This window comes from Pseudorasbora parva, chromosome 3, assembly GCF_024679245.1.
Source record: "Pseudorasbora parva isolate DD20220531a chromosome 3, ASM2467924v1, whole genome shotgun sequence".
Taxonomy (NCBI): Eukaryota; Metazoa; Chordata; class Actinopteri; order Cypriniformes; family Gobionidae; genus Pseudorasbora; species Pseudorasbora parva.
The window spans coordinates 11,936,825-12,008,913 of NC_090174.1; positions in this window are offsets into that span (position 1 = coordinate 11,936,825).

Here is a 72,089-nt window from a genome sequence, read left to right on the forward strand (position 1 = left end):
TCATCACCATAACAGCCATAGACAGCCCAAGCGATCAGACTTTCTGCCTGGTAGCACGAATAGCTAAATCTGTGGTCAGATGCAGTTCAGAGACCTCCTCGGGGGACAAATCTTCCCTTTGATCCAGGTCTTTGAGCAGATCTGCTTGGTAAGCTTGCGATATTGCCATATTATGCAAAGCTCCACCAGTCTGACCTGCAGCTGCATACCATAAGCTGCATGTCATCTGAGCATTTATCGATGAGGAGGTCCCGTGGAGAGGTAATTTGCTTCTGGTGGATTCCCATAACCCCACTTACTCAGCCCCTCTACATTCTAATAACTGGATAACAGCATATGGTCTGGACTCTATCATAGGACCCCCCCAAAAGGATGTTTGACTGACATGTAACAACCACTCACAGTTTGTTTTGTTCCACGAGGTGTTTGGTTGCTTCTAACTTGAACTCTGTTTGGTACCATAGTGAATGATCCGGGCTTAGTGGGCTAAGCTAAATGCTGTCAGAATTTCACCACGCATCAGAGCGATTAAAGGTGGGATAGGTAGGACTGATCTAAAACACTTTTGTCCAAATTTGTTTAAACTTTCTTTATATGTCAATACATAATTAAAATGTAAGTACTCTGAAAGGGAGAGCATAAAAATCGAGTGACTCTAGACTTTTTAATCTGCAATAAACACTGCTCATTATTTTAGTTCGGGACGAAACAAATTATTGGCTCGGGCGACTGTCACTCTCTCTCTCGCTACCATAGTGACCACCGCTTTCGCTACAGGATCTGCACACATGCGCGCGCTCGTTTGATTTGAGCAGTTCAAGAGGCAAGAAACCTAGGCCAAATAATGGCAGAGGGTTTTACAGTCAGCGAAGGCAAACAATGCAAAAAACGAAGACAGTAGGAGAAAAGACAGTGCACAGAAAGTCTTTGGATAAACAAAGAAATCAAACGCGAGTAAATATCTGCGTGGCTTTTCAACGATGGTGAGAACTGAGGGACCTGAAAAACGACTCATTTTTTGGTTTATGTTTTCATGAAGCATGTATCAAGAGCACATGAAGCTGCCTAATATAGCTAACATAACATTACTTAGCATAAAGTTTCAATGTTATACACTTAGCCATTAGTAGAGATGATAAATACTCAATAGGCTTAGCTCAAGTTGATCGCTGTTGTGTTGAATTTCGCAAAATTTAACTTAAGATAACAAAATGCATGAGTAAAAGCTAGCACACCGCATCCAGGAACTTTTTTTTAGAAATAAAATAGCTTTAGCTACTACTAATCAGCAATGCTTTCATCATGGAAACTCTTACATGCAAAACACAGTATATGTTATGAATCTTACACGAAATTCATCTTCATCACAGCATAACTGATGTTATTGGAAAAACATGATGCTACCTGTTTTCTTTGCCTTATAAATATAACTAGCTCGTTACCAAATCAAACAAAAATATATTTTAAACTTTACCAGTACCGGTATTCTAGCTTGATAGTGAGTACTAAAATACATCTTATTTGTTTATATTTATACTGATAATATACTTTTAATATAAGTATAAAAAAAATTTATACTTTTTTTTTTTTTTACATGTGATTCTGACATGATGTGACTACATGCACACTGCTCGTCTGAGGTAAATAATGCGTCTTCCAGCTGAGCGGTCGGTGAGGCGCGTTCATGTATTTTGGGGGCGTGGCTTTGGAAAGAGTCCAGAAGGGAGAAGGTGCAATAATGAGCTGTCTTTAAAACAGTCGTGAGAGGTCTACAGACACTCATCTTTTATACTTTCTTTTTCAGAGTACTTACATTTTAATTATGCATTGATATATAAAGAAAGTTTAAACAAGTTTGGAAAAAAAAGTTTTTTAACCAATTCCTACCTATCCTACCTTTAAGTGCACGCACTGAGACGAGAGAGGTATGTATCAAGGCATCTTAGTTAAGAGAATAACATAGTTTAATATGAAAAAGCGGTGAAGTATTCCTTTACCTGGTAAACCGATTTTTTATAAACATGGTGTGGGGACGGCTGATGTACATAGTGTTGTATTTGAGGTAAAAAAAAAATTTTAAATACTGCCTGGTTTCTCACACAAACCAATCATTTAGTGTCGTAAGAAATCAATGTGTCGCAATTTGTGTTCTATTAAAAAAAAAAAGACACCTAATCTTGGATGCCTTGGGAGTAAGCAGATAAACGTCACGTTTTCATTTTTGGGTGAACTATCCTTTAAGGTTGCAAAGGTGCTCTCCTTTAAAAGAGGAAAAAAGAGGTAAAAGGTCTTCTAGACTGACTTATCATTTTCCACAGAAATTCTGGCCTATACAAAAGTTAATTTAATGTAACACAAATGAAAGTCACTTTATCTTATTCTACATTAAAGATTTAGATTGAGTTGTCCAGAAAAAGAAAAATGTCCAAAATGCAAATTATCTTACTATAAATGGTATTTATATGCTAATCCCTTAGAGTACAATATACGTAAGTACAAATAGTATTACCATCTGACATATAATCACTGCCACATGGCACAAATAAAGCATTGTTTACCTATTGTGCAACTGTATGAGTGTTATATATTCATTAAGAGGCATAACTTAACATGTTTGGCATTTTCAATCTGTGTTGAAACCCCATCTGAAGGTCACAGTCATTCCAGCGCTCTGTTTTACTGTGTAATTACCCCATGCACAGCGATTCACCTCACAGCACATTCAAACAGAAAATGAGTGCTAAAAATGGTAACATGGTGATAGCACTTGAGGTAGATTGTAGTGTATTCTGCTTTGATGTTGTTGATACAGTAAATATATGGCCTCCACTCCAAGCTGTTTCGCTGAATGTCATGCACTTAAAAAGCCCACTCTTTCCCCACAACCGAGGTATTAGGGGAAAAGTACTGACCATGATCAAAGGCTTTCCTTCTGCAGATGTAAGGAGATGTCTAGATGATGCAAGGCAAGAAGTATAAAGGAATTAATGAATATCTTGTTCATAGGTGATATAAATATATTCTCCCAAGGAAAGACATTAATTTCTTATAGTAAAAGTGATATATTTCAAAAGATCAAAGAACAATCATGAATATGTCTTTACTATATAAAAAAAGATGTGATTAGGTCCTGAATGTCCAATTTGTCAAAATACTGAATAAGTGGCCCATATTTACAACCCCAATTGACTCAATGGAAAAAGCTTTTCAGTAACATGTTCATTTATTTCATAGAAAGTAACTTGCCTGACAAACAGCTCCCATACTGCAGGAGGTTTTGCTAAATTAATGTAGCTGTCATGATTGCTGTTTTTGTCAAATCAATAGAAACAAAACATACTATTGCTGTCAACTTTATCATTCTGTGGATCCACTAGAGCAGGGATTCCCAAACTGAAGATTCAGCCAAACCATTTTGACCTAAAATAATTACTTGAAGTACCCCCTAAAGTAAACAAAAAAAAAAAAGATTTTCAGACTTTTGGACCCACTTTATATCCTAGTCATCTTGCGTATACTCATATTTCCCATATGTTATGTCTGGCTTTGTGTTTCTGAGGCTTCACATCAAACCTTCACTGCCCTCATCTGGTTTGATCCAACAGACTTCAAACACATCCATTTTTAATCGTGCATGCAGATTTGAGCCTTAAACAAAAAGAACATCAATAAAACCCCCTGCCCCAGCAGCATGTGAAAGGCAGGAATTACTAATATGTTTTGAGGGCCAGTTGAAGTCGTGGCATCATGGTATGCTAGGCATCAATGTAGGCTGTTGTATTGTGAAATAAATGAACACCTGGTTGTCAGTATTGTGAAATCTCATCCCTATGCGAGGGGATAGAGGTTTGCATTTGTGGAAATGAATAGCACAACTGGGAGTCAATGTAATTAATACCTTCACATCAGGGATTTGGGAAGGTTAAAAAGTGAAGTAATTGAGATGCTATAGCAGTGACCATGTTAACCACCATGTGTGCCACCAGATTTCAAAATATTAAAGTGAAAAACAAATACCATACAAATACTTTAGATAAAAAGAAATGACATGTTTTACCACTAAATGCTCTCTCAATGAATGGATGTAAGTTTACAGTTCAGCCATAGCATTGGCAAAATTACCGTGATTATCATGATGGCCCTTGTAATTATGACTGGAGTCATTTTTTATGAGCAAACATAATGAAATGACCTGTTCCCCTGAACATTACCACTGTATAATTTCATTGAGTCAGACAAAAGAGTAACTCTCATCCATGGGCTTTTCAACAACATCTATTCATCAGGTTTTTTCAACACTTAGGGGACATTTTTTTTGAGATGCATGTTCCAAATATTTTACACATTATGGCTAACTGAAACCAGAGGGAAACACTACAAGCATTATTATCAGTAAATTGCTTTTTTGCTGCTTGTTTGGATGCATACACCGTGACAGCAGTTGAAACAAGCACCATTCTTGACTTTTGTGATTTGTTTATTCACTGGATTCTTTGTCTGCTATTCGCTGTCTCTTAGTAGCAGTTTGTTCATGAGTGCCACCAAGCCGTGCTTTTATGTTGGTTCTGTTCATGTCACCAAAAGCATAGATATCATTGGTTGGCCAGATTTCATTGAAGTGATGGAAAAGAGATTTAAATACTGCTCAGTTTTAAAATAACAGTAATAATATAATAAATAATCTGTCACATTGACTGCATTTGAATGTTCACGTCATGTTTGGTTGAAGGATGGGCTTTTACACACAGCTGGACACACCAAGGAAAAACACACATGCATGAACATTCAACGACAATTTAGCACAAAATAGAAAACACAGGGAAAATAAAGGCCATGTCCCAAATGGCACCTTAAACCCTCACCTCTTCCTCAGAGTCCGCATTTTCACAATGTAATGTCGCTTTGACTGCTGGAAGAAGTCCGCTGCGTAACCCGCACCAGTACGGGCTCGGCAGAAGTGTGCGTAAGGGGCGCATATCGACCTCAAAGGGGGCACTCGTGAGCACCCTTCTGAGACCTAAAATGACAAATGGGACACCCTATGGTCTTGTGGACTTAACATACACTTGCACGCAGTGGCCATTGTAAGACCACAAGACCAAAAGTGCACATGAAGTGTGCTATTTGGGACAAGGCCAATTAGGGATGGAAATCAGGCACATGCAGGTTGGGCAACTCAAATAATGAGGTAAAACAGGGGAGGAGTCATGACATTACACATGAGAGCACATGGTACAAACATGAGAGAAGCCATGTGCTCACACTAAACATAACAATACAAGAGCACACAGTTGGTGGAAATTACAGCATCAAAAGCCAACAAAAACAAGAGCACATGGTGAGGGAACAGACTCCCAGGGAATGTGCTCACAATGAACTTGACAACAGCACACCTCCAATGAAACAAGATCAACAGCCATGTGCTCACAACCCTTTTAGTTATCTAGCTGATTAGAGTGGGGCACCAGGTGTCCTTAATATTAAACCTTTTCACAATATTCTAATTTTCTGAGATACTGAATAAGGGGGTTCCCTTTCAGTCGGTCAGGTTCGACGTACGTCAGAACTGAACCGACGAATTAGGATCTGACTTCAGAGACCTTTCCACTTCGAGTGTAAAAAAACGAGCCAATCGGAGAATGGCATGTGATCCGCACATTCCACGCTCCGCCCCGCAGCGCGGGTATAAATAGGAAGTGGAATGGCAGATAAATGCTTTCAACTTTGGAGCCGAACAGTAGTGTTTGCTGTTTCCACGAAGAGTCTTTAAATTGAGTCTCGTAAGAGAAGGAGAACTGCCAGTGCGGGTGAAACGGCGCTTCAGCGAGTGATCGACAGTTGCAATTGCTTGCATTCAAAAAAGAGCTTTTTGTTGGTTCGCTGGGTGTTTTTCCCAAACTTGAGTGTCACACACAGGCTTGCACTGTGGACTGTGTGCTGGCCGCGGTCATCTCCCTGAGTGCTTCAGCACATCTAAAAGAGCAGTTTTTTCATTCTAAAAGAGCAACACGGTTTGACCCTGCATCTTTTTCAAGATGTCATTCAAACCGTGCATTCCTGGAATGTAACTGTTTCCTGTCCTCGTTGACGAACAACGCGCTGACGTGACCATGTTCTTCTGCGAGAACATGAATCACTCACGATCGCAATCTCACATGCGATCGTGGGTGATTCATGTTCTTGCAGAAGAACATGGTCACATCGGCGCGTTGTTCCACAGTTTCCAGGAATGCTGTGGAATCTTCTGGACTTCATTCTCAGGTTTGGCTCCAGTATTTTGCATAAATGCTAGAGAGACTAATTGGCCATATGACTAGTGCTAATTTTGTCACCTATTTTTAATTTAGTCTTAGTCTTGTGCTAAATGCTTAGTTTTAGTCATATTTAGTCATTCACATATCTTTTTTACTTGGTCAAGTTTTAATCAACTAAAAGTCTTGTCATTTTAGTCTACTTTTAGTCAAAAGACAACTCAAGGTATCTTAGTCAAGTTTTAGTCGATACTGCCTACTGTACATATAAGGAAAACGTCTCAGGTTACGTATGTAACCCTAGTTCCCTGAGGGAACGAGACGCTGCGTCGAAACGCTGTGAGAACGCCTCTGCGTAAATGCGTCGTGAAGCGCGTGTAGAACCAATCCATCGGGAGATCGATCGTCGCCGACGTGATGACGTCGCCGACGTGATGACGTCATCGACCGGAGACTATAAAAGGTCCGCGAACACAAACAGGAACTAGCTTCTGATAAAGCCTGAAGTAAGTGATCACGGGCACGCCGGGAGTATGGCAGGGCGACGCAGCGTCTCGTTCCCTCAGGGAACTAGGGTTACATACGTAACCTGAGACGTTCCCTTTCGGGGAACTCGAGCTGCGTCGAAACGCTGTGAGAACGCTTATACCCACATCGCCATAGGACCAAGTGTCTCGTATGTGTGAAGCCGAAGCGCACACGGTTACGAGAGTACCTGCGCCCCAACAGTAGATGCCAGGTCTAGTTCGTAGAACCTGACGAAGGTTAATGAAGACGACCATCCGGCCGCGTTGCAAATATCATGGAGGGAAGCCCCCGACAAAAGTGCTTTCGAAGCAGCCATACCCCTGGTAGAATGCGCCCGGACAGCCAGTGGAGACGGCTGCCCGGCCGCCTCGTAAGCAAGTGAAATGGCCTCGACCACCCACTTGCTCATCCTCTGCTTAGATACAGGGGCCCCCTTCTTAGGGGGCCCGAAACAGACAAATAACTGATCAGTCTTTCTCCACAGGGCAGCTCTGTGGACATATGTATCCAACGCCCTAACAGGGCACAGCAGCTTTAATCTTTCCTGGTCTGACGTCGAGAACGGAGGAGGACAGAAGGCTTGGAGAGTGATGGGGCCCCGTGGGCTCGTAGGAACCTTGGGGACATAACCCGGCCTGGGATGCAGAAAGGCTTTCACCATCCCAGGCGCAAACTCTAAACATGAGGGTGCTACAGACAGGGACTGAATATCTCCTATTCTTTTGAGAGATGAAATGGCCAACAGAAAGATGGTTTTTAGGGTGAGGAACTTGTCCGAAACCTCCTCTAAAGGTTCGAACGGTGGCCCAGACAAGCCCCTCAAGACAATGGCCAAGTCCCATGCTGGGACCCTCGAGTGCATAGCCGGCCTCAACCTCAAAGTGCCACGGAGGAAGCGTGTAATTAGAGGGTGTCTTCCCAAAGACACTCCACCGAAAGGGACGTGGAAGGCACCCAAGGCCGCCACGTACACCTTTATTGTGGAGGGGGTCAACCCTGCCGAGAACCTTGCCTGCAGGAACACCAGCACTGTACCAACCGGGCAGTTAACTGGGTCCCACTGGCGTTCTCTGCACCATGCTGAGAAAAGTTTCCATTTCAGAGCGTACAGCTTCCTCGTGGATGGAGCTCTGGAGTGAAGGATGGTCTCTAGACCTCGGCCGAGAGACCTTCCTCTATGAGCCTAGCCCCCTCAGAGGCCAGGCCCACAGTTTCCACATCTCCGGGCGTGGGTGCAGGAATCTCCCGCCCGCTTGAGAGAGTAGATCCCTCCTGGTCGGAATCTCCATCGGAGAGCCTCCCAGGAGAGATATCAGGTCCGAAAACCATACTCGGGTCGGCCAGTACGGAGCCACTAGAAGTACCTGGGCCCCGTCCCGGCGTACCCTCTCCAGAACTCCTGGAAGCAAGACAATCGGGGGGAAGGCGTACAGAGGTAGCCTCGGCCACTCCTGTACCATGGCATCCAACCCCAGCGGGGCTGGATGGGTCAGAGAAAACCACTGCGGGCAGTGAGAATTCTCCGCCGAAGCAAATAGGTCTATTTCTGCTCTCCCATATACCTTCCATAGGAGCTCCACCACCTCTGGGTGGAGTCTCCATTCCCCGGGCCTCGGCCCCTGCCTCGACAGGCTGTCTGCTTCCTGATTCAGGACCCCCGGGATATATACTGCTCTGATTGACAGCAATTTCCCTTGGGCCCACAGGAGGATCCGATGTGCCAATTTGTCCAACGGACGGGACCTCAGACCCCCCTGGTGATTTATATAGGCGACCACCGACGTGTTGTCTGACCTGACTAGCACATGGTGGCCCCTGAGGTCGGGCAGGAACTGTTTCAATGCAAGAAACACTGCGAGCATCTCTAGCCGATTTATGTGCCAGTGCCGCTGATGTTCCTGCCATAGACCCTGGGATGAGCGACCACTCATGGTCGCCCCCCAGGCCGTGAGAGAGGCATCTGTCGTTAGCGTTACGCGACGAACATGAGCCCCTAACACGGGACCCTGAGATAAAAAACCCCGGGTTTTTCCACATGACCAGAGCACGTAGGCATCGCCGCGTGACTTTGATCGTGCAGAGCGGATTTCCCCTCGGGGAGAACCCTTTTGTTTTGAGCCACCACTACAGTGGCCTCATGTACAGTAGGCCAAGAGGTATTACGTTGGACGCTGCTGCCATGAGACCTAACAGTTTCTGGAACTGCTTCACAGTGACGGCCCGATCTAGCTTCTGCTCTTTGACTGCTGCCAGGATCGATGCTATGCGTGTTGGCGATAATTGCGCCCGCATAATTACCGAATCCCAGTCAACGCCTAAAAAAGTGGTTCTCTGAGCCGGAGAAAGCACACTCTTCTTGGCGTTCAGCCTCAACCCCAATTTCGACATGTGTGCGAGAACAGCATCTCGATGCTGAACCGCCATCTGTTCTGTATTCGCTAGAATCAGCCAGTCGTCGATATAATTCAGTATGTGGATGCCCTGCAGACGCAACGGCGCCAGCTGCATCCACACACTTGGTGAATGTGCGGGGTGACAGAGCTAGACCGAAAGGAAGTACACGATATTGGTATGCCTCTCCCCCGAAGGCAAACCTCCGGAACTTCCTGTGATGTGGAAGGATGGAGACAAAATACGCATCTTTGAGGTCTATGGTGACAAACCAATCCTCCGATTTGATCTGCGACACAATCTGTCTGAGTGTGAGCATCTTGAACTTGAGCTTGGCCACTGAGCGATTTAAGAGATGCAGATCTAATATCGGGCGTAAGCCCCCATCCTTCTTTGGCACGATGAAGTAACGGCTATAAAACCCAGACTCCCTGCCGGGAGGAGGAACCCTTTCTATAGCCCCCTTTCGCAGGAGTGTCTCTACTTCCTGTGCCCTCACCAGAGCCTGCTCCGGGCCCACCTCTGTAGGTAGGACACCGCTGAAAGGAGGTGGCCGCCCTTTAAATTGAATGGCATACCCCCTTTCGATTATCTGCAGGACCCAACGAGATATATTTAATAGACGTTTCCATTAGTCTAGAAAATCTACTAAGGGAACCAGCCTCTCGAGGCTGGCCTCTGGTGTACTTTGAACAGCAAGCACAGTGCCCTGAAGCGGCGGACCGGCAGGGAACGACTGACTTGACTGCTCGGGAGCCCCCCGAATGGGGAGCGGACCACCCTCGAGTGGCCCGCGGGGACCGTCTGCGCCCCGGCATTGCGGCGGGGTTGGCAGCGCGGCCCCCAGAGGGCGCTGCAGGACAACGGGTACCGTAGGCAGAGGTAAACACCGTTTCCCTTCGGAGGAGACTACCCTCAGCGTCCTTTTGTTTCCCCTGCCCTCCGAGGAGGGGGCGGACCACCCTCAGGTGGCCCGCGGAGACCCTCTGCGCCCCGACATTGCGGCGGGGTTGGCAGCGCGGCCCCTTGAGGGTACCGAAGGAAGACGGGTACCGTATGCTGAGGTAAGCACCGTCTTCCCACGGAGGGGAAACTAAGGGAACCAGCCTCTCGAGGCTGGCCTCTGGTGTAATTTGAGCAGCGAGTGCAGTGCCCTGAAACGACGAACCGGCAGGGAACACCTGACCTGACTGCTCGCATGCCCTCCGAGGAGGGGGCGGACCACCCTCAGGTGGCCCACGGAGACCCTCTGCGCCCTGACATTGCGGCGGGGTTAGCAGCGCGGCCCCCTGTGGGCACCGAAGGAAGACGGGTACCGTGTGCTGAGGTAAGCACCGATTTCCTTCGGAGGGGAAATGCCAGGGACGATGCAGCTGAAGGCGAGAGATAGCTCGCAAGCGTCTCTTCGATCTTCGGCATCGCCCCATAACCATAGTGTCTCAGCCCAAATACATTACTATATGCAGATGTATGTGGGCTGAACACTCTATATGATACCGGTTTCCTCCATGACCTAGACACCTCGGTGTGCAGGTCAGGGAAGAACGGCAGGACGTTGATGCTTTGCACGAGAGGGCAGGAATCGCTCATCTAATTTCGTTTTCTCTGATTTCGATGGGATTCAGATATTTCAGCCAGCCAGTCGTTTCTTATTTTTATATTTAACCTGGCCACAGCTCTCGTGAGAACCTCAACTCACTAGCGGGTGACTGAAGTGGCGAGTCTTCAGTCGCGATGCTCTCAACGTCCACCTCCTCAGAGCTGGATAGTTGGAGCACCGGTGCCCCGCCCGGGGAGGAAGAGACCGCAGAGCGGGCTTCCAAACCCCGAGACGAGACACTGGACGATACAGGTGAGGGCTGAGATAAGGCTGGGCCCGTCTCAAACCCCTCTGTAAAGTCCATGTGTGAACCCCACGACTGAAGCCACCGCTCTGCCTCGGCAGCAGCGGGACCGAGCCGCGGGGAACACGAGCCGAACCACCCTCCTCGAAGAGTGCCCGGCGGGAGCGCAGCATTCTTAACGGAAGCCGCTCAAAAAATGCTCGCAAGCGGCCCCCTCAAGGGCTGCCTGAGCGTGCTGCGCTCCCAAACAGCCATACACAATGAGTGTGTTTCCCACAAGCAATATATATATTTTGAGGGCAGGGATGAACACACTGTGAAATGCTGTTCACTCGCCATAATCTCCTTTTTCTCTTTATGTTATAAAATATATATCAGATATATTTAACAAAGGTGGAAAATTCTCTCTAATGGACAGACAAAAACACCAAATAGACAGACAGGTTCACACAGATCGCTTACTGAAGGCACAGAAGCTAGTTCCTGTTTGTGTTCGCAGACCTTTTATAGTCTCCGGTCGATGACGTCATCACGTCGGCGACGTCATCACGTCGGTGACGATCGATCTCCCGATGGATTGGTTCTACACGTGCTTCACGACGCATTTACGCAGAGGCGTTCTCACAGCGTTTCGACGCAGCTCGAGTTCCCCGAAAGGGAAATAAGTTTGCCTTTTTAAGCACTATTTTAAACTTTTCTTGGGTTAAATTATATTTGCTTGCATTCATTAATATTCACTTGTGTGTGCTTATATAAGTATAATAAAATAAAATTATTAGGATGCAAAAAATTTCACATTTAAGGAAATCTAGTCTAGATATATGTATATTTATTTATTAAAGAGCCATACAGGCACCAAGTGGGTAAACAATGGGATTACAAATAAAATTGTTATATTTCCATCCACAAAATGACTCTAAATTTGCCTCTATGCATTGAAATTCTCTATTTTATCCGTAATCACTACACTAATAGTAATATAAATAATAAATATATTAGAAAATAAAAATATTTTAAGTGCTCATTAATGGGCCATAATTATTGCACAAATAGTTTTTACTACCAAAACATCTCATAATGTTCTTTACTGTACTATTTACCTAAATAGTGAAGCTGTTGCTGTCTATATTTAATATTTTGACAGCGCTGGCTTGTGTGGGACTATTGAGAGCTCCATGAGCCATGTGACCGTGCACACTGCGGAGAGATGAACACATATCGCTACTCATTATTCAATGGCTCTGGCTTTAACTATTATGCCACATTAAAGATGGGGGTGAAATGCTGTTTCATGCATACTGAGCTTTTTACACTGTTAAAGACTTGGATTCCCATCCTAAACATGGACAAAGTTTAAAAAACTAAGTTGGACGTTTGATGGAGTATTTCTGTGTCAAAAATACTTTCGGGAGTATTTACGTACGGGCTTTTCTCCCGGAAGGGTGCGGGTGCAAGTGACCAGAGCGAGAGAGCAAATGCACGCCCCATAAACACTGCTCTCAAGTTGCAACACTTCTGTCGCACCGCGCTCCACTTTATTCCTATGGGTGACATCAAGCGACTTTAACACGCCCGCATAGCATTCCGCCAAGGCAGCGCTGCATTTGAACCGATTTGAACGCAGAAATTATGGGAAGCGTCACAACATTACACTTCAGTCGTGTCGCAAAAGTGGATCTCCACGGTCACTGCTGTCACAGGACTTCACAAAATCAACAATGTTACCAAAGAAGTGTGTTTTTGACGAAACGGTCCGAACGATAAAGGATCACGGTCCTGCTTTGGAAGCAGGCGGTGAGTAAAACTACTTAAAATGACTATGTTGTTGGCTATTGTCGTGTAAGTAAACATCAGTAAACAACACGATCGTTTATAGTTAATTTATCAGTGGAGCATGCGATCTATGGTGTGTGTTTAAATACATTTGTTTAGCTGACCAATATAGGTGTCAGTTTGTTTATTGTAAAACCACCCAAACATAAACCTAGTTCTACAAAGACGTTCTCACAAAACCTGCTCCTTCATTCAAATGCGCTACTTCATTATTTTTCTATAACGTTACAATAGTCGACGTGCAAAACTGTTTTGCTTGCTACTGCTAAGGTTTAGTCACATATAATAGTCTGTAAACCAAATCATATCTTCATAAACAACGAGTTGAATCTGTTTGATAGCCATGGTTTTTTTAGGGTAACGTTTTCTTTTCCACGCTTGAGGATCTTACCGCTTTCAGACGCTATCAATGCAACAGCTGCACACGCTCGTGATTCTTTAGCTCCGCCCACACGATACGCCTCCATCCGCTTGTTTTTTTTTTCCGGAAAGGCTCGGTTCAGCCTATCTTTCTTTTATAAATATAATAAAACTAAAGACTTTTCAGAGATATGAAGGATGCAATACTACTCTATAGGTACTCAAGATTGACATGAGATTGACTGAAACTCAGTGTTTCACAACTAAGTGCACCAAAATGCTATGAGAACACAGTGAGAACGTGAGTCAGAGCCTAAAAGCATGTTTTCTGTCCATGTAGATTCATGTTGCAGCCACAGGATGGCAGCGACAGAAGACTGAGACGCGAGACCTGAACTTGAGCAACAGCAGCGAAACTCGTTCGGAATATTTTGAAGGCATAACAGCTGAATATTCTCTCTCCTGATGAAAAAGTAGAGACGATTGTAGACGAAAATTAAGAGAGATTATATTTTTTTAGTCTCGTCCTTTTTTCGTCAACAATAATGCATGTTAATTTAATCTTAGTCAGCAGTTTTGGACATTGGTGCAGTCTCGTCATCGTTTCGTCTTAGTTATGGAAAAAGAGGTTGTTGACGAACATTCGTCTAGTCTTGTCTGACGAAATGAACACTAATTACTAGCAATAAATATTCAATTATCATGTGTCCATGTGATTGGTTGGTGTAGTTTTTGTCCCACTCCTCCTCCACTGTGATTGATTGGACAGCCTGGTAAAAAGTGACAGTGACGAGCACTGCCTATTACCCAACAATAAACAGTAAAAAAAAAAAAAAAAAAAAACTTTGACTTCCAACTATGTGTACTGTACTTTTTAATTAGAAATCAATTGACATACTGTGCTGTAATTGCATCTCTCAGTGCTCTGCCAGATGGATAGTCCAATGTAATGGGGTGGTGGGGGTACTTGCTCTTTTTTTATAGCGGCTATATTGTGCAGTATTGCACATGCAACCACTATCTGGGATGCTCTCTGTGGTGATCTTCTCAGGCTACGTAGATAATTAAATCCTGCCTTCAGAATACAAAAGGTATTCTCAATTCTGATCCTGGTTTTTCTGTGGGCCACGGGGAATTGCTGCTGGGGTCTTGTGTCAGGGTCAGGGTAGGGGGTCATTAAAAATGGCTGGCAAGCATAACCCCTGTCTCCAACCAACAAGCCACCAACAAGCTATCAAACAACCCTGTCATAAGCATCAAATAAATTATTTAAAAAATCACCCCACATGGAGTCATGTACCGAGCAAGGCAATCTAGCATCCAAACTTGTGATCACGTATTGATGGTCACAAGTCATCTGCAATTAGTAGGCATGTCAGTATAACAGATGGTATAACCATAGGTTAAAAATCATATAGGATATGATAAGTGTCAAATCCGTTAAAGAGAAGGCGGGAGTGGATGGATTTTCTGTTCACAAAATCCTCTTCACACTCACCTAGGGCTGCAGAAATTGCGATATGGATGCAATCTATTGCACCAATGACCCTAGGAAATCATTTTCAAAAACAATGGTTATGCAACTTTAAGGTTGGCAGCATTTGAAATTATCTTACCACCTATTTTTTAAAAGCCCTCTTTAATAGGCAGCATCTCTTAGTGGCCAGAAAAAAAGAATGAACATTATCAATGTATTCCTGCATTGCCACTTACCATTTTGCTCTGCAGGCAGTATGCTTGCTTATGTTTTCGGCATCACCCACTGCATGCAAATATGTACCACTAGGGTTACACAAGCAAAAGAACCACTCTGATCTCCAAGGGTTTTTTCAAAAACGGTGATGCGAACCAACTCTAAAGATTATATTGTGATGTGTCAGAGTTATGTCACTTTACTCACTGCTGATTGGTCCAGTTTGCTCTGGGTTAAAACCTAACCGGCTTTGTGCAACAGGCCACAGATGTATCCATACAGCAATTGTAAGGTATAGGAAGAAACATGACAGAAGTCACAACAAATATAACAGCACACAGCCTGTAAAAACAATCACAAGCCATGTGCTCAATAAAAACAACACACTAGAGAACACAGTGACATGTTTTTTTGTAATGGCTAAAATATTTTGGCTATTAAACCAAAGGTTGTAGGTTCAGAACTTGGAAGGGGTGATTCATCCAAAACCATCATTGTACCCTTGAGCAAAGTGCTCAACCCAGAATACTCAAAGTGACTGTTCCTGTCCTAAATGTGTGTTTAATATGTTTTGTATTAAAAAATGAAATGCCAAATGAAAAAAAAAAAACTGAAACTGACCAGAATTTCAAACTGATATATAATATTGAGCCTGTATGGCAAGTTTTCCAAGATTCTGTCAAATGCAAGAAAATGATGGGCAGCAGAGAGACATGTTCTAAATCATCCAGAACACCTGTCTCATCATCATCATCATCCAGCAGCCTCAAGGACAAGTTGAGTAGAAGGAATTATTTAGTGATGGGTGACAAAAGATCAGCATTACCAATGTATTTGTGCCAGTTGGTCGCTTCAGAGTGATGGAAAGGTTTGTGCTGATGAGGAGATTGTGATGGGCTGTATTGTTGTCTATATGATCAGATGTGGCCATGATATGAACTAAGAAAAAAAGACACTGTTCTATTTTAGTTATGGACATGTAATAGATGTTATTGTAATAGATAATTTGGACAAAGTTTGATCTTGAAAAAAGGATAAATGTCCATATTTGCATATGTCCATGTTTGATTGTTGTAATATTGTTGAGGCCTCACCTGCACTTTAAAAGTAGGCACGTTCTGTGTTGCAGTTGAGCTCATTCATTTTAAAGTCCAGGCTGTCACCACAATAGGGTCGAGTCTAAGTCAAAACTAAGACAGCAGAGTGTCTGAACTATTTTTTTGTGAATGAAACCTGGGGTCATTTTGTAGGGCTCTGGCAGTGCTCATCTGCTCATCACGATTATTTCATATCCGTTATTCGTATCTCGCTTAATACATCTAAGATGATTTGTCAGATCCCAGATCTTCTAATCGTGATATCTGATCTCTGATTAATTTGGTTCTTCGAACTAATTTGCGGATTGGATTAAAATATCTGGGTTAAGTTACTGAACATTCCTGTGTTCACTGAAGCGGGCAGATGCATTCAGCAATGCAGAGATTGGCTGGCGGCAAGACAGAAACGTAATTACATCATAGAATTAAAAAAGCCCCCTGAAAAACAACTTGACAAATTAAAAAAAGAAAAAAAAACAGAGTGTCTGGACAAAATGACAGCCAAACGACCAAACCAACATATAAGTTATAATAGATAAATTAAAGGGGGGGTGAAACACTCAGTTTCAGTCAATCTCATGTCAATCTTGAGTACCTATAGAGTAATATTGCATCCTTAATATCTCCGAAAAGTCTTTATTTTTATTATATTTATAAAAGAAATATAGGCTGTACCGAGTCTTTTCAGAAAAATGAGCGCCTGGAGGCATATCGTGTGGGCGGAGCTAAAGAATGACGAATGCGCACAAAGCGGTGACGTCCTCAAGCGTGGAGAAACCCATGGCTATCGATTCTCAGCTAATACCAATATGATCCAGAATCAAATTCGGAGGCTGAAATAAATTGAATAGGAGAAACAGCAACAACAGGACGTCCGTCTCTGTGGTATGTACTGTATTTAGTGGCCTGTCAACATTTGCGCTTGTTTACTTGCAGTTTATGAGGACATGATTTGGTTTATGGGCTATTGTATGCGACTAAACATTAGCAGTAGCAAGCAAAACAGTTTTGCACATCAGACTAGTGTAACGTTATACATAGAACAACAATGGAGTAACCGTTAGCGCATTTGAATGACGAAGCACGTGATCGTGTCGTTTACTGATGTTTACTCACGCGACGATAGCCAACAGCAGAGACATTTGAAGCAGTTTTACTCAAAAACTCTCTGAAACTTGTGAGAAACCGGAAGGAGTATTTTTGACACAGAAATACTCTATCAAACGTCCAACATTAGTTTTTGAAACTTTGTCTATGTTAGGATGTGAATCCAAGTCTTTAACAGTGTAAAAAGCTCAGTATGCATGAAACAGCATTTCACCCCCCCCTTTAAATGTGCACTGTTTTCTTTTAAAACATTATTTCCAATTATTTATATTCACCAGTTTAATATTATCTGTAAAACCTTTACATTTTTATTTAATGTAGTAATTTAATTTTTAATTCAATTTAAAGCAGATTTGTCATGTGACAGAATTAAAGTTTCTTAAGGGTCAAGATCAAGTTATCTGCATGTCCTGCCTCATCAAACCACTCCCATAATATCTGTCATCTCTCAAATTAATGAAGGGCTCAGATTAACTGGAAAACATGTTTAAACTTCCAATAAAATGATAAAGTAATTATTCCATCGCAAATAAATCTCTCAGGTGGCTATGTCTATAGTATTATACACACCATTATAATATTATTTTCAAATACAATTTTATATTATTATTATTATTTAAAATTATTATTGCTCAGTTCAGTAATGAATTCTTGTAATAAAGCAGTAGTGGCTGGGACAGATTTTAAGCATCATCTCAAGATGCAATCTAATCCTGTTTACATTAAAAATAAGCTGCTCCTGAGCAAGTTTAAGCTTACGGACCTTTGCTATGACAGCAAGTCCAGGATTAGCTTCGAAAAACCAAACAATCCAAGATCATGCCAAATTGTCAACAATCAAATCCTGCTAACTGAATTAGCGGCATACTAAAAACGACCCCTGGTTTCATATCATCGTCACTTGAACCTCCAAAGCGCACACACACAGTGTGCTATGCTCAAGAGACAAAATATAGTCAATACAAGATCAGGACCTTAATAATATGGTTTTGGACTCAACACGAACCCTACAAGGACTTGAGCATGGTCAGTACTACAACAATGCACATCTTTGGGGCTGTTCTTTTGCATTCAATTGCATTCTTTCTCTGACTGTTTTTTTCTGCATCTTTTGCAACATTATAGAAAAAGGTTTTATATACCTGTTTGTGGTGTGATGTAGGACGGGGGCTGAAAGCTGTGGGCAGAGCAAGGCTGAGCAGAGCAAGGCTGGTGGAGAGAATGCAGATGAGTCACCTGCGCTGCACACTCGTCTCGAGGGATTTAAAGGAGCGACGTTAGTGAAGGCTGAGAGAGGACCAGGCCTGGGACATTATGTCCTGCAGAGGCAGCTCCTGCTATTTTTAGTTTTGTTAATTTTGTTATTAAAGTTACATGTTTGCAGGTTCCCAAGGGACATGCTGTCGGACAGCACTCGCTGCTGAGGAGGGATCACAGTGCTGAGGTCAGGCAGAGCGATTGCCAGCAGCAGTTATTGTCAGGGGCTGCCCGAGGTAGTGGTGCTAGAGCAATGGATTGGGCTCATCAGGTACATGGTTCATTCATATGGGTCAAGGAAGGGTTAGCTGCCATTTGTGAGGGGACAGAGGAGTCGCTGCCATTTGCCAGGAGCAATGGCCTGCTGCCATCCAAAGCAGGCTAATCAAGTGAACTGGGGGCTCGCTGCCGGGGACACAAAGCTGGAGGAGGGATGTAGGAGTAGGAAGCCGACCACTGAGGAGCATCCAGTACCTTTGCATGGCACTACGATCGAGGAACTCTCAGCTGGTTGAGGACCAAGCAACAGCGTTTTTGGGCAACCAGACTAAAGTTATTTCCCTCTTTCTTTTTCCTCTCTCACCTCTCTTGCCTCTGTCCCTCCTCATCCTTCTATCCCCTTTTTCTCGCCTTGTCTATCCCTACCCCCTAGGTGTTGTGGCCGGATTGACGAGGGGTGTGGAGTGTAGTCTTGAGGGTGGCCCCCCGGACGGCATTGGGACAGGTGTATGTGGTGTGAAGCAGGCCAGGCCAAGCAAATGCTAATAAGGGTGACCTGCGTGGCACACTGATGGAGGAGCTCTTGAAGGATATAATGAGGAGCGATGACCATGAAGGGTAAGAGAAGACCAGGCCTGGGACATTTACATTATTGTTTTATGTTTGTATGTGGCAGTTGGCCGTGAGACCTTCATTTAGTTGTTTATTTTGTAATTTAAACTTTTTATGTTCAACGTTTGCAGGTTTATGCCTCCTCCTTCTCTGAACTTCAACTGTCACATTTTTTTTTCTTATTCCACTGTATCTGAGTTCTACTCCATATGAGGTTAAATACATGTCATATAAAATATATCTTTCTAAGTGGAGATGGATCAATACAATAACAATAACTGTCCGAAAAGGGTTTACGAAACCCCAACTGGCCACCCTTGTTTCCCTTCTCTGTTTCAGACTTAACTTTGTTGTCGTTAACTCACCGTCACCGCAGCTGAATCTACTAATAAATGCCACGAGTGGGGCTTGAAGAGAGTGACGTCGCCTGCATCGACGCAGTGCCATCTGATGCAGCCCCTGAATGAGACGCACAGAAATACTGCAAACTATTAATAATAACACAACAAAATAACGTTATAGCATTTTATCTTGTCTCATTTTCGTCAACAAAAATGAAGAAACATTTTAGCATAGTTTTTATTTTGTTAACCACATTTAGTCTCATTTTTATTCATCATCATCATCATATCACAAGGATTTACATTGCTTCTCGTTTTCGTCACGTGATAAAGATTCGTTGACGACGATATTTCATACTTTTCTTGTTTGCAGAAAATTATCTGAGTTTGCAGAGTGACCTGTTTTCTTTTTAAATGCATCTTTCTTGGAAAGCTTTACTTCTGAACTGGATGCCTCAGTAAGTTTCAAGGTCTTCAATTATTAACAGCATAAACATTATTAATAATTATTGGTTTGAGTGTTTGACTGTTAGTTTTGGGATTCTGAAGATGGTTTGGCCTTCAAGAATTCAGGATACAAAGAAACTAATAGTGTCAGTGAATTCAACAGAATGTTAATAGGGACTTTCAGTGAACATCTATATTACTGACTTTATATAACAGCAATCAAGGATATACGTGAGCAGCATGACTCGTTCTGACCATTTTATAGTGTTATTTTTTTACTCACTTCCTGCGTGGGTTCTTTGCACAAAGCACAAATGATTGCATGGCCATGACTGACACCTCATAAGACTCAAAGTTTAATTTATAAGCTCTTTTTTAATTCATAGGGCTTTAATAACAAGAAATGCAAATTTGCTTAATGGGATATTTCTGAACAGAACTATGGCAGCATTTCAAGTGTTTACATCTGCATTGTAGTTTCACATAGTACTGCTTTATTTAGTTGGTTCACTCAATCATAATGCTTGACCTTGAAAATGGCGTTACTGTGTGACATTCAGTGGGTGAGAAGCCTGTTATAATGACTCTGTGTTCAGTACAAATGACGTTGAGTGCTGCAATTTTGTAATTTAAACAAGCAAAGTAAGTGACTTGACCAGTGAATGTGAATATGTGGGATGTGTTTGTTTATCAACAGTTCTGAGTTCTCAGTTATTTTATTTGAATTTAGCCTGACAAGCCAGACCCACACCAAGATGTTTGGTCTGGAAACTCACCATAGACAGGGCTCAGTCCGAGGGGCGGGATAAACGGTTGTCTTTCAAACTCCCTCTGCACACGATAGGATAGCGCTACCACTAACCAGAGCAACGAAGGTGAAACATAGCTTGTTGATAGATTAAACATTCGCCGTATCCGGTCGGCTAAACTCCGAACACATCTTCCCTTTTTAAGAATGACTTCAGTGCCTTTCTTTGTTCTTTTCTCAGAGAAAAGCTTAACTCCAAGTCTTCAAGAGTCGCGGTCAAAGCTGATTCGAACGACCACCGTTCGCCAGTTTCTGTGTTTACTAGAAGCACGCAAACGCAACTTGGCCGTCGTCATTATGGCCCCGCCCACCGACTCTATACACGACGTGATTGGCCCGGCAAGAGTTAGGCGAATACAGCTCAGAAGGGTATTGAGAGTTGCTAGACGACACTCGAGGGCAAAATTCAATTTGCTGCCGCTAGGGTGCGTCTAGATTTTGAGGCTAATTTGAATTGGATTCTCATGTACTCTGATTACCGGGCAGGGTTGTCAGGTGTTTGCACAGAATAAGAGGACTTTTGACCTTTTGTTGAAATGGCTATTATTTTTTGTAAAAAGTAGGAAAATGTACTGATGTTGTACGCTGCCATATACAACCAGTTTTAGGAAAGTTCTTTAAAATTAGTAGCTTGTCAATTTGTAAGCTACATACCACTCATGATTAAAAGTACAGTTAACACATACTAACCTATTATGTGCAATGCCCCATTTACAAATTATTTTATATCTGCATCTGCTAGTTTCTTTTTTACTGAAATAATTTTTTCCCTCTCATTTCAAATTTCACTTGCAATTTCAAATGTCTAGCTAATATTATCTGAAGGGCTGGTTAGTTCTGATCATCAACCTTTATAAAAAGGTATACTTTAGAATACTTTTAAATGTGTCATGAACTGTCTTTTTTTTAAACAAATGTATAGGTACTGTGGTCTGAGGTCAATTTATGACGTTTGCATGGTTTTTACACTCAAAAACATCATAATGAACAAGTAATAGGATATTTTCTACCCTGGTTTTTCAGGCTCTCTCCTGCATGCTCTGATTTTATGGGTGTGCCGCACTGAAGACTTGGAAGTAAATGCCCATGGTTTGTATAAAAGATAAAAACTTTTTTTTTTTTTTTGATTAGCAAGGAAGTTTTCAGCTCTGAAATTTACAGGATATTCTCAATTTACAATGCCGTTGTATATATCAAAAACCTCAAGGGAAAGTTGATCTTAATAGATGACCCCTTTAAAAAGAGTACTTATTATTGAAATAAACTCAAGCGTGAACTGAATGTTAATATTTTTGGAATATTTTTGGACACTCAACTGCATTTTTTGTGCATTTAAATGAGAATGTATTTTAATTTGAATACAGTTAGTTGAACATAAAGAGTGTTTTTTTTTGACCCAATTATGTAGGACTTGCGTACATTTCTAAATGTAATTTTATATATATTATTATTTTATTAAACATTTGAATTAAGTAGCAATTTAGTCCATCTGAAAAAGGAATAATATAGGAATTCACTACAATTAAAATTATAATCAAGTACATATCCTGTATGTTAGTCAACACAAAGTGTACAATGTGCTTCATCAAATCACAAAAAAAATATTATGGATACATAATGATTTAATGTTTACTTTAAAGGTGGGGTAAGTGTTATTTCAAAAGCGTTTTAGAAAAAGGACCCCTGCCGAGTGGAATAATAACAAACTTGTAGCCAATCAGCAGGTAAGGGGCTTGTCTACTATTGATGGTGAGAAGAGCACTAGCTCTCGCCCTGTGCACATCATTATTCAAAACACACGAGTCACACATGACGGACATTAGCCGAGAACTAACGTTAGCTGCTTTTGCTTGACCTGTGTCATGTTGTCTTGTCAGTCCATTTGCGGTCGTATTGTGGCTCACTTCAGCGATGATAAAGACCCGTTCATTTTCACATTGTATGGAGCATCTAAATCTCCTCACTGTGCTTCAAGCATCAGCTCACAAAAATCTCCTCACTGTGCTTCAAGCATCAGCTCACAAAATGTGTCCGACAAGTAAGATACTATACTACTAATATATGTTTGTCTCCTCTTTTCATGATCTATATTACTCTTATCCGGTCATAAGTGTAATATATCGTTAGCTGGACTCTCGTGCTTGTGTTCTATAGAGTGTTCATGAGAACAGTTTGTGTTTTTGTGATCGATATAACAACTCTATTCTTGTCATAATTGTAATATGTCGTTAGCTGGACTGTCGTGCTTGTGTACTATCGAGTTGTTCATGAGAGGTTTCACTGAATTTTTACACCATGACTGCTGCTACTTTAACTCCCCGCGAAAATCTGGTCGAGGAGGGGGAATAGCAATTGTATATAAGAGTTATTATAAATGTAAACAGATATTGCTGTCATCAGCTTTTAGCAGCTTTGAACTGAGTGTATTTGAGATAGGTCGCTCTCACACAGTGTTGTGTGCTGTGGTCTATCGGCCACCCAAGTACAATAAGGACTTTTTATATGATTTTTCAGATTTTTTGGCTGAAATCATGCCTAAATATGATTGTGTTCTTATTGTTGGGGATTTTAATGTTCATGTATGTTGTCCTGATAAGCCAATGGCAAATGGTTTTTTAAACCTCATTGATTCTTTTAATCTTGTGCAATCTGTGTCTGGACCCACACAAGAACATGGACACATACTTGATCTTGTTTTATCATATGGTTTGCCTGTTATTAATCTAGAGATATGTGACGCAGTGTTTTCTGACCATATGCCTGTATTATTTGAGACTACTCTTGCCTGTCATACAGTTAAACCTCGCGCTATTGCACGGCGCTGTCGCATGATTAACCCTTCCACTGCTGTTCAGTTCTCAGTTGCTTTTAGTCAGAATTCCATCATTCCTCAGTCTGTATTGAACACAGATGAGCTTAGCTCATGGTTTCACTCCACCTGCCAAACTGTTTTAGACACTGTGGCTCCATTAAAATCTAGGCAGCCTAAAACTAAATCTGAGCCCTGGCTAAATGACATGACTCATGCTGCCAGACGTGAGTGCCGTAGAGCTGAGCGCAAGTGGAAGAAGGACAAATTGCAGGTGTCTCTTCAAATGTTAAGGGATTGCTGGCGTCATTACCAGGCAATTGTGAAGGATGCTAAAAGAAAACATTTCTCAGATATTATTCTGGCTAATTGTCACAAGCCTCATGTTTTGTTTAACACCATTGACTCACTTTTAAATGCCCCGCAGAATGCTTATATGGAGGCATCCTCAGCTATGTGTGAAAACTTCCTTTGCTTTTTTATTGATAAGGTCACTTCTATTAGGTCTCAAATTGTACCTTCAGCTTCAGACCCTTCAGTCTCTGTCCCTTGCTCGGCTGTCTTTGATCATTTTGAGCAGGTGACTTTTTCCTCTTTAGAGGAGGTTGTTGGTCATTTGAAGCCTTCGGGTTCTCCAAATGATGCTGTCCCCCCTCGACTATTTAAGGAGGTTTTCCCAACTATAGGACCATCTGTTGTTACAGTTATAAATAGTAGTCTGACCTCAGGCGTGGTCCCTGAAATTTTAAAACATGCAGTAGTTCAACCTCTGATTAAAAACCAGCCCTAGATCAGTCTTTCTAATTTGAGGCCTATTTCTAAATTGCCTTACCTTTCAAAAATCTTGGAGAAAATTGGGTACAATCAATTATTGGCCTATTTGGAAGAACATAATATACTAGAGGTTTTTCAGTCTGGTTTTAAAACCTTGCACAGCACTGAAACTGCTCTTTTAAGAGTTTTTAATGATATCTTTTTAGCTACTGATTCTGGTGACTATGTAATCCTGGTGCTTTTAGATTTAACTGCTGCATTTGACACAGTGGATCATAAAATATTGATTTCACGTTTAAGGCAGTGGGTGGGCATCAGTGGCATAGCTCTGGAGTGGTTTAGGTCATACCTAGTGGATCGAACTTTTTGTGTTAGGTTAGGTGACTACGTATCCTCCTCTGCTCCTCTGTTGTGTGGGGTCCCACAGGGCTCAGTCCTCGGCCCTCTGCTTTTCTCTCTGTATTTGCTTCCACTTGGTTCCATACTTAAAAAGTATGGCGTTTCATTCCATTGTTATGCAGATGACAGTCAGATTTATGTTCCTCTTAAAAAGAAAAATGATAATTCTGTTGGACAATTACTCGCTTGCCTCGATGATATAAAGGCCTGGATGGCTTTGAATTTTTTCAATTTTAATGAAAAAAAACAGAAGTGATGGTTTTTGGAGGCACCACTGGGACCCCGCCGGTGGATCTGGGCTACTTGACACCCTATATTAAACCTAGTATCACAAACCTAGGAGTTTTAAGTGGACCCTGAGCTTAAATTTGTCAGTCAGATCAAGGCTGTTGTCAAATCAAGCAAATCATTTGAGGCTGCTGGCCAAAATAAACCCAATTCTGACAAGACAACAGTTTGAAACTGTAATCCATGCCTTTGTAACTACACGGCTGGATTACTGTAATTCATTATATGTGGGGGTTAGTGGGTCCTCCATCACCCGTCTCCAGATGGTACAAAATGCAGCAGCACGACTTTTAACGGGCACACGTAAACATGAGCACATTTCCCCTATTTTAGCTTCTTTACATTGGTTGCCTATTCAATTTAGGATCCATTTTAAAATTCTGTTATTTGTTTTTAAATCACTAAATCGTCTTGCCCCGTCATACCTCTCTGAGCTTGTGCACTCTTATAAACCGGTCCGCTCACTCAGATCAGATGATCAGCTGCTTCTGACTGTGCCTAAATCTAAGCGTAAGCTCAGAGGGGATCGTGCGTTTGCTGTATTTGCCCCTAAACTATGGAATGATCTGCCTTTGTATGTTAAGCAGGCTTCTTCTCTGTCTGTTTTCAAAACCCGTCTTAAAACCCATCTTTTTTCTTTGGCTTTTGACACTTAGATGTCGATTTTATTTATTTGATTTAATTTGTTACTTTGAATGCTTTTTTTGAGTGGCTATTAATTGTATATATGTTTTTCTGTACAGCACTTTGGTCAACTGTGGTTGTTGTAAAGTGCTTAACAAATAAAGTTGGTATGGTATGGTATGGTATGGTTTGTGTTTTGTGATCGCTATAACTCTAATCTTGTCATAATTGTAATATGTCATTAGTTGGAATGGCGTGCTCGTGTACTATAGAGTTGTTCATGAGAACGATTTGTGTTTTTGTGATAGAAGGGATGACTTTTTCATTGAATATTCGACCTGGATTAGTTACACACAGATTCTGCTTAGTCGTTGCCTGGGTTACGTATGTGTGGGGCAGAGCTATCAAAATGGGGGCGAGACCCTTTTGGGGGTAGGGGCGTGTTTGTTTTGGTGATTTGAAATACCAACAATGGTTACCAGAAAGCACTTACCCCACCTTTAATGTAATTTTTTTTTAAAAGTGTTCTTAAAGGTGCAGTGTGCATTATTAATCAGGCTCTATTGACAGAAATGCAATATAATATACATAACTATGTTTTAAGTGGTGTATAAAGACCTTATTGAATCTACTGTTATGTTTTCATTACCTTAGAATAAGGCATTTCTATCTACATAAGGTTCCCTTACAGTAAAATGGCCATTTTGCGCCATCATGTTTCTATAGTAGCCCTAAATAGACAAACTTCTCTACAGGGCGCAAATCACTCTCTGCTCACTTTTGACGACTACATTTTTGTCCTGTGTTGGCCACTGTAAGAATTGTTGTTACTGGTAAGACAAAAGCTGAGATCCGACGCCTTGCAATAAAGCAATAAAACTCACTAATCTGGAGAGATCTCACAGAAAGAGTGTGACTGCCCTGCCCCTCTCCCCTCTCCCCCCAACCCCTGATTTAAGTCAGAATGCAAATACACTCACCTAAAGGATTATTAGGAACACCTGTTCAATTTCTCATTAATGCAATTATCTAATCAACCTATCACATGGCAGTTGCTTCAATGCATTGAGGGGTGTGGTCCTGGTCAAGACAATCTCCTGAATCCCAAACTGAATGTCAGAATGGAATAGAAATGTGATTTAAGCAATTTTGAGCGTAGCATGGTTGTTGGTGCCAGACGGGCCGGTCTGAGTATTTCACAGTCTGCTCAGTAACTGGGATTTTCACGCACAACCATTTCTAGGGTTTACAAAGAATGGTGTGAAAAGGGAAAAACCTCCAGTATGTGGCAGTCCGGTGGGCGAAAATGCCTTGTTGATGCTAGAGGTCAGAGGAGAATGGGCTGACTGATTCAAGCTGATAGAAGAACAACTTTGACTGAAATAACCACTCGTTACAACCGAGGTATGCAGCAAAGCATTTGTGAAGCCACAACACCCACAACCTTGAGGCGGATGGGCTACAACAGCAGAAGACCCCAACAGGTACCACTCATCTCCACAACAAATAGGAAAAAGAGGCTACAATTTGCATGAGCTCAGCAAAATTGAACAGTTGAAGACTGGAAAAATGTTGCCTGGTCTGATGAGTCTCGATTTTTGAGACGTTAAGATGGTAAAGTCAGAATTTGGCGTAAACAGAATGAGAACATGGATCCATCATGCCTTGTTACCACTGTGCAGGCTGGTGGTGGTGGTGTAATGGTGTGGGGGATGTTTTTCTTGGCACGCTTTAGACCCCTTAGTGCCAATTGAGCATCGTTTAAATGCCATGGCCTACCTGAGCATTGTTTCTGAACATGTCCACCCCTTTATGACCCCCATGTACCCATCCTCTAATGGCTACTTTAATTAAGATAATGCACCATGTCATGAAGCTTGAATCCATTTAAATTGGTTTCTTGAACACGACAATGAGTTCACTGTAATACAATGGCCCCCACAGTCAATTGGGCAATAGACCCAATAGAGCATCTTTGGGATGTGGTGGAACAGGAGCTTCGTGCCCTGGATGTGCATCCCACAAATCTCCATCAACTGCAAGATGCTATCCTATCAATATGGGCCAACATTTCTTTCATTTCATTGAAAGAATGTTTTCAGCACCTTGTTGAATCAATGCCATGTAGAATGCAGAAGGCAGTTCTGAAGGAGAAAGGGGTCAAACACAGTATTAGTATGGTGTTCCTAATAATCCTTCAGGTGAGTGTATACTACTGATAATGTATTTTGTGAATCTATTGATTTATCCCTTTTGTGTCTGATGTCTTTTTAAAGGTCTCAGTGTGATTGGTAAATTTGTCTCAATTTGACTGCAGTAACTAGTAGGATGAGAAAGATTGAAATGTTTGAGAATTCTGGGCTTCTCTTTCTCAGAGGACCCCTCTGTATGAACTGAGGCATGGAGCTAAGCATGAGGAAAAATACGATTTCTGACTGTCCCTGTTATTAATATTGTTGCAGTTCCCATTATTATTGTTCCAATTACACTTTTTGTTATGAATAAGCATGTGCGACTCACTTAAAGGTAAAATTGTTCACTCTGTAATACTCTATAATAACATAACTTACTAATTTGCATCCATGAGGTAATGTATTTAATAACGAGCATTATCTCTGAGCGACTATGTGTCCCATGGAGGAGTGAATATTTGAGATACTAAGATAAATTCTAAATTAAATCACAATTAAAATTATGATCAGCTGTTAAGTTACAAAAGTAACAAATTTAACAAAGTCACATAGAATTGGAGTCAGATAAAATTTATTAAGGGAGTCATATTTGAAATTCGATATCAATAAATTAGGTGATTTTAACAGAAATGCTGAAAATTCTTACAAGCAGAAGTCCTTCGACCGGCCTGTTCCGGATTCCGGTCTTTAGGCTAATGGATGTACCATAATTATGAAAATGCATTTAAGTGGCCTATTATTGTATTAATATTATTATTAAAGGTACACTATAGCCTTGTTCACACTGTCAGTCTAAATCAGCTTTTCATGCAAATCCGATTAGAATCTGATCTGATGTTTTACTTTCCCCATTGTGTATCCAACTGTTCAGATCCAATTTGTGTGTCCATGCAGCTCTTTCGTTTTCTGGAATATCTGCATTGGTTTCTATGGGGGTTTAGATTTCAATTGGTTTATTGGTTTTTAAGACGTTGCGTTGGTAGGCATACATCAAAAACAGCAACATAGAGAGGTTTGCAATAGAGTTGTTTATTGTTTACAGACTTCGTGTGATTTTTAGCCATTTAGACTTGCTATATCTGATTGGATTTCAATCGCATATGCACAACAATTTGAGTCTGGATGCCAGATGAATTTAGCCCTGCCCACAACATTTGAGGTCGGGCAATTTGGTCTGGACTTGATCAGTTGTGGAGTAATAATGCCCAATCAGAAACTGTTCAGACCAATCAAATTATCAGAGCGGGCTTTATTCGATTGACAGTTAACACTGTAATCATCCACGTCACCAAAGAGCGTTTGGTTTGAATTTGTTCTAATCCTAAATGGAGGACTTGTTCATATATGCATTCACCTTTACTATTTCTAACAAAAATGATGATTGTGTTAGTAAATACTCTGTGTATCTTTAAAGAATTTTTTACAACATCTGCAAAGCTCCTTTGCACTCATCTTCTTCTTGCAGTGTGTGTGCCGTTCTGTTGACAACTAAGTTATGCGTTAGCGATGCACCGTTCATGAACGATTTGTTCTTTTTGAACTAATCTTTAATATGACTCAGAAACAATAAGTTGTCTCAGAGAGCGATTTGTTCATTTTGTGTTGACCGTGCATGCACTACAGGCACATTGAAATGAATGAAATGACTTGAAAAAAGATTTGTTAATTTTGCTGAACGAGATGCAAAGATCTGAGTCTGTAAAATGATCCGTGCGTCGCTCAACATACATCACTTACTCCGTTGTTCTGATTGGTTGTATACAATTGAGGTCTTTCCTGGTTCGGTTGAAACATGGCCAAATATTTACAGCCCAATGGAACAGTATCAGACTCATATTCTGAATAGAATTGAGTATGACCACACCAGGGTACAAAAATTGGATTTGGAATGACAGTCTGAACAAGGCTTATGTAACATTTTTTCATTCAAAATTTAAATAATGAGTCAATACATAATCAATTATGCTGATTCACTATGGTAAGTCTATTAAGAGAAAGGTTGACACGGAGCATGCTAAATTTCGAACCTGAGTTTAGAATCACCCGTTAACAAAACAAAACAACAACAACAAAACCTTTGTTCTTTGTTCTTTGTACGTCGCTAACTCAGTTAGCTGGATTTGACTGTTGACGATTTGGCATGATCTTGGATTGTTTGGTTCTTCGAAGCTCATCCTGGACTTGCTGTCATAGCAACAGGTCCGTAAGCTTAAACCTGCTCAGGAGCAGCTTTTTTCATGTGAACAGGATTAGATTGTATTTTGAGGTGATGCTTAAAATTAGGGGTGACCCCGAATAGTCGAAGATTCGATGCATCGATATGCGGAGCCTGATTCGACCACCGATCTCATGGTCGAATCTTCGCGGGTGTTATGAAGTGAGGATCATACCATTTTGGCAATATGGGGGTGCTCAATATTTTAAAGATGTTTCGTGGCGCTGAGTTGAGCTGAGCATCGGTGTGCGACCCCTTTAAGGGTGCTGAGCTTTTAAAGGGCACACTACGCCTTTAAAATTAAAACATGTTCAATGAGTGTACACACACACCGGCGTCAGCATTCAGCGTCTGTCCGTGGCCACTCAGGAAGTTGTTTAAAACCCTGCCGCACCATGAGCGCTTTCATGCAGCTCATCTGAGCTTGCGTGTATATAATGTGCGCATCAGGTGGCGGTGTGAGATCCTGCGCAGGGCTTAGCTTTGTGTCCTTCACCCGCTTTACGCACAATCGGCTTAAGAACGTGCATGTAAACGCACTCAAAGTGTTCTTTTCCTCTCTAGGCAGGTATTTTTTTTTAGGTTTATTTATCAAAATGTTCTTTTATATATTTGTGTGATGTTCTGTATTTCGATTGCGGCTTTAACATGTTATGAGAAAATGGTTTATTAATGTTTATCCACCACATTACCTTTTAGGCTATTTAAACCTAAATAAGAAAGCCATTGTCAGTTCGTCTATCAGTTGGCAGGCAGTTTTGGTTGCTTTATTAAAAGCTGTTGCTGTGTGCAGTGTGTAAAGGAAAATAAAAATAGTTTTACCCTCCTGCTGACTAGTGTCGTGCCCCTCCCAACCCATTCACACACACATTCGACTATCGGTCGACCATAGAGAGATTCGACAATTCTGTTTCGAATTTCTAAATCCTTAGTCGAGGACAGCCCTACTTAAAATCTGTCACAGCCACTGCTACTTTATTACAAGTCTTCATTACTGGACCAGGGGCAATAATGATTTAAAATAATAATAAATATAAAAGTTAATTTGAAAATAATATTTAAATTTTGTGTAAAATTTGCATACAATACTATAGACACTTGATTGAGAGATTTATTAGTGAATTGTGATGGAATAATTACTTTATAGTTGTATTGGAGGTTTACACACATTGTGCAGTTAATCTTTGTCGTGCATTAATGTGAGTGATGATGGATAATATGGGAGTGGCTTGATGCAGCAAGAGATGCAGATCATATGATCTTGACTTCAAATTGAATTAAAAATGAAATTACAACATTGAAATAAAAATGTGAAGTGTGTACAAATATTATACAATCGTGAATATAAATAATTAGGAATCATGTTCATCAAAACAGTGTACAATTTGTATTGATATTAATTATCAAATACAAAACAAATTTTTGACCATTTTCACACAAATTGAATAGCCTATAGAATATTTATTTAATAAATATCTGAACATGCAATATATCAAAACAAAGTGCTGACCCTCTTCTTTACAAAAAATGGGAAAAAGTTTTATTCTAGCTTCATGCATTCCTTTTTTATCAACACTTGAATATAGGCAAGTTTCATAAAAAAGCAACAATTTGACCAAAAATCTGAGAAAATCACGTTTTTGAGAGACTGTTTCTAGCTCAGATTCAGAGCGATGATCAAACACAGATGGAGTGGATAGAGTCCATCAACAGCCCTAATGTATGCACAGTCGTAGAGCTCATCTTGGGTCCACATTTCATTCAGTAACATTAGATAGTTTTGATTCATATGCTGTTTAATTTTGATGATCACGTTATTTCGCATATGCATCTGCTTACATACGATCGCTTGTTTTACTACGTCTTCCTCAGGTGTGTTTTGATCAGGGGATTCAGTACTCAAATTTACTGACTTATCTCCCAGATATGATGTCAAGACTTATAGATATTGCTTTATGAAATCATAAACAGTCATATGTATCGATATTGTTTTGATTGTTTTATAGTAATAACAATAATTTTGTTCAGTTAGAGAACATACGCTACAATTAAAAACTGAACTGAGCACAGACCAGCGGCAGGAGTTAGATTTCTTTTATCACGAATGAGAAGCTGATAATATACGGCAGAATGTTCAGTTTCAAAGCTAAATGTAAAAGCGCCCATTTAAGCAAACTTGTAATTGTGCTGTTCTGTTGTTATATTTTAACATTATAAAAATAGTATTGATATTAATATTAAACACACCATTCAAGCAATTTTCTCCCAAACTGATACTCCTTCTAAAGTGAAAGTAATCCGTGCGGCCGCATGGGAATTCATAAAGGTGCGCATTATTACGGAGCCTCCGTTCTTCGTTAAAGATAAAGATAGAAATGCGCACAGGACACAAAAAGCTTGCAAAAATTATATACGATCCGCCTAATCCTGGCCAAATCACAGAGATGCCGATTCGCACGGGACGAATATTATCACAGTACCTTGGTGTTCTGCAAAATATGGTAGGTAATTTGCGGGGGAATTTTTACTTTACAAATTACAGACATGTCCGATTCGCATGGGATTAAGATCACAGACAGCCTCTGCAATTATTACAAATCACCAGAGGTCCCCAGATAATACTAGTCCTGTGCGAATAGGGCTTATGAGTGAAACGTCACTTCATCAAAAAAATTAAAATAAAACTGCCATTCAATTTTAATTCAATTATTTTTTTTCTTGTTATATTATTTAAAATGGATTGATTGAGGAATACTAAGAAGGCTGATGTCTAACTTGTCTGAAAATTTAAAAAAAATGAATGAGGAAGGCGGTAGTGAATGACATCTTGGGTCGCTAAGAACCCTAGGTATGACTTTAAGGGTTAATTGTTAACATGTGCACACAAACTCACACACAAACACCCACACACACCAACAGATTGGCACACACTCACACATCCACACACTCTGTGTGCAAACACACACTCAATCAAATGTAATTTAGACATGAGGGTTGACTTGTCTAATTTGTCACTGGTTCCAATTCAGCAGGCCAGCAATGAATCCAAAATAGCTCCCTAAACCATCATTTACTATTCCCTATTTTAGTCCACTAATACAGTTCACCTTAGTGAATGAAAACGTGCGTGAACTCGGACAGCAATTGAGTGTACATCAGCTTTACACTCATTACTGAGGTGTTATTTGTGAGATTGAATGAGTGCACCCAATAGTGTCCACTATGGTTTCGGACACCACTTCAAATATCTGTCTCCTCAAATAGTGCCCTTCAAGGGTATAGGGGGTGATGTCAGACACAGACGAGGACACAGATGGATTAGTGCAAGTGCAAGTTTATTAACAGAGGTTTCAGACACAGGTGATACTTAACCCTTGTGTGGTGTTCATATTTTTGTTACTCAGCCAGTGTTCGTGGGTCTGATGGACCCGCTGCATTGTTGGGCTTTTAATTCAATACAATCAAAAATGTTATGTTAAAATACTCAACAGATGTTTAGTTCATCCCAATTACAAGCAATATTAACAGCATATATGGTTAATATTTTCTCTTTACCTTTGTTAGATCACATTTAAGAATTGCAACCTTGTGTGGGAACGGCAGGGGTAGAAACAAAACTCTTAAAAAAGCATACTCTCATACTAACACACAATACCTCTCTCACATGCACGCAGACACACACTCACACACACACGCAAAAAAAATAAAAAATAAAAAAACACACACCACACACAAACACACACACACACACACACGGTTATGTGGTATATGGTTACTTTCCATAGGCATAATGGTTTTTCTAATGTACAAACTGTATAATCTATCCCCCTACACTAACCCTCCCCATAAACCTACCAAAGAAAACTTTTGGCATTTTTTGAATTTCAAAAAACACCATTTAGTATGTTTTAGTATGAGGACAAAGATATCGTCATAAACCGTGTTTATGTTGTAATAGCCATGTCATTATACACATTTGTGTCCTCATAAACCATATACATGAACACACACACACACTGACAGGAGGAGGACAGAGTAAAGGTACACAGGACCTACAATTTCCACACTTTTTTTATCCCCGAGTCCAGTGGACCTGAACATCCTGTGTGTAATATAAATGTGTAGTGGGGGTGTACAGTGTGTGGTCATCGAAAATGTGTTTTGATATATATTTCTCACAGAAAATGATCCAAGGCCAATGAGTCTCAGTTTAAAAAAATAATGAATCGTATAATTTTTCTTTTGATAAAAACCCGAACAACATACAAGGGTTAATGGAATGGTTACACTCAGACGAAGGACGATGAAGGTGATTAAAATGAAGACGAAGACGACTATGATGATGATGATGAAGACGAAGAGGGAATACAGATGAAGGCTTCTAGGCAGGACAGGTAGTCAATGATGGGGTTCGGTGCGAGACCAGACAATGGGAGTGAAGGTGAGCCAGGTTTATATAGTGGTGACTGGTGATGGTACCCAGGTGTTCAGAATGATGGTGATGGGGAACGAGTGGGAGTGGCAGTGACCGATGATTGTGAGGGCGTGACAGTACCCCCTCCTCCACTCAGGGACGGGCGGCGACGGGGTCTCCCAGGGCCCAGAGGAGCAGGTCGGTCAGGGTGGTCTTGGTGAAACTGAGTGAGAAGATTGGGGTCCAGCACATAGTTCCTGGAGATCCAGCTCCGCTCCTCAGGACCGTAGTCCTCCCAATCCACGGGACGGGCGGCGACGGGGTCTCCCAGGGCCCAGAGGAGCAGGTCGGTCAGGGTGGTCTTGGTGAAACTGAGTGAGAAGATTGGGGTCCAGCACATAGTTCCTGAAGATCCAGCTCCGCTCCTCAGGACCGTAGTCCTCCCAATCCACGGGACGGGCGGCGACGGGGTCTCCCATGGCCCAGAGGAGCAGGTCGGTCAGGGTGGTCTTGGTGAAGCTGAGTGAGAAGATTGGGGTCCAGCACATAGTTCCTGGAGATCCAGCTCCGCTCCTCAGGACCGTAGTCCTCCCAATCCACCAGGTATTTCATCCGGGAACCCCGTCGCCGCGAGTCAAGGATGGCTCTCACCCGGTAGACTGATGGGTCCTCGTCGATGGTAGGAGGAGGAGGTACAGCACCATCACCAGAATCTGTGGGTGAAGAAGGGAAAGGTCCAGTGAAGGGCTTGAGTAAGGATGCGTGAAAGGATGGTGATATTTTGTAAGTGGGTGGAAGGTGAAGGCGGTAGGTGACTTCGTTCAGCTGCCTGTATACCCTGAACGGTCCGATGTATCGGAGACTCAGCTTAGTAAGGCAGCCGGAGACGGACGTCTCTCGTTGATAGCCAGACCTTCTGGCCTGGATGGTACCGCGACGTGGGTCCACGTTTGGCGTCAACATGGTGCTTGTGTCTCCGGACTGCCTGCTGGAGTCCCAGACCCTCTCGTTCTGGCGGAACCAGTAATCCACAGCTGGGACCTCCGAGGGCTCACCCGTCCAGGGGAAGAGCGGTGGTTGGTAGCCGAGGACACATTGGAACGGGGTGAGCCCTGTGGTGGACTGCTGGAGCGAATTCTGGGCATATTCGGCCCAGGGCAGATACTGGCTCCAGCTCTCCTGATTCTGGTGGCAGTATACCCTCAGGAATCCCCCAATCTCCTGAATCTTTCGTTCAGTCTGGCCATTGGTCTGAGGATGGTAACCTGACGAGAGGCTGAGAGATAGCCCTAGGAGACGGAAGAAGGCGGTCCACACTCTAGAGATGAATTGGGGTCCTCGGTCGGAAACAATGTCTTCCGGAAGCCCAAAATGTCGAAAGACTTGGGGGAAGAGTGACTCCACTGATTCCAACGCGGTAGGTAAGCCTTTGAAGGGGACGAGTTTGCAGGATTTAGAAAATCGGTCGACAATGACTAGGATATAGGTGAAACCTTGGGAGGATGGTAGGTCGGTCATGAAGCCGATCCCCAGATGGCTCCAGGGCTAATCGGGGATCGGAAGAGAGACCAGCTTGCCCTCGGGGAGTCTCCTAGGGGTGTTGGCAAGGGCGCAGACTCAATATCCCTTGACGAATCGGGAGACGTCCCGAGGCAGTAACGGTGGCGAAGGAGCGAGAGGGTCCTTCTCCTGCCTGGGTGTTCAGAGCCCAGTGAAGAATGCGCCAAGTCCAGAAGGGGCAGGCGATGGTGAGGTGGGACGTAGAGGCACCCTACGGGACCTCCCGGCGGAGCAGGCTGTTGGGCGTTCTCCTGTTGGATCTGCTTGTGGAGTGCCCACTGGATTGTGCTGACGACCATGGCTGGAGGGAGGATGGGTTCAAGGTTCTCTGGCTCAGGGTCGGCTTGGTGAAGACAAGAAAGGGCATCTGACCGGTTGTTCTGGTTCCCTGGACGGTACGTCACCTTAAAATTGAATCGGGTGAAGAAGAGGGCCCAGCGGGCCTGACGAAGATTCAGCCGTTTAGCATCTCGAAGGTACTCAAGGTTTCGATGGTCGGTGATGATTCCCATACCTACCTATTGTTCTTAACTGTCATTTTAATTGTAAACGTTAGCATCTTATCACTTGCCAAAAAAAAAACCCTTACTATAATAATGGGCTTTTAGATAATGTTAGCATTTGCTATCCTTTATTATTAATAGTATGTAGTCCGATTTTTCCCGTTGCGTCTGTCGTTACTAGTAACCATGCAGGTTTACAGGGGGTATGGCTTATTTAAATGAGATGTAAATGAGCCATATTGTCACTCCCAGCAGGTGAGAACAGGTGAGAACGGCAAAACTTTAGAGGCTGTTTTCTCTCGTTTAAACTTTTCTAAATACCTACATTCAGATGGCCACAATTTCTCCAAATATTATCAGATTTCCATGTTTTACACATCGTTGGAAAGCTTGGAGACTACACTTTCAGAATATGTGAATAACTCAAAATGCCCCAGAACCGACCCCAGGGTCCCTACTTTCTGTGACTGGTCACATATGCATCACCAGTGGTCTATGGGTGTGATGTCTGAGGCTGAGACTTCTGAAGTGCCACTTCTGTCTTTTTTTTCTGTTCTCTGTTCCTATTCAAAGGGTTTGGATGTGTTAGTGCAGGTGTATGTCAGCTGTAAATTAATTGATAATTTGCCAGCATGAGCCACCTGCCTCCTCTGCGTCATGTTATTATAGCCCTGGAGGACTAATCTTATAACTCCAGCAAAATAAAACTACAGAGAACTTCTGAAGAGCTCTGAGGATGAAGTTTAGAAGCCACTGAATTTAAAGTACGGTAAACAACTGCTTTATGAAAACCCAAGCAGATGGCATGAAGAATTAAGCAGGCTTCAGTGCTTTCTAAAGACTCTGTCCAAGGTACTGGAAATCATATTTAGAGATGAGCAGTAATAACTAATATTACCATAGGAACACAATATCTTTTTTGCTTTCTGTTGCCAAATTTAATGATGCTTGTTCCAGTGCTAAAAATACATGTAACAAGTAGATGTCGGATTCCATGTTTGTATTATCAGCAGACTCGTTCACAGTGCTCCAGCAAATAGGAAAACATTTAACATTAATTCAACAAAACTCTATAGACATGATCTTGTGATCTGAAATTAAAATGGTTTTAAGCCATTAGTAAATAGGACAAATATACATATTTTGCCATGCAATGTTTTTGAGTGTTGGTTTTAAACACCCAGTTCCAAATTAAATCTCTTTGTCATAGTAGCAGTAAAAAAAGTCTCTAGAAGAAGGTCAGATTAAGATAAAGTATTCAAACAAACAAACAAACAAAAACAAAAAACTCAGGTTACATAAACCTACTTCTAGTACAAACTCCAAACATGCAATAAACGACAACTTTAATAATGGAATTACCACACACTCTAAAAAATGCTGGGTTAAAAACAACCCAGGTTGGGTTGAAAAGTGACAAACCCAGATATTGGGTTTTTGAACCCAGTGAATGGACCCATTCAAACAACCCAGTTTGTAGTTTTTTTAGAGTGTCGTAACAAATGAAAGAGAGAAATGAGCAAAGAAAACAAGAAATTATGAAATTCAAACTAAAAGTCCATGATAGTGAACTTAAAGAACAAACCACTAAGTGTCTTTGATACTCTTAAATTATAAAAATAAAAAGTTAATATTTTGTTCACAATTTTGTACAAACATACGTAACACAACTGGGCAACAGTGGTTCAGTGGTTCATGTAGGTTGTCTACAAACCGGAAGTTGGTGGTTCAATCCCTGGTTCCACTTGACCAAGTCTCGAGCTGTCAATAAGCAAGACAGCTAACCCCAGCTGCTCCCGATGAGCTGGATGGCGCCTTATATGGCAGACACCGCCCTCGGTGTATGAATGAGTGTATGAATGGGTGTATGAATGGGTGAATGTGAGGCAATATGTAAAGCACTTTGGATGGCCATGGGGTCTGTTGAAAGCGCTTTATAAATGCAGTCCATTTACCATTTAACTGCTACAAGTGCTAAGCTTATTGCACTGAGGCAGGTGTATTTTAAATGTTTTACATTTATTAGTTACCGTTTTTTTGTCCGAAAGAGTTGTTAGATACATTTTTGGTGTTTTATATTTCTTTACTATTTGCATTCTGCTAAGAGCCTATTGTATCAATACAACTGGAAAACACCTGAAAAAGCAGTTAGCCTACAGATTATACACTACACATCTATAGTATACTGGCATCTGTAATAAAAAAAAAAAACATATATTACTTATTTATAGAAAAAAAATACTCAACCTGAACTCTCACACAAGGTCATTTTGAAATGAGGTGTGTAATCACCATTATTAGTTTTCCTATTAAAGAGTAGTGCATCACTCACACATAATTGACCACAGTCAAGCATCTACACCTCCATGGCAACTTTGGCAGCTACATTTTCTTTGATCTCATATGAACTGGAGGGTAAAAAATAAGTACCATCATTTTTTTCTCTAACTAACTAACAGATTGGTACACACACACACACACACACACACACACACACACACACACACACACACACACACACACACACACACACACACACACACACACACGCAAACACACACTTGTGTCACAGGTTAGATTTAGAGGTTTCATTGAGATTTTAGAGATTGGAGAACCCAAAAATGTTCTTTGTAGCAATAGCTTTTAAAGCAAGCAGTCTCTGGTTCAAAACCTGCTCTTATTGTTTTTTTTATGCTGTCTCTCAATCTGCTGTTGGCCTTTTTGAATGAATGCTGGTCTTAAGCCAGTGGTTGTTACTGAGGGAATCCATTTACATTTATTTTTTTTTACTTAAATATGTCACCTTTTTTTAATTTGTGTTGCTGCATTCCAGGCTGCAAAATAAAATAAAATAAAATAAAATAAAATAAAATAAAATAAAATAAAATAAAATTAAATTAAATTAAATTAAATTAAATTAAATTAAATTAAATTAAATTAAATTAAATTAAATTGCGTGACCTTGCACTCTTCAATTAGAAATGAATGACGAGTGTAACTTACAAAATATGTCATCTCTGCAACAACTATTACATCTGCTAAATCACATATGCCAAAACCCAGAATCTAAGGTAGCATGCAAGGTAATGTTTTTATTTTTTATCTTATTTTAATTATTTTTTTGTAGTGGTGGACAGTAAGGACGTGTTTTTATTTAATTTACTGTACTTAAAGTTGCAGTTCACAACTTTTTGCACTCTAGTGGTTAATAAACAGAACTGCATGTGTCTTGCGGAAGAACATTGCAGCCGGAGCTACTTCTCTCTGGTTATGTCTATGGCGGATCACGCAGAGACTGTGCTCCTCCACAGCGGTACCTACCAGTCTGGCCTGAGATAGTCCCAATATACTTATACTTATTATAAGTGTACCATAATGATTCAGGGTAAGACAAAAACACAGTTTGGAAAATGGATTCATGTTGTACATTCTCATTATATAATTTATGGAAATCTTGAAAAAGTTACAGACAGCAGCTTTAAGTAATTTTTTTCAAGGATCTGTACTTTATTTAAGTATTTTTATTTAGGGAAAGTTTTACTTCAACACATTCCAAAGGATAATATAGCACTGTGTTCAACTACATTTCAGAAAACCATGTAATTCCTCATTATTTTGAGCTGAATCATCATCTGCTCTAAAACATTATAGCATGAACTGAAGCTATTATTTTCAATAAACCTGTTAAAGCTACACTATGTAACTTTTTTGACCGCTAGAGGACGCCTATTCAAAACAAAGGCGTAGTTTGATGATGCCAAATTTGAGCGTAGATTCTTGGGACATGTGGTCTTCACCTCACATCCGGTGGAAAATAATTGGGATTGGACTCGGGCAGAAATCATGTTCATGAATGCGATTATTAATGATACTGTAGTATGAGCAGGGCAGAGTGTTGTGGAGCTGAGCAAGGCCGCTGGAGTAATAGCTGCACAACACACAGCTTGCGAGCAGCGGGACTTTTATTATGACGGGACACGTCACCGGCGCCATATCCGCTTTTCCTGTCATGAGTATGCGGTAACGCAGCTCTGTTTATCATATTAGATACATTTAAGTGTGTTGAAAATTATGTTATGACGTTACTCTGTGCATTCGCTCAGCGCCTGCTGTAACACTTGTTCACACTGCTAAGAGTAAAGCGTTTCTGCAAAATAAAACCGGAAACTGAGGGTAACGCAGATATGATGCAATTGACAGGCGACTCACTCAGACGTCCTGGGTGCTTGTTTAAAATAGCAATTTTCTCACAATTTACAAATACCGTAATTCCTCAAATAAAGAACGGGGCCTTTATTTACCTGAACTGAAGAAAGGAACCAGCTTTTATTTGAAGCATGCTTTTATTAGGGGCAGGCTTGTAGTTCTAATTCCATCTGTTTGAAAAATAATTGCTTTAAATAAACCATTTTAAATTAATAGCGAATAAAAGCAATAGTGTTCCAGTGGACAAAAGTCATTGATATTCTAAGAAACATGCAAACATATCACCATTTATAACAACAGCCAGAATGGCGACAAAGCAATTTCGGTCAGAATTACTATAGCCTCATCGGTAACCACCATTGAGACTGTTTTTTCTGTGTTTAAATTTTATACAGGTTAAACGTGAGGTTATTTTAGCCTACTTACCAGACTCAGCTTTCTACAGGCTATTGGTTGCATGTGAGGGGAAAAAATCTTCCTTTCACTTAATAGTTTATTTTACTATATCTTTTTACATAATCATTTTTTTATAGTTAAACTATAATTTTGTTATTTTACTAACCCAACTTATTACTCAGTGCTTTCTAAATAGGTTGCACGTGAAGGAAAAAAGCTTCCTTCCTTTAAGAAGATTTGTGTACTTTTAAGCACTTTTTATTTAATATATTTCTAACATAAATATTATTTTCTACTTAAAAAAAACTATAATTTAGTTATTTTTCTAACCCAATTAATGACTGCGCTTTCTATATATCGTTGCACATGAGAGAAAAATGCTTCCTTCCATAAAGAAGAGTTTAAGCACTTTGTCGCTGTCACAAGGTGTTTTGGTGTAGGTTTCATGTTTTAGGTTTTCATGTTCACTGTCATGTTGTCATGCACTTCCTGGTTTTGTCATGTGGTCTATTGTCATGTGATTCCATGCCCTCATGAGTTCCTGCCTCGTGTTCCTGTGTCTTGTTTTTATTGGTTAATCATTGTTCACAGGTGTCTCTCGTTTTGTCATTAGCCCTTGTGTATTTAAGCCCTCATGTTTGCCATAGTCTTTGTCAGTTATTGATGTTGTAACCCGCTGTGGGTCAGTGGTTTGTCCAGTCTAAGTCTAAGTCTAAGTCTAAGTCTAAGTCTAAGTCTAAGTCTAAGTCTAAGTCTAAGTCTAAGTCTAAGTCTAAGTCTAAGTCTAAGTCAAGTTTTATGTTGTTTTGCCAAGCCTTTGTTTTATGTTTATGTTTTGAGTTATTTGAATAAAACTGCACTTGGGTTCATTAACCTCGCCTCCAGTGGATCATCATGTTACAGAATAACTGACCACCCAGCAATGGACCCAGCAGTTGCCCTCCTACGCCTTCGTCAAGGCAGTCAATCCATAGAGGAGTATGTGGAGAAGTTTCTGGAGCTTTCTCACAGTTTGGATTTTAATGATGTGGCTTTTAAGGACATTTTTTGTAATGGGTTAACTGTACCCCTTCGTTCAAAGATGCCAGGGGAAAGAACAAATTTTTCCCTGGCCCAATATCTAGACTATGCGTTATTGTTATGTGGCTCAGCATTTACTGTGGGAACGGTGGATGAGATCCACTACCCCACAGCACCCTCTAAACCTGAGCTTGTTCACGCACCGACTGTCATGTCGGGATTTGTTCACGCCATGTCTGCCACATCTCCGGCCACAACAGCCCAAGTCCATGCTCCAGCCCATGAGCCCGCTCCGGCTCCGGCTCCAGCCCCAGTCCAGGCTCCAGCCCATGAGCCCACTCCGGCTCCAGCCCACGTCCTGGCTTCAGCCCACAAGCCCGTAGCTTCCCCCAAGAATTTTTTTTTGGGGGGGCAAGGGGCACATCGAGGCCACGCCACCGGGGCCCCCTGAACTGCCTGAACCGCCATGGCCCCTTGAACTGCCTGAACCGCCATGGCCTCTTGAACTGCCTTTACCGCCAGGGCCGTCCACGCCCGAGGGTCCAAGTCCGTCCACGCCCGAGGGTCCAAGTCCGGGTCCGCCCTCGCCTCACGGTCCGGGTCCGCCCACGCCTCATGGTCCGCCCACGCTCCCAGGCCCATCTCAACTACGCCAGGGTCCAAGTCCGGTGCCTGGCCCACCATCCCCAAGTCCGCCCCCCAAGACTTTGATTGTTTTGTTTATGTATGGGCGTCAGGGGCCGCCCATAGAGGGGGGGATCTGTCACAAGGTGTTTTGGTGTAGGTTTCATGTTTTAGGTTTTCATGTTCACTGTCATGTTGTCATGCACTTCCTGGTTTTGTCATGTGGTCTATTGTCATGTGATTCCATGCCCTCATGTGTTCCTGCCTCGTGTCCCTGTGTCTTTTTTTTATTGGTTAATCGCTGTTCACAGGTGTCCCTCGTTTTGTCATTAGCCCTTGTGTATTTAAGCCCTCATGTTTGCCATAGTCTTTGTCATTTATTGATGTTGTAACCCGCTGTGGGTGAGTGTTTTGTCCAGTCTAGTTTATGTCTAAGTCAAGTCAAGCCAAGTATAATGTTGTTTTGCCAAGCCTTTGTTTTATGTTTATGTTTTGAGTTATTTGAATAAAACTGCACTTGGGTTCATTAACCTCGCCTCCAGTGGATCATCATGTTACAGTCGCTTTACATTATTTTTCTGACCCATCTAATTACTCATCTGCGCTTCAAATAGGTTGCACGCACTTTTCTCTGAGATATTACATTTTGATTTTGCATATTGTCTTTTTAAACGGTCTTTTGTGCAGCCTAGTTCATATGACCACTTTACAGTATTTCATCAACATAGAATAGGCTTCAAAAGAAACTGTTTTATTGTGTGAAATAAAATGTTTTAAGTTAAATGCAGAGTAAGATGTATAAAAAAGATGAGAGGTGAAGATCAATATTTGTGTAGCCTGCCGGACACAGCATTTTCACAGACGTTGTATCTCGAGTAGCCTATTTAAAATGGCATAAATGCATCAGTTATATTCTCAATTTAATTTACTGAGCAATCCCTACAAAGTTTTTAGGTTAAAGAAGAGACTAATGTAGGATTAGTGTGTGTCGCACGCAAGGGGCACGTGGCATCAGGATGGTTGCGTGATGTCGGTCAGCCGTCACGGCCCAGCCCTACTGTACATTACGATGAACTTGAATGCACATTAAATTAAAGGCATTTAGGAGATTATCCACATATTTTTACCTGGCCTTTATTTGAGACCGGCCTTTATTTGTTTGTGCTATCAGAGTCCCGGTGTTTAATTGACTACAGGCTTTTATTTGAGGAAATATGGTAGTTGGAAACATTTGGGATAATGTAAGAACTTAACTGGATAAAAATATATAACACTGGCCTAGCGGTTTTTGGGTAGGTTACTGCAAAAATCCTACACAGTGCAACTTTTTTTTTTTTTTTTTTTTTTTTTTTTTGCACACTTGATCGATCCGACTGCATTGCTTTGTCTGAAATTAAAAAAGCTGAGCAATGTGTCTGTAGGGTTATCTGATTATCAATAATATTAATGATGTAATGCCGTCTGTAGTTTTTCCTCTTTGTCGCTGTTGCAGTTATTTGTGGAATTATCAACTTTACGTGAATTGTGCCTAGGCATGGCACAGCAAGGATTTATCCAATGTTTTGAGGAGAATGTGCAGCTGTCAGTCACAGCCCCGGTGTGAATACTGTCATTCAGGATCACATATTCTATCTTTCTCACATCACTTGATATAATTAAACGTATCAATTTGATGGCGGATCCAAAAAGTTTCAAATGAAAATCACCAGTGACAACTGAAGATTTATCCGTTGTTAAATGCAAAAGTCCTCGTACTTCGGAGTGGCTACAGAAAAGAGACTTCAACCGGCCGATGCGAAAACAAGGTTAAAAGGGGCTTTTAAAGGTGGCGTGAACTCTGTGTTTTGAAGGGTTTTCAGCTTTTTTTTCTGCTAGACAGGTAAGACATTTCAATGGTTGTAACATTAGCACACTTGTTCTCTTAATTCATACAGTTACATAGTTTTCTTTGTTGTGCCTTTTTCGTTTTGCTATGTGCATACCATTTGGTTCTTATTCAAGAGGGAGATGAATGAAAGAATACATTTAACACGCCCTTAGGGCACTTTGAATATCGGGTGCTTTCGTTCGGGTTGGTAAATGCACCGGCCGTGTTTCATGCATCGATTAATGATGTCCTTAGAGACATGTTAAACATCTTCGTCTTCGTATATCTTGATGATATCTTGATTTTATCCCCCTCTCCAGGTTCATATCCAACACGTTCACCGCATCCTTCAGCATCTCCGGAAGAACTGGTTATTCGTTAAGGCAGAGAAATGCACCTTCCATGTCCAGTCGGTAACGTTTCTTGGTTCAGTTATTTCGGCCGATGGGATCAGCATGGACACGTCCAAGGTCCGTACCGTGGTGGACTAGCCCATTCCCAATTCACGCATCACACTCCAGCGATTCCTGGGGTTCGCTAATTTCTACCGCCAGTTTGTGCGCAACTTCAGTCAGGTAGTGGCCCCTCTCACCGCACTCAACGCTACCAAGACTCAATTTGTGTTGCCACCATCTGCCCAGACCACGTCGGAGGTGGGCATCTTGTCACAACGCTCATCCTCTAACGGGAAGATTTATCCGTGTGCATACTTTTCACATCGCCTCACGCCCGCTGAACGAAATTATGATGTAGGGGATCGGGAATTGTTAGCTGTACGTCTTGCGTTGGGGGAGTGGCCACATTGGTTAGAGGGAGCGGCCGTCCCTTTCATAGTCTGGACCGATCACCGTAATTTTGCACTCATGCACGCCAGGCTCGCTGGGCAGTTTTTTTCGCCCATTTGATTTCACTATCTCGTACCATCCTGGCTCCAAGAACATAAAGCCCAATGCCTTATCACAACAATTCACCTCTCCAGAGATCGCACCTGCCCAGGAGGAGGTCCTTCCTCCAGGGCGAGTGGTGGGTGCGGTGAGCTCGGGTGTCAAACGTCTGGTCAGATGCACGCGTTTGGGTTGCATTACATCTAAGAGTTGTCCTGAGGGACTTATGTTCATTCCCCCGTCTGCTCGGATGGCCGTGTTACAATGGGGACATGAATCTAAATTATTCGCACACCCTGGTGTTAGAGGCACCTTGGCATCAATCAGTCAAAGATTCTGGTGGCCCACCAGAAAATGTGACATTCGCCATTTCATCGCATCGTGCACCATCTGCACGCAAACTAAATCCGTTAGTTCTCCTCCGGTAGGTCTCCTTCGACCTCTGCCCGTTCTGTCTCAACCATGGACCCATGTCGCACTCGATTTTATAACTGGATGTAATAAAGTTTGTGGATGGAAGGAAGAGGACACGGGGGTCGGGAGGACTGCTGACACGTTTATTGTAATTTTAACTCAAAACACAATGTCCACACACTCCAGTGTGTATCTTTCTCATGAACACTCAGGAACACTTTACAAGTTAGAAGCGACCAATCACCTCCACGTTTTCCCTATTTAAATACAGTTACACAAATGCATGGATAAATCAATTATAGGCCTAATAAATACTGCGATATTGCATAAATAATAAGATTTAGCGATTTTGATTTCACTATGATTTTAAGATGAGATGCATATTAGAGTCCGGATCAGGCCGCATTTTTCTGTCCGAGCCCGTCCCGCGTCCGACAGAGCAGTAACCGAAGTAACCGCAGCTAACGAAGACAGTGGCTTAGCTAACGCAAGCACTAGCGCGGCGGAACAGGAGGGCAACGTTGATCTACGAGCGATTCTCATGGAAATTAAAGACTTTAGAAAAGATAACACCCAACAACTACAGGAAATAAAGGAACAAATCAGCACTACCAATGCAAGACTCGAGGAGGTAGAAAGCCGTATACTCGACACTGAGGAACGAGTGCAATCGGTGGAAGACATCATGACTGAGCTGATTCATATTCAGGCCAGACTCGAGACGCAACTAACTGACCAAGAAGGACGCTCGAGGCAAAATAACTTAAGGATCTACTCCATTCCTGAAGGTGAAGAAAAAAATGCCCACTCAATGATAGACTTTATTGAAAACATGCTAAAAGAAAATCTGGAGCTCTCTTCGAGTCTGAATCTCCAGATAGAACGGGCCCATCGCGCACTCGCACCAGCTCCACCAGATGGAGCCCCACCGCGGTCCATCGTTGTGCGCTTTCTCAGCTACAGGACTAAAGAAGAGGTCCTTAGAAAAGCGTGGCAGAAGAAAGGGTTTAACTGGAAAGGTAAACAAATAAACTTGGATAACGACTACGCACCCAACGTGCTTCGACAAAGACAGTCCTACGCGGAGGCTAAGAAGATACTGAAAGAACGAGGGATAAGGTTTCAGACGCCATTCCCCGCGAAACTAAGGGTGTTTTACCCAGATGGAACACAGGTTTATTCCACGGCCGAGGAAGCAACGAAAGAAATGTTCGAGAAGGGCCTACCCGTCACTGTCATAAAACCACCCGCAACGCTGATGGAACAGTTAAAGAGACTAACGTGGACCGTGAGCGACGGGAACCGGAGAGAACAGCGACGAGGTAGAGAGCGCGCAACACGAGCAGGACCATCGACTAAAGCTAGACTTGAGCAGTTTCGAAGGGATCCAGCTTAAAGTAACAGGGAGCAGGAGAGAGATAGCCTATGCTAAAATGTGAAGCGAACAGCCTCAGGTACTTTTTAAGTGACTTAGTTATACCCTGTTCGCCCACTGGTCGAAAGTATTAAAGAGCAGATGTTTCCTGCATACGAGTGATATCTGCCTATTTTGATTTAACGCCGGGAAACGACAGTTTTGTTTATTTTTTTATTTTCTCTTTTGTTTGTTTTTCCACACGAATGAATGTGTGAACTGAGCAACAAGGACGTTTTAGCAGAGGGCCCACCCCTAACTGGGGGGCTTACCCTCCTAGAGACTGTACTACATCAGGTCTTACAGGGTTATATCATGTTAACCCCACCAATGGGAGTCATGTTAGTTTGGATGTATACAAGTATACATTATTTTACTTGTTTTACTATATGTTTTTGGTTTGCTGCTGTTCTATGCAGCTTAAAATCTGTTCTTGGGACAAGTGGTAATAATGGGACTGAAAACATTTCTTACTCTAATAATAATGACAGACACTAATCAATCATTGAATATCCTCTCCTTCAATGTAAATGGATTGGTCAATCCACAAAAGAGATCCAAAATACTGTCTAAATTGAAAAAGGAAAAGGCTCATGTAGCCCTTCTCCAGGAAACACACTTATCAGAAGCGGAGCACAAAAAATTAAAGAGAGGTCCTTATAAGCATGTTTTCTCATCATCCTACAAATCAGGGCATCGAAGAGGGGTAGCAATTCTAATTTCCCACCAAACTCGCTATGAGCATTTATCTGAAAAAAAAGATAAAGATGGTCGATACATACTGATCAAGGGGAGAATTGATGGCTTACTGGTCACCATTCTTAGCATATATGAACCACCTGGAAGTGATTGGGCATTTTACAAACAGTTATTCGAAATGATGACGTCAGAAACCCAGGGAATGTTGATATGTGGAGGGGATATGAATATGAGATTATCTAAACTAGATAGCTCGGGTACAAATTTACCTCAACAAAAATCACTCACTAGAAAGATAAACTGTATCATGACCGAAACTGGAATTATTGATATCTGGAGAGATTTCTACCCTTCTGGTCGAGATTACACACATTATTCTGCACCACACTCCACGTACTCTAGAATAGATTACTTTTTTACCTTTAGTAAAGACAGACACAGAATTAAAACATGCAACATTGGAACAATTGATCTATCTGACCATTCCCCCATACATTTATCCATCTACACTAATAACAATCCTAAATCCACAATCTGGCGACTTAATTCAAGTATATTAAATGACCCTAAAATTAAAGAACAATTAAGAACTGAAACTGAGTTATATTTTAAGGAAAATGACAATGGAGAAGTGACTCCATCCATCCTATGGGATGCATATAAAGCAGTTATAAGAGGGAAAGTAATTGCCTATACCGCCCTGTTAAAAAAACAAAGGAAAGAGAAGCTTGAAAAGTTACAATCCAATCTTAAAGAGTTACAAATGCAGCACAAAAGCACTTTAGACAATAATAAGAAATTGGAAATAAAAAGATTACAAAACGAAATTGACATAATCTATACTGAAGAAACTCAGAAAAAGCTATTATTTATAAAGCAAGGATATTATGAGGTAGGAGGTAGATCTACAAAATGGCTGGCATTTAAATTAAGGAAACAACAAGCTGACAGCGCAGTTTACAAGATTAAACATCCAAAAACTAGCTTAATACACCATGAGATGGATAAAATACAACAGAGCTTTGAAACTTATTATAAAGACCTATACTCCCAGCCAAAATTGGATAACGATAATTTGGCCCGAAAATTCTTAGACTCATTGGACCTACCAAAAGTGACAGAACAAGAAAACAGCAATCTATTAAAGGAAATTACAGAAAACGAAATTAACGCAGCAATAAGTAGGCTAAAAGCTCATAAGAGCCCAGGCACGGATGGCTTCACATCCGAATATTATAAGACGTTTGGAGAACAACTAACTCCAAGGCTGCGAACAGTCTGCAACTGGGCACTTAAAGGGGGAGAGATCCCCCCCACATGGAAAGAAGCAACAATCACGGTCAAACCAAAAGAAGGCAAAGACAAAACGGAATGTGCTCATTATAGACCAATTTCAGTTCTAAATTTAGATTACAAAATTTACACTTCAATAATAGCCAAACGACTCAATAATATTATGCCCAATCTTATAAATACAGATCAGACGGGGTTTATTCGCCAGAGGCAGACCCAGGATAGTATTAGACGGACTCTCCATGTCATAAAACACATACAAAATAATAACATAGAAGCAATGTTGATAGGGCTGGACGCAGAGAAAGCCTTTGATTCTGTGAGGTGGTCTTTTCTTTATCAAGTTTTAACTAAGTTTGGCTTTCATGAAACCATTATCAAGGCGACCCAATCAATTTACAATAAACCAACAGCTCGAATAAAAATAAATGGTAGCTTGTCAAAGCCATTTACATTAGAAAGATCATGTAGACAAGGGTGCCCTCTCTCCCCAACCTTATTTGCTCTGTTTATAGAACCACTAGCCCAGTATATAAGACAAGATGACAACATTAAAGGAATAAATATGCGAGGGGGGGACCAAAAACTATCGCTATTCGCAGACGATATATTAATTTATTTAGGCCAGCCAAAGGAATCGTTACAGAGGCTGATGTCCACACTAGAAGAATTTGGGTCATTCTCAGGATATAAATTAAATATCCAAAAAACTCAGGTCTTGAACTTTAACTTCGAACCTCCTAGAGAACTACAAAACAAATATAATCTTAAATGGGGCCAGAATTCTATGAAATACCTTGGGGTGATTTTATGCAGAGACACCACAGCACTATTCAAATTTAACTATGGGCCATTAAACTCAAAAATTAAGTCTGATCTATCAAGATGGAGTCTTATTCCCTCTCTAGGGCTAATAAACAGAATTGAATCAGTAAAGATTAGCATCCTGCCACGCCTCTTGTACCTTTTCCAAACCCTCCCGGTTGAAGTTACTAAACAACAATTTGTGGAATGGGATAAAATAATTTCTCGCTTTATATGGCAAGGGAAAAAACCAAGGATAAAATACAACACATTACAGCTTGTAAAGGATAAAGGAGGCCTGGCACTGCCGTGTTTAAGAGATTACTACTACGCTGCCCAGTTAAGACCTCTGGTCTGCCTATGTGCCCCAACTTTTACAGCTAGATGGAAAGACATAGAGGAGGCTACCACTAAGGGCCCTCCAATACAAGCTATGGTAGCGGATAAGAGACTACTAACTCATCTGGCAGATAAAGAAAATCCATGGATAAAACTAACTTTTAAAATCTGGCACCAAGTCTGTAAAAATAATAAACTAAGCAAGGCAGTGGCGATGTTAAGATGGTGCGCATATGACACGGAATTTATACCCAATAGACACGATACAAGATTCCATCAATGGGCAGAAAAAGGTCTCACTTCCTACTTTTCATTTACACATAACAGACAGCTAATAGAATTTCAAACTCTCAAGGTGAAACATGGTCTGGTAAATCAAGATTTTTATCGGTATCTACAAATGAGAAGTAGATACGATGAAATTACAAAGGGAAGCGCAGACAAAAGGGACAGCATCATTTTGAACCTATTTCGGTTAGCATATAATGAGATTACTATAACAAAAATCATAACAAGGCTGTACCAAGGTCTCCAAGAAAGCAAACCAATAAACACGCAATACGTCAAAAAGAAATGGGAAAAAGAAATAGATGAGAATGAATGGGAAGTAATGTGTAAAATGCAGTGGAAGACATCTTACTCGATAACTTGGAGAGAATTTGGATGGAAAAACATAATGAGATTTTTTATAACCCCTGCGCAGAAAGCTCACCAAAATATAGGAACAGGGTGCTGGAGACAGTGCGGCGACAGTGACGCTAATCACTATCACATATTCTGGGCTTGCCCAAAAGCTGTTCCCTTTTGGCAAGAGGTACACAGATGCCTAGAGAAAATTTTCCAAACTAATATCCCTTTTGATATCTTACACATGTACCTAGGTCTGGAAACCCCAAATCTGACTTCAACTGCAGACAAGTATCTGTTTAGGATTCTGATAATGTCAGCCAGAAAAGCCCTGACACGAAAATGGCTTCAACCAGACCCACCAGGTACTGAAGAATGGTACAATACTATATACCAAATATATATAATGGAGAGACTCACTATGGCCTTAAGATTAGAAAAGGAAAAATTTATTCGTTTATGGACCAACTGGACAGAATATATAAGAGCAATAAGACCAGATCTCATCTGAGATTTGAGTAACAAGGGCAAATTGGAGTGGATAACAGGAGAGAGAGGATAAAATCAAACTGTAGTAAGTAAAATACAAGATTTTACCTACTTGCACAATTTTACCCACTTGTACCCTTGTATATAGTTGAGTTGTTGTTGTTGTTGTTTTTTCTAATCTATTTTTTTTTTTTTTTTTTTTTTTTTTAAATTTACTTTTTATTATTATTATTATTATTATTATTATTTTTTAGTATATTTCTTGTGATTTTGTCTACATGCTTTTACAAAAGGTCAACATGTATAAGAGGCAATACCTAATACTAATCCTCTTTTGTTCCTGGACTAAATTATATATTTGGAAAAGTGCATAATTAACAAGTATAGTTCACACTGTATTCCTGTTTTTGAGTAATTATGCTTGTGCCTTTTGCAGATAAATGTCAGGAAAGTTTGCCTCCAATGTAAACCGACAAATGTGCAAGATCTTTATAATAAAAAAAAAAAATATATAAAAAAAACAAAACAAACAAAAAAAAAAAACCATTGCATCAAGTTAAACAGGACCATTGGCTACTTGCATAATAAGCAGTTTTAAATTTAAAAGGTTCAATGCCTTATCGCGCTGACGTGACCAAGCCCGACCCGAACCCGAACGTCATTTCTAAATATCTGTCCGAACCTTGCCCGACCCTTCGGGTACCGTCGGAACCCGTCGGGCTCGGATCGGGTATCCATCCTCTAATGCATATCAAATATTAATGATCTTATAAAAAAAATCTATTTTAATGTTATTTTAATAATCTTAACATTTACAGAACCTTTACAAAATGATTTGAATGTTATGGGAACTGTTAGCTGGGAACATAGTAACATGCATTTGGGATAAATTGTTATCATTGTGTCTAATTCATCTTTTGAATTAGAGTTTGCTCAAATAACACCACAACTTCATCTCATGCTAACTGGCATTCAAATTAGATCAAATATGCCATTTGATTTCATTGTACGTGTGCAAACACATGCATCTTCTGGGAAGAGATGAGAATGGCTTCTCTGGCAGGACATGTGTCGTCGTCAATCTTCTGTGTTGGCTGCAGCCTTTGCGAAGCCCAGATGGGCAGGAGTGGTGGAAACATGGGCTGTGCTGTCTAGAGAACTGAATAGAGATGGGAAAGATCTGTCTGCTGGGTTACACCACATGAATTTGGATTTAGATCAAGATGCAGGTGAGGCTGGCTGTCAGCGAAACAGAAATATTGTGTAAAACTGATGCCAGGCAACAGTGTAGCCAATATTTTGAAAAACTTCAGTCCAATTGTGAAGACAATAGTATTTTCAAACCTTTCTGAGAGGCCCCCACTGATACATATTTAGATGTCTCTCTAATCTAATAAACCACGGGGATGTGGGGGTAAAGTAATTTTACTTCAGGACCTCTGTAATATTAATGGCCAATTCACACAGGATAAGACATCTCAGTAAAACTAGCAGAAGTGGGAGGAGTAACTCTGTTTACGCACCACGGTAACCCCCGTGTCGTCATGTGTGTATGACATTCTCCAACATGTGTGTTTAACGATTCTGATTGGATTGTGTTGGTAATAGACACTTTCCTAGAGCTAAAACAAGTGTTGTGCCTCTAATAAGTGCTTTTGATCTTCTTTTTGCTTTAAATGATATGCAGAAAATACTGGACTGCCACAGACTTGTCCCACCACCTACAACGCAACCGAATGCTTCAAGCGCCTCCAAGCTCGCAATATGCGCTTTTTTAAAACTTTTAAACAGGAAATGATGGAATTTTACCATACATTTTTTACAGCAGGTCTATTCAAACGGGATTAGTATTACCTGAGGTCATTTTTCCGGAACTTTTTACAGAAGGTAAAAGTGTCTGTAATCTTTACTGACATTATCCGTAATGATTACCGAGATGGCACATTCGGACGGGACTAAAATCACAGAGAACCTCTGGTAATAATTACTTTACCCCCACGTCCCCATGTTAATCTAATCCAGTCCGACTAGGGCTTTAAAGCATCCACTCTGTGTTAAAGAGCTCCATGACATGAATTTGATATCGTAATAAGGGAGTAATCCATCCAAATGTGCATTCGTGGGATAGGTTTGAGACTGCTTTGTTCCTTTAGTTAAAGGGACAGTTCACCCAAAAATGAGAATTATGCTATCTTTTACTCAACCTCAGTATAATATATGTTAATATTCAGCAATATTAATCAATTGACTGCATTGATACTATTGGTTAAGACCAAAACAAAGTAAATCAAGCTTGATAATGACAATTGTCTACAGAAGAGCTGCTTTATAGGTAAATGTGATTTATTTCATAACAATTAACTCTGCATCATCTACAATGAACTTAATTGAATTTAATATACACTGAAATGACTTGAGGTGAATAACAACACTATTGCCTTCTATTTGTCATGATATGACAAACCCAAGCGGCAACCTCCCCCAGTTTCTGTTGAAGCCAATACGAAAGTAATTTAAAGGCTCCAGAAGGGAGCAGAATCTCATTGAGCCCCATGCACAACTTTATAGCAGAAAAAAAACATGTTTACAGCCTGGTATAAATTGTGGTTTTGGTCCATGCGGCTAATTTTGCCCTTAATGACAAATGTGAGGCGGGTGTATTTTTTTTATAACTCATTAATTTACATTATATAAACCCTTAAAGTTCTGAATAATTAAGGGGGTGGTTACTTTGTGTGACAGGTGGGTAGCCATTTATCCGCCGTCTGTTAGTCATTGTTTCACCTGAGTTCCGCTCACATCCCGCCTCTTTGCATATTTTCTGTTATCCATGCTGGCAAGATGGCAACGGCCAGCTCGTCTCTAATTAAACTTCAGAACGGCTCTTGATTCATCTGGGTGACGTTACAGACACTACGTCCATATTTTTTTACAGTCTATGGACAAACCACACTCACCGAGACAAAGATAGACATTAGGAGAAATTCCTAATAATTAGTAATAATTATCTGGAAAACAGGAAGAATTATCATGTAACACAAAGAGAACCGCCAACACAGAGAGAACTGAGGACTTAAAAACAGGAACCAAACAAAAAGGTGCTAATGAGATTATTAGAAATAGGTAAATAGAATGGCATAATTAACCGTATGAAAGAAACTAGGTCAAAGGGCAAAACAAGGGATACTTGTTACAGAATGCCCCCTCCTGAAAAAATGCTCCCTCGCACGTTGAGAGTTCATACTGAGGATAGAGTGTGGGCAGTCCATAGGGCAGTGTAGAGATGGAGGAGCCAGAGGGAAGCCAGGCGCAGGAGGAGCCTGATGTTGAATCAGAGACCAGTCAGGAGAAGGCCCCATAGCAGAATCGAAGTCGTGATGTAGATGATAGTATACAACACCACACCACTGATGTATACCCAGCAGCAGCCGATGAGTATTTTATGTATTGGTGAGCCAAAGACACATTTCCACCTCGGTGAACAATAAACAATACAATACAATACAATACAATACAATAGTTCAACCAAAAAAGTAAAGTTCTGTCATCAAATTTTCACCACCCTGTTGTTCTAAACCGTTAATCTTCAAAACACCATGAAATATATAATTTTTATAATTTTTATATGAAATCTATCTATCTATCTATCTATCTATCTATCTATCTATCTATCTATCTATCTATCTATCTATCTATCTATCTATCTATCTATCCATCCATCCATCCATCCATCCATCCATCCATCCATCCATCCATCCATCCATCCATCCATCCCTCCCTCCCTCCCTCCCTCCCTCCTTCCCTCCATCCATCTATCTATCTATCTCTGTCTGTCTGTAAGGACAGAAAATTGTTGGCTATTTTTTGTTATTTAGCAGATGTTTAAAGCAACTACAGGGACAACCACTCAGGTTTAAGTTAAGAACCGTAATGCCTATTAATTGATTCAAAATTAATATTTAACACTTAATCAACTATTCGTCCACCAATACGTTGAAATTATCAATCTTGAATCGGGATAATAACTGTTACAACGGCAACAATATCAATTTTATGTTTACTGTTTGTGAGCTTAGGTAACACAATCGATCAGTTTGAGGCAGTAACTTATAAACACATAGCCAAAGACACTTGTATAGATGAAAAAGGTAAACAAAAGTTTATTTAGCTATTCTAAACACACATTCATACAACTGGGAAAGGGATGCTTGTTAATGGAAAGGAGTGAAGTCCCAATGATTTCTTAGCCACAACCTGAGAATCAATATACTAGCAGGTCACCCTTAGTTTGCTCGCTTAGATACGATTTTGACCAGTTCAGCCAGAATGAAGAGTCATGTACTTGCGTTTGAATGCTCTTATGAGCATGGGTTCCTCTTGGCTGGTAGTCAGTTGTTTTGTTCAGAGGAAAGGAGTTGGTTTTGCAAGGTAAATGTTGGATGCTGGATGGTTAGCTTGTTGCTGAGCGACGGGTGTCTCTGAGGCGCGGCTGCGCCTCCAGGAAGTTTTCTTTGGCGAGGTTCAAACGGAGTTTTGAAGTGTGGTGATAAAGACCTCTGGGTAGCTCAGAGGATGCTGCGTGCAGGCAGGAAAGGCCCGCACGATCAAAGCAGAAGTCACCGCAAAACCATGGCAGTCAGTAAAGCACGAAGCAAAACAAAAAGCAAAGATATCTTGTTTGACCGGGAGTTTTAAAGGGGCTACACGGGGGCGTCTCCGGCCAATGAGATGTTGTGAGCGGGACGCTTCTTCTGTTCGTGCATATCATTAGGGTAATGTCCGATTAAACACTTTTAAGAAACCAACTTTCCTATTGTGATCACCTTGCATCAAAATGAACATAGACACATAGACATCAGACAGCTTGCTATTCCCATGATGGGAGTAGAAGTAGTAAAGATGGTATAGTAAAGATGCATATGTGATTCGGGTCTACCATACTTAGAAACGTCACAAGTTACATGAAAGTATACATAATACCTTAGTCTAATACCTTAGACGCCATTGGGTGGATTAATTCATATTATTGAATCTGAGATTTATTCCTCATGTCTGCACTGGTGTGAGGTCTTTGTGTGATGTTCAAAGAGCCTTTGGAATGTGTGGGTCGAGGAAGGAGGTGGACAACGAGGTGTCTGTCTAATGTTCATGTTGATTCCGGGGCCGGCAAAAAGCTTTTAGCGACTCTGTGTCTCGATAACGATTTAAATTTTTGTCTGTTGGTAATAAATGAGTTCCTTCTTCATGAGGTTATGCCCACTGTTACGCTTGTAGAACAAAGGGGGATCACGTCACGTGATTGATCTTGTCCTTGAGCTGGTTTTGAGATAACACAGGTAAAGGTTGTCTTTGGGCTGTTTGGCATCCTAGATCAGTTTTACGATCCATTTAGGGTTTCGGAGAGGGAGTCTCTGGAATGCTTTGTTGTGTTGACTCACTGCTGGAATATTCATATTCCTACAACTATATAGAGAAAAAAAATTGCAGCAAAATTTAAAAAAATCTTTATTTATTTTACCATAGCAAAAGTAAATTTCTTACTTAAGTTTATTTTTCATCTCTGTTTTTTGTGTACTGTAATATCAGATAACATTTTAAGCTGTTATTTGCTCATGTTACAATATGCCCACTCACATGTTACCATGTACCTACCGGGGCATGTTGTCACGTTTGACTTCCATTTTTTCGGGGAAAATCAAGAAAAAAGTATACAGTGTATTAATGAAACAAAACCACATAATTGTACTAACTACTGTAGACATGTGTGTAATTAATGTGGGAAAAAAAAACTCTAAACCCCAAGCTGAGAGAGTCAACAAGTGTTAGTTGTTCCCCCCTCTCCCCTATATGTACACTGTTACCTGAGGGGTAGAAAGATCGAACTGACCAATCAGATAATTACAACTTCCTCCACTGTACTAATGGTGTGACACACACTTTGGCCTTATGAGGTCTGTCAACACCCCCATTTTTAGAAATTCCAAATATCCCTTGTGGGAAGAAAGAGTGGGTTGAAACAGAGTACAGCAAATGTCTTTGTTCATTTTCCAACATCTGAAAATTATTTTAAATTCTATATTACCAAAGTCCTGAAACACAGGTTTAAAGACAAAAGCATTTTTCCAGCACTGATCGCTTACAATTACTATCAGAATTACTAATTATATCAATTAAAGTTTACTTTCATTTTTATATATTTGTTATTTTTTTCTACAGAGTAGCTTTATAAAGTGTGTCCTATAACACTGTTCACAGTCATCAAACAGTGGCTGCAAGCAATTAAGAGAAATTACCTGGATGCCTACACCATACCATGTTCTGCAGTCTCTATAATTACAATGAAGCTGAAAAAATGTGCAACTGGAACAGAAGACAGGAGTTAACTTCAGCTGTATAGGCACCTGGCAACCAGATAAAAAAGAATGAAAATAAAAATAATTTGAAACGCAGAAGGACAATCAATCAGAATGCTGGTCTGTGGCACTCTGTTGCTTAGTTAAAATTATTCACAGCATGTGCATGAAATAAATAAATTATGTAAATATGACACAGAGAAAAGGGAACTAAAACACGATTTTTCAGAACAAGGTCTCAGAAAACAGCAGGGTGCTTTAGAGCTTGTGCAGTGAAACAGGCACATATTATTCATGTATTTTCTGCTTTATTTTCCTTGGAGCAATCCCACAGACCAAGAGCATGGTTTTCATGCTCATGCGCCAATACAAAATGCAGGCACAGATCCAGCATTGTCTTGACTAAGAATATGGTGTAGCTGTGACTAGCACTACGGTAATAACCCAAAGCTGTTCTCATCTGTTCTCATAACTCTGGGCCAAAATAAAATCGCTTTGCTGGCACTTGCATAATAATATTCAATTGATGCTCGGTGATGAAGCATAAAGTCATTACTTTGTTCAGAAGTGCTTTGGGGAATGTCCCTTTCACCCATTTTTTTGTGGTTCAATAGTGGCATATTGACAAAAAGGTAAAAAAAAAAAAAAAAACTGGGTGAAAGGATATATATTTTAATAAAACATTTATTTATTTATTTTCAGTTGCTAACATCATTTTGTCATATTTGTAGTCACATTTTCAAACTTCTAAACACAATCAGCACAGCATACCATTGCATCTGTTGTGACCATATCATTAACACAATACTTCTCAAAAACAGTATGTCAGAAATGAAGACCTAATGTTCCAAACCTTAAATATAGTATACTGAAAAATGTATACACTATATTGCCAAAAGTATTAGGACACCCCTCTAAATAATTTATTTCAGGTGTTCCAATCCCTTCCATGGCCACAAATGTATAAAACCAAGCATGCAAGCATGCAGACGCTTCTACAAACATTTGTGAATAAAATTGGTCGCTCTTAGAAGCTCAGTGAATTCAAGCGTGGTACCGTGATAGGTTGCCATCAGTGCAATAAGTCCATTTGTAAAATTCCTCACTACTAAATATTCCATGGTCAACTGTTAGTGGTTAATTTTTTATACTTTTTTATATTTTTATGGCTTCGAGCTTGAAATATGGCTATACAGCTCTTGTTGCTGATTAGCTGAGTGATTGACTCGAGTCAATTATCTAAACAGGCTTCCTCCCCAACCTTGTTTAATAAACATAATTTATAAAAAAAGTTTACACTTGCATATAATTTATGGAGAGTAGCTATAAATGCATATTTGGCGTGCTGTAAGGCTCTAGCTGTAATTAATCTCCCTGCCTCTAGTTGGTCCCAAACTGTAATGACTCCCCCAGCCAATAGGTGGCCTCAGCTTATGTAAAGTTAATTGTTGCCACTCATTAGAATTTGATTGCTCCCACCTGCGTTCATTAGACGAGCTGGGTTTATTAGCTTGTTTGTGTTGGCCTATTTAAGCATGCCTCTTTCTTTCAGTTGTGTTCAGTCTTGAGCCTACTATGCTTTGTATTTTCCTTGCCAAGAAAACTAAGCCTGTAGGAGTTTTGTATTTGCCTTTTGCTCACCTTTTATTTCTTTGATATTTCTCTGGAAGCTCAGGCTTCCTTTTTTGTTGTACTTTTAAAACTTGGATGCTTTTGTTAAGTCATCTATGTCTACAAGTTATTCATCTGCTCTTGGGTCCATCTACTTTTTTTCCTCCACAATAGCTAAAGCCTAGTTCAGACTGCATGATTTTCAAACTCGTCGGGTCACAGCTCTTTTCACACTGCATGACTTTCTGGGGTATCATTCAGTCACTGCTGAGTTCAAACTGACCGATGGTTTGACGACAGAGGAGTTCACACTGCATGACTGAACAAGAGGAAGAATCGCCGACAACTCTCTCTCTCCCGTGCGCAAACTATGTTTCCCAAAGACACGTGCGATGTGACAAGTAAACAACGTGAGATCACGCGTTCGTCAGATTGGAGTTCTCGCGCGAGACCTGGAATTGTTTTTAAAAATGATGAACTGCACAAAGTTTGCTTCAAATTGTATGTGCGCTGATTTGAGGAGAAAAAGAAAAAAGATTATGGCGGAAGAAATTGTTGCTGAGAGCGAGGGAGCCAGGATTGTGTTCTGCAAAGACAGTTTGAGGTAAATAAACAATTTTGTAATGTGCTGCTGCTGTGGCTGGATGTGCAAATGTTTGGGCTTTGTTTCTGTTTGATAGAATTGTAAATATATCTATTAAAATATTGATATTCTGCTCTATAACTCCTCCCTGAACCTCCTGCTGCCCTGTATCTCAATCTCTCATTGGCTATCGGTGTAATTTTCAGTCAGAACGCAGTTCACACAGCAGGAGTTTCAATCGCCGACAGGTCCAGATATTTAGCATGCCAAATATCTCACCGGCGTCTGCGACTCGTCGGCGATTCTCTCTGACCGCGTCTTTGATTATTCACACTGCGTGATTGTCACTCTCGTGCACGAGCACCGATTTGCCTGTGATCTCGGGCATTTGTCGATGATTTCACAAAACCTGTTGGCGACTCAAAATCAGGGCAAAAATCGGGCAGTGTGAACTAGGCTTAAGTTGTAAAGAAGCAGATCAGTTGACTTGAAGACCAGAGTTCAATCCCAGCCTCAGACACCCATCACAAGAGCATAGGAAAGACACCTGTTAAATTCCCCCCAAAGGAGTGCCGGGCTTGGGCTGGTATTTTGAGAAGAGGCCTGGTTGCTTACCAACAGTCAAGACCAGCATTCTCAAGCCAGTCTTTCCGCATCAGGACGGCAACCTCAGCAGCTCAAAAAAAAAAGGTCTCTCCCAACAACAGATTCAAGTTCTCAGGAGATAGTCCTCAGATTATTTTCAAAAGCTATATCAGGACTAACATTTTCCACATCATAAAAGCCCACCAAACCAACATCAATTAAAACCCTTCGGGCCATCCACCAGGACAGAGAAGCGTGGATGCATTCCTCTCTGGAGAGACATTCTGTGTCTGGCAATCCGATGGCTGATTCTGGGTTTGGCGTTTCCCAGGAGAACAGTACTTGCCTGACTTCATTGTGCTATGTTTAAAGTTATGGTGTAGGGTTGTTTTTCGGGGGTTGGGCTTGGCCCCTTAGTTCCAATAAAAGTAACTCTTAATGCTTCAGAATACCAAGACATTCTGGACAGTTTCATGCTTCCAACTTTGTGGGAACATATCCCTGACCTCAACCCGATAGAACACCTTTGGGATTAATTAGAGTGGAGGCTGTGAGCCAGGCCTTCTTATCCAACATCAATGCCTGACCTCACAAAATGGTCAAACATTCCCATAAACACACTGCTAAACCTTATGGAAAGTCTTCCCAGAAAAGTTGAAGCTGTTATAGCTGCAAAAGGAGGCCAATTCCATATTTAACCCTATGGATAACATCTCGGTTACGTATGTAACCCTTGTTCCCTAAGGAGGGAACGGAGACATAACGTCAGTGACTGACGAATGGGGGTTTCGCCTAGAAGCCAATCATCTTCGAGATCTTAAAAAACGCCCAATGGCAGTGCCAATGCCATGGGCATGCGAGATTTGCATGCGTAACTCCGCCTACCCACATGGGTATATAAGGAAGTAGCTGGCATGATCGCATTATGTTTACCTGCTGAGGAGCCAAGACTGAACTCTCGGCCGTTCCAGCGGTACAGTGGATGTGGCAGCGGAACGTTACGTCTCCATTCCCTCCTCAGGGAACGAGGGTTACATACGTAACCGAGACGTTCCCTTTCGCTCAGTCACTCGGACGTAACATCAGTGACTGAAGAATGGGGTCCCAATGTAATCACGTCACTCGGCTGTCTTCCAGTGCCCTGCGCAAGCCTGAGTGCCCTGATGCAAGATAGGACGGTCAAAGGCCTCCACTTAATGCAGGAATACCAAGGTACACTGGGAGGCATATTCCAGGTGGAGATATGCGCCATAGTGCCTACCCGTAGGGAGGACTTAAGAATATACATATGACCCGCTAAGGGCTGCATATGGAAGATTGCTGGTGTACCAGCCGCAGGTGGATTTTTAACCCCAGGAGGTGGCAGGCTTGCCAAGGGAAGACACCCGCTCCGGGAGGCTTACAGTGGAAATACACATGTGGGGGTCACCGAAGGGGAACCATGCAAATAGGGCACTTGGCCGGACACGAGTGTCTGGGCGGAATAGGGCAGACTTACTTGCGTCAGCGTCGTGAGTGCTGGAGGAGCTCAGGACTTTCGGAGAAGCTCACCTAAGAAGAATATCCCACGTATCCAGTCCGTGGAGTGGAATGGCGAGCAAGGAGAAGACACCTGAGCCGATCCATTACCGGCCACTTGTAGAGGCGAGTACATAGTTGGATACAGGCTCCACTCGGAGATTGTAAAATCTGGCTAATGTTTTTGGTGTCACCCAGCCTGCAGCTCTGCAGATGTCTGTTAGCGGAGCGCCATGCGCTTAAGCCCAAGAGGAGGCCACGCTCCGAGGGGAGCCCCTCGAGATAGTTCTGGACGCGAACCCCTTGCTACCTGATTGGCGCAAGGGCTGCCTCGACAATCTTCGTGAAGACGCGAGGGGACAGAGCTAGCCCGAATGGGAGTACAGCATACTGATATGCCTGCCCCTCCAACACAAACCGCAGGAACGGTCTGTGTTGCGGAAGGATGGACACATGGAAGTACGCGTCCTTCAGGTCGATCGCTGCAAACCAATCGCATGGACGAACGCATTCGAAAAGGCATTTCGCAGTCAACATCCCGAACGGAAGCCTGTGAAGGGATCGGTTCAGGACGCAAAGGTCCAGGAAGGGCTGTAGAAGCCGGACTTCATCTCGGCTGGAGGGACGAGCTCGATCGTGCCCTTCGCCAGTAGGGTAGCGATCTCCGCACACATGACAGGTGTAGCGACTCAGGCGAATCAAACACACAATCGCCAGTTACATTTAACAAATATGTTCTAAATGCTTTGTGCTTAGTAACAGACCTTCCCCCAACACAACAGAGAAAGATTCTCTGTTACCTTGGAAACCATCTGATAAGACATTTTACGGCCCAAAAGAATTTGGCCACATGAAAAGTTCAGAGATAAAGACACAAAGCTTGTAAAACACACGCTTTTGCCTCAAATTATAGACAAACCATCTATAAATGAACATGCACCCCAGGACACTGTATGTAAACACATAACTGTCTTGTAAAATGTTTCTTCTGTATGGTATTTTGCATCTTTTTGTCTTTGTCTTAACAACTTACTACTTCAGGTAACCTCATATATGTCATGTCTCCTATCAAATTAATGCTCACTTCACGACTTACACTTCCATGTATGTCACTTATTCAGAGAATGCAGTGTGTGTTTGTTGCATTAATTAGAGTATGAATGGGCAGAGACCCATTGATTCAAGCTTGAAACAAAGAGCCATAAAATCTGAGGAATTTCCCGCTTGGAAATCCCAACAATCTCATTGGTCAAGTCTAGGAGGGTGTGACTACTCCCAGACCTTAAAAAGAGAGGCGCTCAGATGCCCTCTCTTTCTCTCTTCTCTCTCTGGCTGAACCAACCCGAGGCCCACACACAACTATTGGGCCAGCAGGCCCCAACACTTCATGTGGAACTTCTTCGACCATCAGAGACTCTGCAAGTTCACCATTGTTCCTTCACTCACCACGGAAGGAGTCATGCGTGGTAAAACCCATGCGACCAAACCATCAAACTTTCTCCTGCGATTTCCACCTGGACGGTCTTCTACGGCTCAAGCCATATGCAAGTATCGTACGCAAAACAAATTGCTGTGTAGTGAGTAAAACTGTAAACCCCTTTGTTCAGGCAAAGGGGCTATTAGTCACTGATGGTTTCTCTCAAGGTTTTAGACTCTTTAGACTTCATCCATCTGTACTGACCCGGTTCTTCTAACCACTTTCACTTCAACTCTTGCTACGTATGTTTTGTGTATGTATGTGTTTCATGTCTCGTTCGTGATTTATAGATATTAAATGTTGTGCAAAATATATGTTTGGTTCTGACTCCTTGCCTGCAAACAAATTGTCCCTTAAATGATTGATCTGGTTATGCGCTCTAAGTGCTTATGTAAATACAAAGAAAGAATATTTTTTCTGTAGCCATGAAAAATATCCTTTTCTTAGAATTAAGTAATGATCAATACTAAATGTTCACAAATGAACTAATTGATTGATTTCAATATTAATGTAGCTACATAAAGTTAATCTTTTTTTAAAATGATTCAAATATTCATAATTAATCATAATGAGTTATGAATAATTATTAATATTTCCCTTAAGAGCTAATTCGCTACACAGGGGCATTGGGCCCTACCATGGTGAACCGGACACCCCGGAAGCGGGGAGGAGCTTGTGCAAACTGAATCGCGTAGCCAAGCCTGATGGTCCGCGTGACCCAGCGGGACAGTCCCAGCAGCTGAAGCCACGCTCCCAGGGAGTGTACCAACGGGGTCATACGGAGCACTGGCGTAACCTTGGTGGGGCAGCGAGGCAGTGTTACCGGCCCGGACTCCGGTGGCATAACGGCCCGGTGTACCCTTAGGCCGCAACCCCTTGAGGTCAGAGAAGGTGGCGGAGGCCACCGAACGGTCATGGGAAGACACAGTGATCTCCCGGACCGCATGCACTCCTCATGCATCTCGGGAGCAAAATGGAATTGGGGGCTGGGCCCGCAGTTGTCGGGTGCCACCTCCAAAAACCAATCACCTAACCGTGAGCACTCGTGACAGGGTGGAGTTCCACACCAGCCCGAGGCTCGCGGCTGCCCGAGATAACCTGGCTGTCTGACCTCTCGCCGCTATCTGGAGTGTGAACGAAACGAACAGGGCATCAGAAGACGGTCCCGCCGCTTCATTCCAACACTCGCTGGAAGTGATGTGCGAGAGGGCGGGAGTGGCCCGAGGAATGATCGCCGGGGTTCTTAATACCACAGCACCGCCCTCAGGTCACCCTGGCCACCAACCAAAGTACCACCTCTTTCAGAGATGGTAGATTGGGGTGTGGCAGAGGGGACTCTCTCTTTACAGAGATCATTGAGTCTCGACCACAGCATCACAATGGTCATGTTCCCGCAGAGGGAACACAGCACATCCACAAATACTTTCCGAACGTGCTGGGCCCAAACACATTGCGCAATGAATGCGTCCCAAAGACAGCAACAGATATCGACCGCACTCGGAAGTGTGCGGGCAAACCGTTTTGAAAAAGATGTGCCACACGCAAGCTCTTTTTGTGAGAGGAAGCTCTGCAGAGTGCCGAAGCGCCCAGGGAAAACACACAAAGCTGTTGCAGATCACTGCAAAGATCAGCAGGCAGGCAATGTGAGATCGCTGGAACGTGCCGTTACACCAACACCCTGGAGAACCGCTCGTCTCGAAGACTGAAGAGAGGTCTTCAGAATTCATGCTTGCAGGAGTGAAGAGATACTCTTGGCTCCGAAGCAGAAAACATAATGCGATCATGCCAGCTACTTCCTTATATACCCATGTGGGAAGGCGGAGTTATGCATGCAAATCTCACATGCCCATGGCATTGGCACTGCCATTGGCCGTTTTTTAAGATCTCGAAGATGATTGGCTTCTAGGCGAAACCCCCATTTGTCAGTCACTGATGTTACGTCAGAGTGACTGAACGAAAGGGAAAGAATGGTATGTCATTAAAGTTCATGTGCATGTAAAAGCAGGTGTCTGAAAACTTTTGGCAATATAGTGTATATAAAAAAAAACAAATACTGAAACAATTGATACGCATTTTTAAGTAGCAGATCACTAAAATATTGAGAAATGGCAGAATCCATTGTCAATTGGAGTTAAAGTTATTTCCTTTACTTGGACATACATGTAAAAAATAGGACTCTTTGTATTGTTTTTGTTCTGGGTGGAAGCAGAAAATCACAGTGTAACAGTGTTAGAAACAATAATGTCTGGGTGAGAGAGAGGAACAGTTGTTGTAGGAGAGGAGTATTTGGATCTGCACAAGGGACAAGAAGAGGTAGGGAGAGAAGTAAGAATGTGTGCTGGATTGGGCATCTGTTTTTTTTCCCCTTACACATGTGGAACCTAAGCAAGCTTATTTCCGCCATGGCAAGACAATTTAAAAAAGGTAATTGTGCCCCTTCTTTATCTAACAATTCTGTTTGTGTTCTGGGTATATGAGCCTCATATACCTACAAGGTATATATGAGAGTGTGTGATGGCCCCGCCCTTCTCTCATCCCCCTTATGCCTCTTCCCTTTCCCTGATCCAAGTCACAGAATGCAAATATACTACATGATGTATTTTGTGAATCTATTGTTTTATTCCTTTCATGTTTGGTGTCTTTTTAAAGGTCTCAGTGCGATTGGTAAATTGGTCTCAATTTCACTAGAGTCACTAGTAGGATGAGAAAGATTGAAACGTTTGAGAATTCTGGGCTTCTCCTTCTCAGGTCTTTTCAAAGATATCTGAATCATCTCCCCCGAAACCAGGTGTTGTGCTGCAAATATTTACTATACTTTGTTCTGGTCTGGGTATTTAAAGGTGCCATGTGTAAAAATTGAGGTAAAAATAAAAACTAAAACAGTATGCTTATTGTAAATTTAATCACGGTAACTATATTGTTACTGTGATTTCTATTACTGAAATAATCATATTATTAGTGCTGTATTTTTTATCACAACAAATAGATTACTGTTTTTTTTATTTGTTCTTTGTGAAGACTGCATTGTTTTAAAAAAAATACATTTATTAAAGTTTATAAATATAAAAAGTTTAATTAAAATTAATAAATACAATTGGAACAACTATTAAATTAAATATAATTCCAAACTGTAGAAAAGTTGGAAAAGTAAAAAAAAAAAAAAAAAAAAGTTTTAAAGTTAGATTGGCTTAATTTAATTATCCAGTAAACATTACAAGGACTATTGTGACCATATTAACTAGTGGGAATCTGATATTTCATGGCCATGCCCTCCAATTGAGGGGACAAAATTTGTTTTGTATGCCACGTGATACTGTTACCATTAACAGATTACCATGGTAGAGACTAACATATTACTCTAACAAACCCATATAAAGCTCAACTACAGGATATAATCTGTCATATAGAGTGAAATATTTACTCTTTTTATTTAAAAATTATTTGTTTTAAATGTAGTTACAGTTTTTCTTGATTTTCAATGTATCACCATTTTCTCACAACTATAAACACAATCTCAAAACTACTCACCAGCTTGTATGAACCTCAAACCTCCACTTTCAATTTCCCAAAAAATACACAGACTACTCCACTGCCTGGAAAACACTGGTCAGTTTATAAACATTTTACAAAACCAAATTTTGGCAATCAGCAATCATTTTACAGCTTAATGCCTATTACAGTATACAACATGAAGAGAGGGGTGCAGATACAGTGAAAATCCACAGTAAGCTTTAAGAAAAGCTTATTTTCATTAAACTTATCTAAAGAGATCTTGCATCTCCCAGTTAGGTTTATCTACAAAATTACCAAATGTAAGAAATACTAAGTGACAAAACAATTTGACAGTTATGAGTTTGAGGGTGTACAACAATACAAATAGTTAAAGGTCCCATTCTTTGCGATTCCATCTTTCAAACTTTAGTTAGTGTGTAATGTTGCTGTTAGAGCATAAATAATACCCTTAAAATTATAAAGCTCAAAGTTCAATGCCAAGCGAGATATTTTATTTGACAGAAGTTCCCTTTCAAAGCCTACAACGAACAGCCGGTTTGGACTACACCCCTGCACTTCCTGCTTTAATGACACAACTAAAACCGTCTGTTGACGAACCCTCTACCCACAAGAACACGCAAATTCGGGGGCGTTTTCCTTTTGCTCTTGCAGGTCGAGAATAGGAAGTTGTTTTTGTAGAGTGTGTTTGTCGCCATGCCATTGAAATGCTGTTATTTTCATCCCGGAGTCAAATCACCTTTGTTTGGCCTTCCCACAGACACTGCACATAGAGATCAATGGCTACAGTTTATCTTTAAATCGGTTCCGGAAAATTATAATCACAATTTAAAACTATGTGCAGCACATTTTGCTGAGGACTGCTTCCTCAATCTCAATCAGTTTAATGCCGGATTCTCAGAAAGATTATTCATAAAAGATGACGCAGTTCCCTCTTTGTCTGGAGAAGGCGTTGTTTATGTAACATTACCACAACCAGTAAGTGTATTTTATTATTTAAGTTGGTCCGTTTAACAGTTTATGTAACTCATTACACAAAGTGCAACGCTGTTTAGCTTTGTTAACTAACGTTAGATGGTAATTGAAACTAATCCGAAAAACTTAGCATATAAAAGTGTAGTAATTCATTCAGATACCATCGATTGTTGGTGTTTGTGATGATCAGTTTAAACTACTGAATAGACAGCTTACCATTCTGAAACATCCAGCAATAGTCTTTCCTGAGCAGGTTGTAATCGATCCTCTTTGATATTCTCCGGGTCTGATTCCGGCTCAAATTGATATGGCAATATAGACATTTTTGCAATAACATTGAGCGCGCGTATCTCCCCGTTATGATAAGAGACGGGACCTTTCTGGGCAAAGTGCGCTAAGCTGCTGTCCAATCACAGCGCAGGAAGCGCTGGCCTAATCAGAACTCGTTAAGTATTTCTGAAGGAGGGACTTCATAGAACAAGGAAATCATCAGGCCGTTTTTAGGAAAGAGGAAACAGCGGTATACAGATAAGTCAATTGTGTGAAAAATACTGTTTTTTTATACGCGAAACATGAACTCATGTTATATTGCACACTGTAAACATAATCAAAGCTTCGAAAATACGTGAAGAATGGGATCTTTAAAGTTCTCTCATCTAACGTATTGCTGTGGTGTACTGTAATTATACTGGAAGTGTAAGTAGTATAGAGAAACGTAGACAAATGCAGGCAAACTTCCCTTATGGTCATTACATGCACAAGAACAATTATAGGGATTTGTATTTCATCAGGTAAAAATGTCCTTTGACCCCATCCCCTTCATTTTTCTTTTGCCTTCCTCTTACTTATTGTCTTCCACCACTAGGATTAATTTTCCAAAGCACAACTCGCGATGAGTCAAAGCACTGTGGGAACAATGCATTATTGCATCCTGAAGCACATGTGAAATCAGTACAATGGTGTGACAGAACATCATAGGCGAGAGACATCATTGACTAGGAAACTATACAGCACCTCTGAACCAAACATTGTTAGTCTATAGAAAGTGCTCTCTGTTGAAATAGTTTGTCTAAAAAGTTTGTCTTTCTTGTAAAAAGTAAAAGAAATCAAGCAGTATGTATCTCCTTGCCCACTTTTCCTTATGGATGGGGACACGCATTTGCTTTGTGTTGTTTGTTTGAGATGGAAGCATGCTTAGGCAGCCCTCAAGGGAGTTGGTTTTGTGCATTGCGATTTGCTGTCTATGAAAACGTTCCAGTCGATCACTCTTTGAGGAGGGTTGCTTCAGCTTGCGTTCCGTGCCGTTTGCGTGCCGTGGCACAGCGAAGGCTCACGTCTTGGGGAACGTAAATGGATATGGCAGCAGGGTTAGGGCGGGCGCTGCCCTTTCTCTGTCCTTACCTGCTAGACCCAGCATTTCAGATCACGAGTCAGAAGCACACTCTGCGGTTTCTTGTGCTTGCGCTGAAGCACAGGTGCTGTTGATGAGGATTCACCACCTCACCCATGCTCATGAAGAGTTGATGGAGGTTGTGACTCGAGCTATAGCCTGGTTAAATATAAGTTGGCCAGCCAAGAAACAGGAGTTTCATCAAGTCAGCAAATTAGAGAAGCGATTCCTGCCGATTGGATCACAACCTCCACAGTGGGGCTTACAATTTTTTCCTGATCTCCACACTGAGGTGTGGAGATCATCGAGGAAGCAGGCTTCATACAAAGAATTCAGTCATCAGACATTTAATTACTCAAATATTGTGGGACTGAAGTATGGTTATGGGGCGATGCCTCAGGGGGAAGTGATGCTTGCAAGCTATCTATCCCCTGAGTTTGCATATTTTCTGAAAGCCCCGAATTACCCACTAAGCCAGTAAGAGTTACATCCTCACTACTGAATAAAGCGTACTTTGCAGCAGGTCAGGCAGCTGTACTGCAAGCTTATCAGGCTGACCTGCTAAAAGACATAAATGAGGAAAGTGGGTAAGTGAGCAGCAAAACAATGATTTATCTCTCCGTGCTACCAAGGAGAAGGCCAAATCCATCGGCCGTTCTATGGCAGCCCTGGTAACTATGGATAGACACTTATGGCTGAATTTATGGAAGAAAAAAAAATATGAACATGATATGACATCTCATATCTCTAGGACTGCTAAGAGGGAGCAGCCCTAGCCTACTATATCCCCCTCCTATAGAGCACAATACTTTTTTACTTATAACTTTATTGTCCTTAAAGGCAATTCTTGTGCAAATAGCAGCATACATACATGTTCGTATAGCAACACAGTAAATCACAAACATCAAATAACACACATTCATAACAAATCATTAAAAAAGGCAATAGCAGCAGGTATAAAGGAGTTTTTGTGTCTGTTAGATTTACACAGGGGAAGTTTAAATCTCCGACCCGATGGAAGCATTTGAAATTCAGTACATAATGGGTGGGTAACATCTGAATGGACTAACTGTGCCTTCCTAGTCACCCTATAATCATAGATTTGTTTAATGGTCCTTATATCAGTCCCGATGATCTTACTACACATTTTAACAATACTATTCAACTTACTCCTATTCCTAACAAATTACCATACCAGCAAATAAAAGAAAAAATTAAGACAGATTCAATAAAACAGGAGTAGAACATTCGCAATAGAAAGTGAGCGTTGCTACCTGAGCTCCCCCACTGAGAGACTAGGGGGTCTTTGTGTCCGCCCAAAAACGTAGCGGCACTGGAAAGTTTGCTCCCTATGAGGAGGTCTCTAAAGGGGCCAGTTTGGTTGTTCCAAGCCAGTTCGCCCGCTCGGGTTAAAGCAATTCTCATTGCCATAAACAAAGTGAAGCTAGGCCAGTTACTTAGTGTAAAACTGTTTCAGAGACTGTTAGGTGTGATGGAAACTGCGTCCAACATGACAGGACTATTTTTCCTGCTGTACATAAGCAGGTACTCTGCAGTGGTGGCTCAAAACCAAGGGGTTCTCCCGAGGGGAAATCCGCTTTGCATGATCACACGGCGTTGCCTTCGTGCATAAGTCACGTGAAAAGATCTTTTGTTTTCTTTCCCAAGGACCACGGAAAAAACAGCGGTGATCGCATATATAAATTATCAAAGGGGTCTGCCCTCACACCCATTATGCAAATTGGCTCACAGAATTCTCTTGTGGTCCCAAGGGAAACTGCTGTCAGTAAGAGCAGTGTATAATCCAGGGTGCCTGAACCGAGGGCATACTTCCTGTCGAGGTAGGGGCTGAAGCCTGGGAAGTAGAGACTTCAGCCTGAGGTGGTGGGATCCTGTAGGATCGCTTTGGGCGCACACAAGTGGATCTGTTTGCGTCTCGAGAGACAACTCAATGTCCACTCTTTCCTTCACATATCCAGACTTCTTTAGTATTGAAGTGACAGCTGCAACTTTTAGATAAAGTAGAACATAACCAGTGGCAATAGATCTATTTATAATATGAGTAATGGGTAGAATTACTAAAAGCAGAAGGGTTTTTAGAAGGTATGTTGGAATAGGAACAAGAGTGCACCGTTCAGTTGCTTGGTTCAGTTGTTGAACCACAGATGTATGTATGAGTAAAAAAAAAAAAAATGTAGAGTGGAAAACCAATCAAAAATGGAGTTGAATAGGAAGAGGCAGTGGCAGAAAAAAAGTTTGATACATGTTATACATTTTTATTGAAAACATGACTGAAAACTTTCAAAGAGATCAACAGAGCCAGTTATAGCTATAGTAATAGACAAGGGTTTAACCAGTATGTTTATTTCTTTAGGTTTGCACTTGGCTTTGTTGATGGCAGTAGAAAGATAATCAGAACAGATAGTGCAATGCTAAGGGCTTTTT